Raw genomic sequence first — 72089 nt, 5'->3', positions numbered from 1 at the left:
ACGGATTTCTATCGTGTAGCTTGAAGATCGGATTCTTGAGCTACTTCTTAGGAGTTATGAGATATTGCTTAGGAATAGATAACAACAAGTTTTCATATGGATTGTAAGGATATGTTTTTCCGCATAGTTTTAAAATAAAAGAAAATTTTTGATTTTATTTATTTTAAAATATCCTTACAATGGCATTTGAGGACAAATTGTTGCTTATATGATTCCATTAATAGCAATAGTGGAAATATGAAATTGATTCTTTCATTTGTGATAATGTCAAATTTTACCAAATAAGGAAAGATTCTCATCACCCAAGTTTTATTTGGACCGGAACATGGAATCATGCAAGTTGTATAGCATGATGAATGAGAAGTTTCAAGTATTGGAAAATAAAGACTAATTACTTGTTCACATGGATGTGTGAGTCAAGTGAAGGACTAAGGGATCGAGTACACATTCTTGTGCACTGGTCAAGTCCACCACAAAAGATTGATAAAACTATTCATCATGATTTACTTAAGTTCAGTAAATATGGTTATACTTACAAGCTTAAGTGTAATTCTGAGACATTGGAAAAGGTTCCAATGTAAGGCAGAGCAAATAAGAAGAATCAAATTAGGCAGAAGGATAAAAGTTTCTCAAATCTTAAAAGATGGGAGAGTACTTTAGTATCAGTTTTTATGATCATCTTGATGATTTAGAGATCTTATCACAATTCATCCTCTAAGTGCCTTCTTATAGCTAAGAAGAGGAGCTATGAATTGTTGAAGTGGTTAAATCAAGAAGATGATTCATACTTCATTCCAAAAACAATTCTTAGACTCATACTCCAAGATTGTAACTTGAGTGACATGTCTTAGAGAAGGTTTAAAACACTTGTCAAATGTAAGAGTAAAAGTTTTCTACTCTTGTACATTTGAAATTGATAAGTTGTGATGTTTTGGATGAAACAAAGACCAACTAACGCCAATTGTGTGAAGTGTTTGTCTTGATTAGAATCCACACTATCTCTTGAATATTTGACAAGAGAGTCTTATATGTCAAGAGGACAGTGGGAGTCTTAAAGGTCTTGAAAGTCTCAAGAACTAATCAAGAAGAGAACCTGAAGTTCTTCACCAGCACACGACTTGAGGTTTATAACCTATCGTGTTGACATATTCGGTGCCCATTCCAGTTAAAGTTGGCTTTTCATATGAGTTCTTAGAGTTCTCAATGTGTTGCACAACAACTTGGAAGCAATGGCAGGCCCTTGAGCTGTCAGGTGGCAAGAAATTAAGATTGAGTTCAGTCCATATGAGTTTGGATATGTCACTATCCTTGTCTTGTGACTATGGTTTTGACAATTCACATGGATAAAAACACATACACCAGTAAATCTAAGTGTCATAAGGTTTCTCTCCAATTCATGAAAATGATGGTGAGGAAACACTTTCACTAAGTATATTTTAGCTAGATAGCAATTGTAATATTTGCATTATCAAAGTCGTTAGTGGAGCGTGTGTGGTTTACCGGCACACTAACCTGGACTTGTGAGAAGTGGCAAAAAGGTCTAACCATTATGATTACGGCATCCCTCTTCATAATTGTTTAGACACACAAGTGTGCTATCTAAGGGAAGGTGTATGATTTTGATAAAGTTTTATCAAAACAATCTAGTCTCAGAAATCTGAACTTTGGTAAGAAAGTCAGCTGATTTCTGAGTACATGTCAAAGCTAGTGGGAGCATAAGTGTTATGCTAATAATCATCATGTTAGTGGGAGTTAGCAATGTTAATTATAGAAAACAAAAGGTTTCAATTGGGAAAAGGTTGTTTTGCTATAATTAAGGGAGAGGAAATTATACTTCATCTCAAATCTATAAGCTTAGATTGAGGTTTTAATCGTATTTAGTCAGGGGTATATATATATGAATTTCATGTTGGAATGGCTCAACATAAGGAAATTCTATATATGGGTCTATTGTTTGCGTTCTAAAATTCGATTATGATTACGGCATCCCTTTTCATAATTTGAATTATGAGAACATGGCAAATTGAAATGGAAATATTATAACAAAAGACTGGTTTAGTCTTTATGTGAGACATCATGAATCGTGTCCCATATGCTTCGGATATAGGATCGATTACATGTGCTATATTCATCCATTCTAAAATTTTCCAAATGCATGGAGCATTAAGAAGGGAAAAGGTTTAGAACTGGATATGACTAAAAGGATTAAACATCTGTCGATGACAATCTAAGGTTTACCAAAGATTGGTTGCTCAAGGAGAGTTGGAAGTATAGTGATAATTCTAGAAGGACCATATTGACATAATCTGTAAGGAGGAAACTCTTGTTCAGAAGTGATAGTCAAAATGGAATATGGAAATGTTTCAAAGTTAGAATTTTCTATCTGGTTAAGATTAGGAAACTTAATGAAAGAAGGATGTTCCCAAGGAGCTGATCTCCTTTGGAATGCTCTGTAATGATTGTTGTCAAGTCCTTCTGACTTTGTGCATAATCATTACAAGAGGTTCAATGCATATAAGTTTAGAATCTAACAGATTTCAGTAAATGACATGAATTTGGAATTCTTGTACTTGCATTAAGGATTTGGGAGTGTGAAAAGAGAATCATTGAAGTTATGTTCAATGGATCTAGTTCACAAAGTAAAGATCATAGACAAACATAGTATGCATACTTGGTGTATGGCATGACTAGTGCTTAGAAAACATAGTGTACTTGCTTGGAGCATGGGACGACTATTGTTTTAAATTCAAGAATAAAGTTGATAGCTGAAACAGTATACAATGAATATTATGTAATCATATGGTGATAAATAAAAGGTGTTTTATTTATGTTCATAGGTTTTGATACCATATTGGATTCAATTATTATTGTGTTTCACTTTGCATGTTTTGACTTCCCGAATAAACTGGGTTATTCTTCCGGAATGACTAAGTTATTCAAACCATCCACAGTCGGTCATATGTTGGAAGTAGATATGAATTAAGATTGTCATGGGTTGGCTTGTAGAGGTCTAAGGTATTGGAAAAAGGGCTACAACACTCATGAGTGCTCATAAGTTCTGAGTATTGGATACAACCGGCGCTCATTGGAATCACTTCATGGATTTTATCACGAGTGATCATGAGTCGATAATATCTTATATTCTTCAAACCTAGAGATATGAGTTGTTACTATGAGTTGATAGTACATTGATTGCACGAAAACGCATTTGGTAACTCGGTGCTATAAAACGTGTCTTTGTGTTTGATTCAACAAGTAGTAGAACAAGCCATATGAGTCGAAGTTTATCCATTCCTTTTACCTTCGGGATAAAAGCGATATCTGTGGGCCCCTCGATGATTTGATGATGACAAATGGAAGTGCTCGGCCGGGCCAGGACTGATTTGATTTGTTCAATTAGTCAGTCATCATAAATCGGAAATCGGGAAACAAAAAATGGACAGAGAGAATGATTATAATCCATGTCTCAGTTCAAATGATATCTCGAATGGAGGAATATATGATCCCTTATCTAATGGACAAGTCATTGATAAAGGTCATAGTTCATCGACAAGGTCAGAGTTCGACAGAAGCTTTTGAGAGCTACGATTGCCGGTTGGTTCTTGAAGTCATACGCAATAATACTTTTAGACTTATCCAAGTGGGAGACTGTTGGATTAATGTCTAAGTCCATAACTATAATTGGTAAGACTTGACCCGACCCGGCATGGTCCATTTGGGTTGCATGGCATCATGCATTTGGATAGAATAAAATGAGAGAAATAAGACACTTATGGTTATTACTATATTATAAGTTCTAGTATATTAATAATAAGAATAATAAGATTATTTAATTAGTATTGATCAAGAATTAATCTAGGATTAATTAAGTGATCAAAAGAAGACTAATTAAATATATGGGTTGATTGTGTAAATCATCCATACTTGTATAGTGGGCTAATGCTCCATGGATAATCAAGTTCGGCTAAAACCCATAGGATGGTCCATGGATGCTCCGTGGTGTATTTGAACCCATGGATCCAAGGAAATGGAAAGTCATGACAATTAGGGTTTACCCTAATTGTAACACTATATAAAGATCTTATTCTTGACAAAATCTGCGACTAGAGTGTGTAAAAATAAGGGCTAGCTGATTTCATGAGTTGTGGATTTCTCTCAAGTTATTCCAAGTGTATTTGGTGTTGTGTGAACCATTTGAGGTGTCACACTTGGGGCACTAGGCACTCAAGCTTCATGAAGACTTTCTACATCAAAGAGGTATGTATTCTATCTTGTTATATTGATAGTTTTATATGCTAGATTAGGATAATACCTTGGATGTTCATATTTGCATGTATAATAGAGAAAACATAGATCCAAGGTATTTAGGGTTGCATGTACACTTAGGAGTGTTAGAATGCTCAAAACCCAACAAATAGAATCTTTTTTCAGCTTGTATTATGCTTTTCAATTTACAGAATACAATGACTAAACTGTAAATCTGTGTAAAAGCGATTCCTAGATCACTAGTACAGACTCCTATTTATAGGTGAACAAAAGCATAACAATCTTCTAAGGACTAAACGTTAAGCCTCGACTTTATAATGCCTTAGAAAAATAACTATACATACGAAGACCCCTACATACGAAGACGAAAGACTCTTCGTAACAAACAAACTGACTCTTCAACTATTACAACATTTAGCCCTAACAATCTCCCCCTTTGGAATCAAGGTCGAAGTGTTCAAGAAGTCGGTAATTGAACGGCATACATCAGCACTCTTCGGATCTCCGTGTACCAAGAGATAACCTTATTTATCTCTTTCTTATCTCCTTCTGAGTTTCTCTTGCAGTGGTTCATACGAACAATTAAGTTCGTATATTAAGAGTTGTTGTACCTCTCCACTTCGCAAGTTTGAAACAAAAATCTCTTTGCTCTTCCAGCTTTCTCTTTCCTAGCAAAAACTATCCCCAATGGTTTTAAGCAGATTTCACCATCTTCGTATTTATTCAGCTCGGTTTGCTTCTCTGTTGGAGCCATTGGTGCAGTTATATCGATTCCTTTGACTATTGCAAGTTCTACATTAGTTTGAGCCAAGCATTCGAAGTAATTTTCCAAGAATATTTTTATGTGCTTGCATCCAAGGCTAAAAACATCAGGCTCAGTGTCTTGGAGATACGATAAAGATTTGTCTTTAAGCATCAAGGCAGTATTGATGAGATCATATGTATTCCTCAAAGGAAAGTCTGCAATAGTAAATTCTTGAAGTTTCCCACTTGCTCTTGCAACAGTTTATTTGATATTTTCAAACTTCCCTTCGAAAATGACATCCCTTTTAATAGATATCACCTTTCGTATCTTCTCCAAAGACCAAATCTCTTCTGGAGCCTTTCCCAACACTACATGGAATCGAATCTTCATCTTCTTTCCCTCTTCTGTTTCAAGTGATTTTGCCTTAGCTTTAAACTGTGGCATTACGAACATCATCTCGTTGACTGGGAAATCAAGTTGACATAAATCAGAGTTTGTCACCATGTAACTCTTCTTTGGAATCTTCTCAGAAGAATACATATGGTCAAACATAACCCTGGATTCAATGGTTTCGTAATTATATACCTTTGACGGATCACCCTTGTCAACCTTCGAACTATCCAAAGCTCTCTGTCTCATGATACTTTGCGCCTGTCTCATTCTTTCTACTTCAGCTGCAACCTCAGCTTTCTTTTCTTTATTAGTCTTCTCAACAACAATACCCTTCCCCTTATCCTTTATATTTGAAGCATCAACTTTAGCTGACGAATATACATCAGTTTGGTTTCCAATAACAACCCCCTTCGTGATTGGCTTTGAAATTAGAACTGTTGTGATCACCGTTGAAGTAACTGGACCAGCAGAAACAACAATTGGCTTTGCCGCTACTTTCGAAGGAAACACCTTATCAACCACCTTCACATCTTCTGTGGTTATTTTCATCCCTTCGCAAGTTTTCACTTGTTCCCCAACCTTCGTTTGTTCTATCTTTTCTCCCCCTTGCACCCCTGTGAAAACAGGTGGGGCATCTGATACAGTATGTAAAAGGCTGGAAAGTCGAAGCAATGGAGCAAGTTGCTTGTGTAAAATGGCTTCAAACTGAATAAACTTCTGGGAAAGGAATTCTTGTCAAATAATCGGAGAAACAGACTTCGAAGATAGTTCCTTTAATTCCTTCAACAAATTGACCAACTCTCCAAAGTTCTGTTCCACTTTGGCAGAAAGAGTTGTCAATGTTGGATGCATGTTTTCAAAAAGTTTGACATATCTGGTGACTGCATCACAGATGATATCAATCTTCTGATTAACCGAAGCATAATCTTGTTGTACGATTAGAACTTCCTTTTGTATATCTTCTCTAAGTTCTCGAATTTGTAGGTTGACATCCTCCCGTACCTTCTTTACTTCTTGTATGAAGAGCACATGACGCTCCTTCATAACCACCTTCAAATCTTTCAGTTCTCTCACAAAATCTGCTCTCTGAGAATTGATTCGATTTTCAGTAGTAATATCATGATTTTCCATTTCTTCTTTCTTTTGCTGCTGATCTCACATCGAGAGCAGCTCCTTATAGTCGAATGGTAAAATTTCTCTTTGCCAAGGAGAAGACGCAGGTTCGATTCCAAGCCGCGGTGCTCATATTTGGCTACTAAGTACCTCTCCAATGGAAAAAATGGATTGACCAACCCACCTCTTAAATATCCTGCATCTAGAAAGGTCCCCCGTTGATAGATGGGGGCAATCATCTACGCCAGTGTATAGTAAAAAAAAATACTCTACTTTCTGAATCCCGAATTAAACCAGATACCTTCGAAACGACCCGGCCTTCCATCAATTTCATCAAAGAATCAACCTCCAAGCTTGTAACCCCAACACCACCAACATCTGCTTGTGATTGCAAGATTGAATTCAATTTGGAATTCAGAATCTTGAATTGTTTCATCGTCATAAGCATATGGTCTGGAAAATCTTCTTCAGAGTTATCAAAGTGAAGATCTTCGAATGTTCCTCCAAAGCCTTCATTATCAGTACCAGCATCAATGGCCATTCTTTCATCAACAGGTGAGGATGAGTTTGGTGGATCAGTAGATTGAGTAGAGAAAATCGTAGTAAACGGTTGATCCATAATTGACTGGAAAGTTGGAGAATCAGTGGTTGAAGTAACTTGGGGTAAAGAGACAACAATATCTTGATCAACAGTTGCTTGTTGAACAACATGCTTTGAATCATCAGGCTTCGAAATATTAACAGGAGGACTAGTCTTCACTTGTTCACCACCCTTCGAATCCACAGGGGTGATTAAGACCATGTTATCATTGGGTGAAGTTTCAGGAATTCTTTCATCTTCATCAGTCCGTTGGTTCTTCTGTATGAATTTTGCAAGATCCTCAGCCCTTTGTTTCTTCGAAGATGGAGAAACAGGGGCTGGAATTTCCCGGACCATAACACCCTGATGTGTATCAGCAACAGTCACAGAAATAGTCGAATCAAGCTGTGGAATAACTGCTTCGACTGTAGCAGGCTTGGCATAGGAGACTTCTTCTTTGTCTCTACCTTCTCTGGGTGTTCCGAAGACCCAACCTCTGTCTTCTTAGTTTTCTTGGACTTTTTCTTCTCAGCTTCATACAAAATACCAGTGACAACGGTTGTGTCTATCGTTTGAAGATAAGACAACAGCACGTTATTTGCAGGATCTACCCTTTTGAGCATCGCATCCGGAATGCGAGCAATAGACGTAAAGATTTCAGGATCATCAGTAACCTCCTCCGTACATCCATACATATGAAAAGAAGCTTTTTCTTCATACTCGGGAACTTCAATCCTCTCCTTAGTGTAAACGTACTGAAGAATAAGACAACAATATGTGGCACATGAAATCCCCTGCCTGACATTGGTCTTCGTAATGCTCGTTAAGAACTCCGCCATAACTGTTCAGAATAATCAACTTGCAAATCATAATAAATCCCAGCCACCATAGCATAGACTTCCATTCTCCCCTTGTCAAGACCCACTGTTCTTCCCGTAAGACAACGAAGAAAAATCCCAAATAAAAAATTCCATACCGTGGGTAAGCTGGATTTCCTGAAATCACTTATTCTCATCAATGGGGGTTGATGACCCATCTCATTGAACATAAAAACAATCTATGGATAGGTGAATTCCACATTCGGAGAAGTGTTTGGAATCCCCAAAATCTTGCAAAACAATCTCTTTGACACCCGAATTCTTGTTTCATTCACCATGGTAAACTCCACACTTTCAGTAACTTTGTTGTAAGATGCTGTTGATCCAGCCTTGGACAACCAAGACATCGGAACCGGAAAAGAATCAAACATTGCTTTTGAAAGAACTGAATTCTTCAAAGCAACCACCAACATCTTTAGTTCATCCGGATACTTGGATAAATCCGACTCCACTTGATAATTCGAACCCTGGAACTTCAAAATTGGAACAGAAACAACTTCTTCAGTTGTTGGTGATGACAGAATAGGTTCTTGCACTGGAGTCGCCATTGTTAAGAGTTTGAAGAAGATTGATTGCAGAGAGAATTTGTAAGTATGAGAGTATTCGATCGCATAAAGTGATAAGGATCCCTGAATTCCCTTTTTATATGTAATCCTAGAATTTTGAATTTCAAGCGGGATCCATTAAATGCTTGCTAACATGGCACCTTGAAATACGGACCTTAACTCCAAAAAAATAGGCACTCATCAAAAAGTAACAAACGTAACTGTCAGCACGCCTAAACAATCGTATCGTATACCATACATCACCAAACGAAAGGGTGTTTTGTTTGCCCAAAGAGAATTGTAACCGTCGGAACCCTTCGGAATAGAAGTAAGGCTCTTTCACTTTTGGGTTAAAAAGCGAAGTTATATTCCAGAATTTTGAAATCATCAACCTGAGTTGGTATTACTCAAAACCTCAAGGATTTCATGTGTGATGTGTTCCAAAAAAAATTTAGATAAGAAACAAATGAAAAAAAATTGGATTATAGTGATGTCAAAATTTTGATTTGACACAAAAACAGTTAAATCCCGGGCAAAGATTACTTCGAAAATTATCAAGAGAGATAATCAACAGCTTGCTTGGTTTCCCGTGAATTACAATAGACAACTTGTAGAGAAGTTTCGAAGGGTTTCTTTTATAAGGCTAATGGGTGGCTTCGAAAATTTCGTTACATATCAACCTAAACATAAGGTGAGTAAGTGTAACTAAAATTATTTGTTTGACCAGTGTAGTCAGTGACAAATTGGTTTAGAATAATATTCAAAGTAACAAGGATTTTCGAAGTATACTCACATGGAAATCATATTCATGAAAAAATATTATGCTGGATCTTGTTAGGTACAAACATCGTAGGCTTCGAATGTTTGATCAACACCACTCAAAAAGAATGAATACGATTTGGAGTATAAAAAGTTGGTACTGAAACAAATGTTTCATAAGTTCTGGAACAAAGTTCCTCGTCAATTCCTTAATTGGTTGGATTTTTGGGTTTCTCTTCCATCACGGTCTCATGATGTTAGATCATAAACACAGACTTGTAATTTGTCCAAGTTTTGATTGGTTTGATCAAAGACCTCAAGGACAAATCTCTTCGAAAATTTAGACTGAAAGAATTGTTTGGTATAAAAAGATTGGTTAAGAAATGAAGTGTACCTCTGTTATAATGGACAAAACAGAAAACTCTTAACTCCAATGAGAAGAGTAAGGTAGCTCAGTCGACTAATGTGAATTTAAGCCTGATTGGGAAAAACCCTCTATATGAATGATTCATTAAGGCTTTCAGTTTTCACACATTGAGTCTTGTTGAGGCTTTTGTTCTACATACAACAACATGCTTCTAAGGACAGCTTAACTAGTTATGAAAATTGAATAAAATTAATGTACCTCCCCTAGAAATGCCAGACAAAAAGTCATCTAATGTTATCGTCATAAAAACTTTTGCTTTGCATGCTTCCCATCAAACATACGAATACGAAGCATTTGAAGAGTTGACTTTGAACAGTAACCTCTGAATCAGAGATTCTTCAAAGAACAAAACATATGAATGCGAAGCATTCGAAGAGTTGACCATGAACAGTAACCTCTGAATGAGGAACACTTTTTAAGCTAACTGTCCTTCAGCGCACTGAAACATTCTGACCCATCACTCTTCGCTTTTTTCGCATGGAATTGAATTTCCATCAATTATTCCCAATCCTTCTAAAATACGAAGAAATGATTTTTCATCCAATGCCTTTGTGAAAATATCTGCTAGTTGTTCTGTTGTTTTCACAAAATGAACTTCGATATTTCCTTCTTCCACATGATCTTTTATGAAATGATATCTGAGAGCAATGTGCTTAGTCTTCGAATGCTACACAAGATTATGACAAAATCTTATTGCACTTTGTGAATCACAATATAAAGGAATCTTTTTCATATTTATAGCATAATCACGTAATTGACTTTGAATCCAAATAATTTGTGATGTACACGCAGCAGCAGCAACATATTCTTCCTCGGCAGTAAAAATCGAAACACATGTTTGCTTCTTCGATTGCCAACTGACCAATTTTCCATCTAGTAATTGACATCCAACAATTGTGCTTTTTCGATCAAGACTGCATCCTCCCAGATCAGCATCTGAATAAGCTTGAATAAAGAACCCTGTTTTCGAAGGGTACCACAAACCTAACGAAGTAGTGCCTTTCAAATATCGGAAAATATTCTTCACCGCCGTTAGATGTGGTTCACGTGGATTCGATTGATACCTAGCACAGTTACAACCAGAAAACATAATATCAGGTCGACTGGCAGTTAAGTATAATAATGACCATATCATGCTTCTATACAGAGTTAAATCAATAGCAGATTTGTCTAACGAATGAGTTAGCTTTATGCCTGTTGCCATTGGTACTCGTAACCTTTTGCTATTCGTCATTCCAAATTTTTTAAGCAGATTCTTCATATATTTCTCCTGATTAATGAAGATGCCTTCTCTGTTTTGATGAATATTTAAACCCAAAAAATTATTAACTTTTCCCATCATACTCATTTCGAATTTGCTTTTCATCAAGTCTTCGAATTCTTTAGACAAAGCAGGGTCAGTAGATCCAAATATTATATCATCAACATAAATTTGAACAAGCATCAAGTGACTCCCAACTTTCTTTCAAAATAATGTGGGATCAATTGATCCTTGTTTAAATTTAGATTGTTTCAAAAATGATGTTAAAGTTGCATACCATGCTCTTGATGCTTGTTTTAACCCATATACAGCTTTATCTAAAATGTAAACATGATCAGGATGTTCATTATTTATAAAACCTGGTGGTTGTTCAACATAAACCGTTTCTTCAAGTTCGCCGTTTAGGAATGCACATTTTACATCCATTTGATAAACGTCGAAATCTTTATGAGCTGCATAAGCCAGAAAAACACGAACAGCCTCGAGTCTTGCGACAGGGGCAAATGTTTCTTCATAATCAATTCCTTCTTGTTGAGAATATCCTTTAACAACAAGTCTGGCCTTATTTCGAATAATATTTCCATCTTTGTCAGTTTTGTTTTTGAAAATCCATTTAAGTCCAACAATTGAAACATCGACAGGTTTAGGAATTAATCTCCAAACCTTGTTTCTTTCGAATTCAGACAATTCAGCTTGCATAGCAACAACCCACTCAGAGTGTTCCAGTGCAACCTTAAATGTCTTTGGTTCGATTTTGGAAATAAAGACATTAAACATGCATAGCTCTTGGTGATTATTGAGTACCTCATTTCTCGCATGAAATTGAGCCCTTGTCAATACACCCGCTTGAGGATTTCCACTTATTTATTCTTTTGGATGATTTTTTGTCCATTTTTCCATAGGCGGATAAGCAAGATCAAAGTCCAAAGGTGCATCTTCGAACATATCCTCGTTTTCTGATCCATTTATTGAACATTTATCCTCAGCATCATCAAAATGCTCCCCTTCGAGTATTGGTTCCCCCTCGAGTATTGGCTCCCCCTCGAGGATTGGCTCCCCCTCAACATCAACATTGGTAGACATATTATCTTCTTCGTACGAATGCTCCCCCTCAACCAAAGTGTTCGAATCCAAGTGCTCCCCCTCCACTCGACCATCAGGTATTTCATTTGGGTTCGCATGCGAAAACGACATTGATTCATCATCAAACTTAGAATATTCTAATTGTTGATTATCTGGTGCATTTCTTTATGCGTCAATTGCATGATCTTAAACACCAAAAATCAATTCATAATCAATATCATCCATTTCTATGGGTTCTTTCTCATTTTGAGAGTTTTGCAAAATAGGATAATTTGCAAATTGATGATCAGTTTTCTTAAGATAATAATCATCAAATGTCAAATTGAATGTTTCTTCCACTTTGCGAGTTCGTTTATTTAACACTCTATAAGCTACAGAGTTGTGTGAATATCCCAAGAAAATTCTTTCATCATCTTTTGTTTGAAACTTCGAAAGATTATCCTTGAGATTCATTATGAAACACCTACATCCAAAAACATGGAAGAATTTGACATTAGGTTTTCTATTATTGATTATTTCATAAGGAGTAACATTAAACCGTCTATGAGTGAATGATCTATTTTGAGTGAAGCAGGCAGTTGACACAGCTTCAGCCCAAAGATATTAAGGTAAATTTGAATATGTCAACATTGTTCTTGCGGCTTCGCATAACGATCGATTTCTTCGTTCAACTACACCATTTTGTTGCGGTGTATATGGAGATGAGAAATTATGTGAAATGCCTTTCTCCACCAGAAATGAATCCAAAACACGATTTTTGAACTCAGTTCCATGATCACTTTTAATTTTTCGAACTGGCTTCTTCAACGAAATTTCCATTTTCTTTATAAAATCAATCATCACTTGTGAGACTTCAGATTTTAACCTGAGAAAGTAAACCCACGTAAATCTTGAAAAATCATCCACAATAACTAGAATGTACCTTTTCTTATTAAGAGTAGCAACTGTTGAAGGACCACATAAATCAATATGCAAAAGTTCCAGTGGTTCAACAATCTTCGAATCTACTGTTATTGAATGACCTTGTTTGTGTTGTTTTCCTACTTCGCAAGCTGCACACAAACTGTCATTATCATATTTAAGAATGGGTAATCCTCTTACCAGATCTTGTACCACAAGTTTGTTGATGTTTCGAAAATTGAGATGTGATAACCGCCTGTGCCATAACCAGCTTACATCGGCAGCAGCCTTCGAAAGTAGACACACAGCAGGTTTGCCTACAATTGGATTGATGTCCAATGTAAGCATATCACATTTCCGTTTTGACTTGAGTAAAACTTCGTTTGTCTCAACATTCGAAATGACACTTCCTTCTTCATTGAAAAGAACTTGATTGCCAGTGCCCACAACAAGTTTTGAAACACTTATCAAGTTATGTTGTAAGCCTTCTACAAATGCAACTCGATTGACTGTGAATTTTCCATTCGTTATCTTTCCATAACCCTTGACTTTGCATTTATGGTTATTTCCAAATTTAACCACTCCACCATTCTCTAGGCTTCGAAAATCACGCAAGTTTTCCTTCTTCCCAGTCATGTGACGTGAGCAACCGCTATCGATATACCATTTGTTGTCATATTACTCGTCACAAAGTACCTGCGATTATTGAAAAAATTTAGGTACCCAAGACTTTTTGGGTCCATTTATATTAGATTTCTTTTTCAATTGTAAATTATAACCATTAACCCAAAGTTAACTTCTTCATTCAAAGGGACAGATATATGAGATTTTACTGTTTTCAAATTTTCACTAACTGTACCCTTCGCATTTTGAGTCTGTGATATGACAGTCTTCGCTTTTGTGACCGGTTTCCAAGCTTTGACTAAAATATTGGATTCCTTGGATGATGAACTGCCATTCATTGAAGGATTTGCATACTTTTCATATGCTTCATGTATCTGTTCTTTGAAAAACTTACTTGATTGATACATTTTTCCCTTTCCTTCCAACCAATGATCAATATGTCTTTTAGTTGTTATACCCTTCACATTTGAAGCTTTTTCAGCTTGTTTCTTCGGAAGATTGGAACAATTTGCTGAAAATGGAACATAATCCACTTTTGGGTTTGAAAGATATGATTCATGATAAGACGAATTTATTTGTGAATTTGAAATCTGTTTTTCAACCTTTTTTCTGAAAACTTTTTCTTGGAAGTGTTGTTATTGGTTCTTTAGAAAATGTTGTTTGCTTATTTCTTTCAGAGAATTGTTTAGGTTTTTGAAAATCTTTTCTAAAACGAGTTTGATTATTTGATTTTCCTTCAGACCTAACTTGATTTTTGTTATTAAGAACTTTCTTTTCTTTTGAAAAATTTATTGATGTCATATTTAATGACTCAATGGTCTGCCAAAAAATTGTTGTTCTTGCTTGTCTTTTTGAGATTTTATTTTCTTTTGAAAAAATTTCAACTTGTTCTTTAAACTCCTTTGAATTCAATTTTATCGCTTTGTTAACTTCTTTAATTACTGGTTTAACAGATTCTTTCCTTGTTAGCACATTTGCAGTTGTATTAACCAACTTCTTTTCAACTTTTGATTTTTCAACCCATGTTCGTTTTGGTTTTTCACGTTGAAATGTATATGAGTTCTTTGTTAGATTGTTTTCAACCATGCTTTGATTTGCGAAGAAACCTTCATCAGAAGTTTTCTTATTGTCCTCCTCCACCAATTTTTTTAATTCAGGCCTTATATTTTCAACATTGCCTGTTGTTACGAAGACTTGGTTTGGGAACACAATATCATCAGTGCATTTGAAGATTGGATAAACCACAGTATTTGATTCAAGATAATGAGCACCTTTTTCTTTAAGAATTTTCTCAAATTCTTGTGAATCCATATAAACCTGATCGACAACAACTCGAGGAATTTCAACCTCTTTCAGACTTTTCTTTGTCTTTGAATGTTTTGTTTCTTCCTCATTGTCACTATCATCTGTTTGACTATCTCGTATGTCCACGAAATCCATATCACAAACTTTTGAAGTTGAGGGTTGATCAGTGTCAATTTTCACCAATAATTCCTCACATTTATCTTTCCCTTTAAAAGAATTTGTAACATTTATCACAGACAATTGGGAACAATCTACATCCTCTAAATCACTAATTTCACTAATATTATTAGAATTATCTTCAATATCAGCAAAATTAGATTGAGAATTAGATGTAGAATTCTCAGTCTTTTTCAAAATTCGAATTTGTTCAGATTTGGTCAAGGTCTCATTAACATTTTTTACTAAGTCATCAGCATCAAGACACTCTTCGACTTTAACAATTCCATATCTAAACCTATCATCTGGAACTTTGTTAAAATCAGCTATTTCTTTTTCGCAATCATATGAAACATTATCTACCTTAGCTCTTTCATAAGCTAAAAATGGTAGTAACTTTCTATGTTGTTCCTTACTAATCTCACTAGAATGATGCAATTCAGTTAATTTTCCATAGAGTCTTTTTGCAGAATTACAAAAAATATTACGCTGTGCCAGTAACAAATTTATTTCTCTAGCTAAATTCTCCCTATCTGCCATAATATTTGAAACTTGCAATTCTAGATAATCAATCCTAGTGACTTTCGAATCTAGCTTCTTTCTTGTCTCTAGTAATTGATCATTTAACTTTTTCGCCTCATTGCTAGCAGATACGACAAGTGAATCAAAGTAAGTAACAGTTTCATCAAAAGATACTAATTCAGAATTGTATGCAGAAACTGGAATATTAAAAGATTCAAGAATGTTACGTACCTTTGTTGTCATAGGCGACTTGTCAGTAGACTTAGATACGAAGCACTGCCCACGCACTTCATAAGTCTGCTCTTCATCCGAAACCTCCTCAAGTTTTGCAAACATGGCTCCATTTGATGGATTCCTCATCTCTTCATCATCAGAGCCCGAAGACCATATTTGATATGTTCCATCTGATTCATTTTCTCTATGAGCCACCAAAGACAAATTCTTTGCTCTTGACTTTACTTCCTCCAGCTTCTCAGTATAATAGGATTCATCCTTTGTTTTGTTTTTCTTTTCCTCCTTCTTTCTCAACATACAATCCAGTGCCAAGTGATTAGCACCATTGCAATAGTGGCAATCAATCCCAGTGTCACCCTTTAACTTCTTTTCCATTTTCTCCACTCCACTCTTCGAATCCTTCTTTTCTTCCTTCACCTTCTCAACCATTCCACTTCTGTTCTCAAAACTTCCCTTCGAATCTGATGACTTGTTCTTTGTATTAAAAGGTTTCTTAAAAAATTTCTTTACTCGATTGTTTGAGTAAAAAGCCACAGCTTCATCATCAGAATTCATCAGAAATCCTTCTTCTTCATCAGACTTTGATTTTCCACTCTCTTTTTCTGAAACCTTCGAAATTAGAGCCAATGGACCATCAAGACTCGCCATTGCTTCCTCAGCTATTTCATTAACCTCATTTTCATGAGATTTCAGTTGATTATACAAGTCATTTAAAGTCGAAGTGTCAAAGCTCTGCTAGTTTTTCACCATCATACTTATACTCCTCCATTCCTTTCGAAGTCCCATCACAAATATCAAGTTGAACTCCATTGAGGACCTTATGTAACAGCCCGGAATCTCAGGTATTGTTAAATTATGTTTTTGGGGTGATTTAAGGGGGGACTCGGCGAGTTGGAGCCTAGACTCGCCGAGTAGGATCGCAGACTTGGTCGCGGGTTCGCGACTGGACTCGACGAGTCCGGATATGGACTCGGCGAGTCTACGCTGTTTAGCGAAAACCCTAACCGTTCAGGTTTGGGACGTATATAACGCACTATATGCCGTCATTGTCCGTCTTTTAGTCGACTGAGAAGAACCCTAAGCGGCTGTGGGCATCTAGAGCAAGATTGAAGGCCATTGCTGACTTGAAGAAATTGTTGTGCAAGGAGGAGAAGAGTCTTGGCTAAAAGAACTGCAAGGGAATCGAGTTCTGAGGTTTGGGGACACAGAGAGTGCGTTATTCAGGTAATATTTCGGATCATTTCTGTTATATTGATGTGTGCATGGATTTAGGGTTTATGGAACCCATTTGGTGATTAGATGGATTATTACCTTGTTACCCAAACGAATATAACCCTATATTAGGACCTTTAGAGGTCCAGAAGGTCCCATGCTTGTGTATTTCGGAACCATACTTATCTCAGGAAGCAGTTTGATCGACTGCATGTCATGGACTCGCCGAGTCCAATGAACAGACTCGGCGAGTAGCTTGGAGATTAACTAGGACTCGTCGAGCTGTTCTTCAGACTCGGCGAGTGGAGTCGGGGTGGCCCCCCGATTCTTCCACGAGGATCTCGTCGAGCCAAGAGGGATACTCGATGAGAAGAAAGAGAACATCAGGGAAAGTTGGGGAGGACGTCTAGACTCGCCGAGTCGCCTTTGCACTCGTCGAGTCCGGTCAAGTTGACCGTTGACCGTTGACCAGAGTTGACCTGCATGTAATTTCTTAGGGTCAGTTGCCTTGAATGATAAGAGTATTAATAAGGGGCATATGGTATTATAGGGAGTCTGTAGCTCGGCGGATCGAGCATGAGTGATTTCGAGATTTGCTAGCTTTCGATATTCACGAGGTGAGTCTTCTCACTATACTGTACCCGGAAGGGTTTGACTGTGTGACCGGAAGGTCAGATATGATATGTGATATGTATGCTATATGTGGTATTCTGTTTGTTATGTATGTTATGGGCTGGAAGGCGATTATATTATGGGCCGGAAGGCAATATGTTATGGGCCGGAAGGCAATATGTTATGGGCCGGAAGGCAATACGTTGTGTGATGGACCGAAAGGTCGGCGTGGGTAGGACCGGAAGGTTTACCCAGCAGGGACGGAAGTCCCCTGAGACACATGGACCGATAGGTCAGGGCCTGGAAAGGCGTATGTGCGTAAGTTGTATATTGGGGAACTCACTAAGCATTTATGCTTACAGTTGTTATGTATGTGTTTCAGGTACTAGCGAGGACCGTGGGAAGGCGCCGGCGTGATCGATACACACTGAAGAATGTCTTTATGATCTTGGGATTTAGACTATTTGTATTTGACTTAATACTTAAACTATTTATGCCTTCTTTTGAATGGAAATACTTTATTTTTAAAATGAAAAATTTGTTTGAAAATTTGCGTTGTTACAATTGGTATCAGAGCCAGGTTTGAGGGATTCGGGTGCACCTTTGGGAGTAACTGAACTCAAACCGAGGATTTGAGGAAAACTTTTTAAATAAAGGCATAAACTTTTGTAAATGGTTTTGTGGTAAGCAAGAAAGAAGCAGTGTGTACGATCAGTCAGCGCCCGAACGGTAAAGATCCCCAAAATACATTACAATGTTATATGATATAAATTGTTATGCATGCTAGAAGACTAGGTATTCATGATAGGACTAGAGTGGCCTGATTTGTGATGCCTTAGTCTAGGGAAGTTTGCCGATATGAGATGCTTTGCTAGTGTGCGGGTAGATAGTGCATATCAGAAGTAGAGTACTCACTATCCGGGGTTTAGGGAGGAAGACTTGGGATGAATGCTGATGCGGTGTGGTCGGTAGTATTGGGCCCGTACTACCGAAGACACCGGGTCAGTGGGAGACCCAAGTAAGAATCCCTGGATATCGGGGACTGAGTAGGATTACGTTATCGAGTGTCATTATACTCGATGGAGTCTCTGATAGTTTTATGTTGTATTTCAGAGACATCATGGTTAGACCACGCCACGGAGCGAGTTCGAGCGGTGTGAGTGACGAGGAGATTCGTCAGATGATTCACGAGGAGGTAGCTGCGGCGATCCGGGCTGAGATCCCGGAGATGTTTGGGTCTATTAAGACCACCCTGATGGAGACGTTTGATAAGCGGTACGCCGCATTGACTGAGGCTGCAATCGCTGCAGCTACCGTAGCTGTGGCCGCTGCTAGGCCACAGGGGGGTGACTCGTTGCTGTTCCGAGAGTTCAGCAACACGAAGCCACCAGAGTTCGATGGGACGCAGGATCCGATTGCTGCGATGAGGTGGATCGCGGATATAGAGGGGTGCTTCTACACTTGTTCATGCCCGGAGCACCTGAGGGTACGGTTCGCTTTGAACCAGCTCCGTCTGGGAGCGAAGGACTGGTGGAAGTTCGTGACGGCGAACTTCACTTTGGCAGAGACTACAGCGGTGACATGGGAGGGGTTTACTGCCATGTTCAAGGATGAGTATGTTCCCCCGGTGGAGAGGGAACGATTGGTTCAGGAGTTCTTAACCCTCAAGCAGGGTACTGATTCTGTTGCGGTGATCACACGGAAGTTTCATGAGAGGGCGATGTTCTGCCCTGAGCTGGTGTCCACTGATCAGGCTCGGATGAGCCGGTACTTGGGAGTTTTGAGGAGGGATATCCGGGAGTTTGTATCGAACTCCACCTATCATACTTTTGCTGAGCTTCAGGCGAATGCCAGGAAGCGCGAGATCGAGTTGGAGACCCAGGCCAGGGAGGAGGCCGAGTCTCAGCGGGTGGACCGGCGACCGGCTCAGTTCCAGCCGGCAGCCAAGCAGATAAAGTCCGCCGATGCGAGCAAAGGAGGTTCGAAGGGCCGCACTTGCGGAAAGTGCGGCAAGGGTCATGAGGGGGCGTGTCGATCTGGTGCTTGCTACAAGTGTGGCAAGGAGGGGCACATTGCTAGGGAGTGTCCCAAGGGATTTACGGTTTGCTTTCATTGCAACCAGACAGGCCATAGGAAGGCCGAGTGCCCTCAGCTTCTTCAGGGATCTGCACCTGCTGCCAGAGCTACTGCGACTCGACCGGTGAAGGCCGAGGCCCCGAGGGCTCGGGGGAGAGCCTTTCAGCTGACTGCGGAGGAGGTCCGCGCTGCGCCCGATGTTGTGGCAGGTATACTGTAATTCATGTATTTATTTTAATGTCGAAATGTTATGCTTATGTTATTATATGCGTAGGTACTTTCCTTGTGAACTCTGTGCCTGCCTTAGTGTTATTTGACTCGGGTGCGAGTAGGTCCTTTGTATCTTTAGCCTTTAGTCAGCATATCAGCGTTAGTCGCGAGTCGTTGAGCCGACCTCTGAGGGTTTCTATAGCTGACGAGAGAGTGATTTGTGCCACGGAGGTTCTCCGGGGATGCGTGTTAGAGATTTTCGGGGTCGAATTCCCGATTGACCTGATTCCTATTGCGATGGGTGATGTCTGTGTCATCGTGGGCATGGACTGGTTGAGCCGATTCGGCGCTGTCATCGACTGTGAGCGTCAGCTGGTGACTATACGAGACCATAGTGGGGGAGTTCTTTCGGTGTACGGCGAGGGTACCCGTTCGGGATCAGCTTTTTGTTCGGCCGCTAGGGCGAGGCAGTGTCTACAGCAGGGCTGTAAGGGTTTTGTGGCGTATGTGATGGATACGCGGGAGGTTTCCGAGAGACCGAAGTCAGTTGAGGAGGTCCCTGTGGTGCGTGAGTTTCCAGATGTTTTCCCCGAGGAGCTGCCGGGAGTACCTCCTGTGAGGCAAGTAGAGTTTGGTATCGATCTGGTTCCGGGGGCCGCGCCTATTGCTAAGGTGCCTTATCGTCTTGCACCTCCAGAGATGCAAGAGTTGTCCTCGCAGCTCCAGGAGTTGCTGGGGAAGGGATTCATTCGGCCGAGCAGCTCGCCGTGGGGAGCACCTATTCTGTTCGTCAAGAAGAAGGATGGTTCACACCGGATGTGCATTGATTACCGGGAGTTGAACAAGTTGACGGTCAAGAACCGTTACCCGTTACCGAGGATCGATGATTTATTCGATCAGTTGCAGGGAGCGTCTTGGTTTTCCAAGATCGATCTGAGGTCAGGGTACCATCAGGTGAGAGTGCGGGATGAGGATGTCCAGAAGACAGCGTTTAGGACGCGATATGGGCATTATGAGTTTGTGGTGATGCCTTTCGGGCTCACCAATGCCCCGGCTGTGTTCATGGATCTCATGAACAGGGTATGCAGGCCGATGTTGGATCGGTCAGTGATTGTATTTATCGACGACATTCTGGTGTATTCTAGATCTAGAGAGCAGCATGAGGAGCATTTGAGGGAGGTCCTCGAGGTATTGAGGTCGGAGAAGCTTTATGCAAAGTTCTCCAAATGTGACTTCTGGTTGCGGGAGGTCCAATTTCTAGGACATGTTGTTAATCAGAAAGGGATATTGGTCGATCCGGCCAAGGTTGAGGCGGTGATGAGTTGGGAGGTGCCGAAGTCACCTTCTGAGATCAGGAGCTTCCTTGGGTTGGCAGGGTATTATCGGAGATTCATTAAGGATTTCTCCAAGATCGCAGTGCCGCTCACCAGATTGACCCGGAAGGGTGTTGCATTCTCTTGGGGGCCCGAGCAGCAGACCTCCTTTGAGACACTTCGCCAGAGGTTGTGCGAAGCCCCGGTATTAGCCCTCCCGGAAGGGATGGAAGATTTTGTAGTATATTGCGACGCATCGATTTCGGGACTGGGTGCAGTGTTGATGCAGAGGGGTCATGTGATAGCGTATGCGTCGAGGCAGCTAAAGCCTCATGAGGCGAGATATCCCACGCATGATTTAGAGTTGGGGGCAGTAGTATTCGCTCTCAAGATTTGGCGTCACTACCTGTACGGGGTTCGATGTACGATATATACGGACCATAAGAGCTTGAAGTATTTGATGGATCAGCCCAACCTAAATATGCGTCAGAGGAGGTGGTTGGATGTGGTCAAGGATTATGATTGTGAGATCCTGTACCACCCAGGTAAGGCTAATGTGGTAGCCGACGCGTTGAGCCGCAAGGCGGAGAGCACTCCATTGCGAGATGTATGCTTGAGACTGACTGTGATGACTCCAGTATTGGATGCTATTCGTGGGGCACAGGCCGAGGCTGTGCGACCAGAAATGCAGAAGAAAGAGCGGGTTGTGGGGTTAATTTCAGAGTTCGTTAAGGATGGGCGAGGACTTATGACGTTTCAGGGTTGGATTTGGGTACCGTTTGTGGGCGGTACGCGTATTACTTTGATGGAAGAGGCTCATAGATCGAAATTCTCGATCCATCCTGGTGCTACGAAGATGTATTTGGATTTGAGGAAGGAGTATTGGTGGCCCTGTATGAAGAGGGACGTCGCATGGTTCGTTGAGAGGTGCCTGACCTGCCGTAGGGTTAAGGCCGAGCACCAGAGACCGCATGGCAAGTTACAGCCATTGGAGATCCCCGAGTGGAAGTGGGAACAAATCACTATGGATTTCATCACCAAATTGCCGAGGACTGCCAGGGGAGTTGATGCAATTTGGGTGATTGTGGATAGGTTGACGAAGAGTGCACACTTCCTTGCTATCAGTGAGAGTTCTTCAGCGGAGAAGTTGGCGGAGATATATGTGAGAGAGGTGGTATCTCGGCATGGGGTACCGATCTCGATTGTTTCAGACCGTGATGTGCGTTTCACTTCCAGGTTCTGGAAGAAATTTCATGAGGAGCTGGGTACTAAATTGCATTTTAGTACCGCATACCATCCCCAGACAGACGGTCAGAGCGAGCGGACGATTCAGACGCTGGAGGACATGCTTCGAGCGTGTGTGTTAGATTTCGGGGGTAGCTGGGATGAATATTTACCCTTAGCAGAGTTTTCCTACAACAACAGCCATCATTCGAGCATTGGTATGCCACCTTTTGAGCTGTTGTATGGTAGGAGGTGTCGGACCCCCATTTGCTGGGGAGAGGTGGGACAGAGAGTGATGGGCAGCACAGAGATCGTGCTTCAGACGACAGAGCAGATTCAGCATGTTAGACAGAGGTTATTGACTGCCCAGAGCCGACAGAAGAGTTATGCAGACAGGCGCCGATCCGAGCTTGAATTTCAGGTCGGCGACTTCGTTCTCCTGAAGGTCTCTCCTTGGAAAGGAGTGATTCGATTCAGGAAGAGGGGCAAGTTGGGGCCCCGGTATATTGGGCCATTTCGTGTGATTGCAAGGGTATGCCGGGTAGCCTATCGGTTGGAGTTGCCAGCGGAGTTGGGACAAATCCACGACACTTTTCATGTGTCGCAATTGAGGAAGTGCATAGCCGATGAGTCGGCAGTGGTTCCATTGGAGGATATTCAGGTGGATGCGAGCCTGAATTATGCCGAGAGACCAGTGGCCATCAGGGATCGGAAGATCAAGGTTCTGAGGAACAAGGAAATACCTCTGGTGTTGGTTCAGTGGCAACACCGTAAGGGGTCGGAAATGACTTGGGAGCCGGAACGTGAGATGCGGGAGCAGCATCCGGAACTATTTTCAGAGTGAGACTTCGAGGGCGAAGTCTAATCCAAGTGGGGGAGAGTTGTAACAGCCCGGGATCTCAGGTATTGTTAAATTATGTTTTTGGGGTGATTTAAGGGGGGACTCGGCGAGTTGGAGCCTAGACTCGCCGAGTAGGATCGCAGACTTGGTCGCGGGTTCGCGACTGGACTCGACGAGTCCGGATATGGACTCGGCGAGTCTACGTTGTTTAGCGAAAACCCTAACCGTTCAGGTTTGGGACGTATATAACGCACTATATGCCGTCATTGTCCGTCTTTTAGTCGACTGAGAAGAACCCTAAGCGGCTGTGGGCATCTAGAGCAAGATTGAAGGCCATTGGTGACTTGAAGAAATTGTTGTGCAAGGAGGAGAAGAGTCTTGGCTAAAAGAACTGCAAGGGAATCGAGTTCTGAGGTTTGGGGACACAGAGAGTGCGTTATTCAGGTAATATTTCGGATCATTTATGTTATATTGATGTGTGCATGGATTTAGGGTTTATGGAACCCATTTGGTGATTAGATGGATTATTACCTTGTTACCCAAACGAATATAACCCTGTATTAGGACCTTTAGAGGTCCAGAAGGTCTCATGCTTGTGTATTTCGGAACCATACTTATCTCAGGAAGCAGTTTGATCGACTGCATGTCATGGACTCGCCGAGTCCAATGAACAGACTCGGCGAGTAGCTTGGAGATTAACTAGGACTCGTCGAGCTGTTCTTCAGACTCGGCGAGTGGAGTCGGGGTGGCCCCGCGATTCTTCCACGAGGATCTCGTCGAGCCAAGAGGGATACTCGACGAGTAGAAAGAGAACATCAGGGAAAGTTGGGGAGGACGTCTAGACTCGCCGAGTCGCCTTTGCACTCGTCGAGTCTGGTCAAGTTGACCGTTGATCGTTGACCGTTGATCGTTGACCAGAGTTGACCTGCATGTAATTTCTTAGGGTCAGTTGCCTTGAATGATAAGAGTATTAATAAGGGGCATATGGTATTATAGGGAGTCTGTAGCTCGGCGGATCGAGCACGAGTGATTTCGAGATTTACTAGCTTTCGATATTCACGAGGTGAGTCTTCTCATTATACTGTACCCGGAAGGGTTTGACTGTGTGACCGGAAGGTCAGATATGATATGTGATATGTATGCTATATGTGGTATTCTGTTTGTTATGTATGTTATGGGCCGGAAGGCGATTATATTATGGGCCGGAAGGCAATCTGTTATGGGCCGGAAGGCAATATGTTATGGGCCGGAAGGCAATACGTTGTGTGATGGACCGGAAGGTCGGCGTGGGTAGGACCGGAAGGTTTACCCAGCAGGGACGGAAGTCCCCTGAGACACATGGACCGATAGGTCAGGGCCTGGAAAGGCGTATGTGCGTAAGTTGTATATTGGGGAACTCACTAAGCATTTATGCTTACAGTTGTTATGTATGTGTTTCAGGTACTAGCGAGGATCGTGGGAAGGCGCCGGCGTAATCGATACACACTGAAGAATGTCTTTATGATCTTGGGATTTAGACTATTTGTATTTGACATAATACTTAAACTATTTATGCCTTGTTTTGAATGGAAATACTTTATTTTTAAAATGAAAAATTTGTTTGAAAATTTGCGTTGTTACACCTTATGATACCATAACGATTGCAACGGTAGATTAACTCGTTGAACCGATCATAGTATACTTCAATGGATTCAGACTCCTTCTATTTGAAATCCTTGAGTTCCACTAGACATTGTTTCACAGAAGTGATCTTCGTCTTCTCACTGCCTTGAAATTTATCTTTGAGGTTATTCCAGATTTCTTTAGCTGTTGTGCAAGTCCTGACATAGTTGTACACAACAGGAGGCAAAGCACCTCTTAATTCCCTCATACACCTCTTCTCCAGCTATTTCAGACGATTAGATTGATTATCAACCTCTGAATTGGTTGAAGATCAACTAATTGGCTGAACTGTTGCAGGTGGATTGATTTCGCCTGAAATACAATTCCATAGTTCCTCATCCAATCCATTCAAGTAGTCTTGCATACGATCTGCCCACTGATCGTACTATTCCGGAATTAGCATCGGAATCTTTGTGGATGATCCAAGCAGATGATAAAATGATGTCATGGAGTGAAGATTGAATAACGCCATTGTTGTACGGAACGAAAACTTAAGATTTTGATGAAAACTTGGAGAATTTGAAATAAAAGTTTTTGATTCAGATTTAAATCACAAAACAAACACTCGGTTCACAAAAACTTTTGCAGAATCAAATCCTACACCTAGATCTAGAAGAATTTTTCACACACAAAAAGAACGGAAACTTTTTGAATCAAACAATAGACTCAAAAACCTTTTTGAACGTATGAAAATCAGATCGTAGAAAGGATTCCTGCTCTGATACCAATTGATGAGATTTGAAATCGAGTTTGAATGTAATCCAAGTATGAATTGAGTAAATGATTGACACGATGAACACTGGAGTAAATAGAATCTTTTTTCAGCTCGTATTATGCTTTTCAGTTTACAGAATACAATGACTAAACTGTAAATCTGTGTAAAAGCAATTCCTAGATCACTAGTAGAGACCCTATTTATAGGTGAACAAAAGCATGACAATCCTCTAAGGACTAAACGTTAAGCCTCGACTTTATAATGCCTTAGAAAAATAACTATACATACGAAGACCCCTACATACGAAGACTAAAGACTCTTCGTAACAAACAAACTAACTCTTCGACTATTACAACATTTAGCCCTAATAGCAGTGACAGACGCTCCGTCTCTCATCTTGGTCGTGATCATCAAAGTGATGATCTTGTACCTCTCCTGCCTCGCGCTTTGATGGTATATATCCATCAAATCTTGATGCATCTCGTAGGGGTAGAAGTCCTCGTAGGACTTTTCGAGTTCTGTGGTCATGGTAGCGAGCATGATGCAATGGACTTTCGTAGCATCACGCTCATGAGTTTCATAAGCAGCAATCTCCTCGGGAGTAGCAGTTCTGAGGTTGATTTCCTTCAGCTCCTCGTCGAGGACATATTACTTGTCCTCGTAGCGAGTAACCATCCTTATGTTGCAGATCCAATCATGGAAATTGTTTCCGTCGAAGATTACCCTCCCACACAAATTCATGAGTGAGAACGAGCCTGAAGATTTCAAGCCTGAAGTGTTGTTGTTGTTTGAGTTCGACATCTGAAAAGGAAAAGAGACAAAGTTTGATTAGATAAGAATCCCCAATTCAACACCCAAATGAGAAATTAGGGCTAGGATCTAACAACATTATTCACAACTTAAAAGAGGGATGTCGTAATTTAAAATGCAAATAATTTGAAGGTAAGTGAATGACGATTCACTAATTTCCACCATGAAAAACTAAAACAAATAAGTTTTAAATGTATTGAAAACTCCAAGATCTTTTGAGATTCATTGAACTTTTCAATGGCATGTTTAAATCTTGATATGCTCCTCAAGTTTGTGACTGGGATACCGAGGATCACAAAGAGGGTGTGAATAATCATTCAAACATACATGGTTCCCCCAATGTTACAGTCACCTAATTGATGTGCCGGTTAACCACACACGCTCCATCGATTTATGACAAACATCGAGTCACCCTTTTCCACCTTTGCTTAGAGCCAAATTAGTGTGTAGCTTAACCACACACGCTTTACTAACGTCTTAGCAAGGGCACAAAGTTTAATTTCATGGAATAGCATCAAATTCACATTTTGCCTAAAGTAACTAAGATTGGGAATTTTTGTAAAATAAATTTAGTTACTTTATAAGTCATTAAACTTTTAATGAGGAAAGGGTTGCCCAATCCTACCCGTTCGGCTAACGACCCTCCACCAATCAAGAAAACGGTGGGTGAAATGGACACCCATTAAACGGCCATTTAATAGGCCATAACCTTATACCCCCCCCCCCCTTATAGATCGGCTTCGTGAATGAGGTCTACTATCGGTAAGACTAGCATTTTATGTTGTACATATATAATAATTATTCTTATAATATTATAATAGTATAGGGTGAATTTTAAACTTGTAAAATTCTAGGGTTTGGAATTTAATTATTTCAAAATTAAACTTTTAATCCAAAAAATTTAATTCCAAAACTTGAGGGCAAGTTTTGAAACATTTCAAAACAATCTAGATAAAAATCAAATAAATAATTAAACAATTAATATTGATGATTATCTAATTTTGACCTAATCCAATTTCATGCAAGATAATTGACCAAATAGTTTAAATAATTAGCATTTATCATATAAGAAAATAATTATTCAATTAATTTGACATTATCTTTTATTTTGGCAAGGATAATCACATAATATCAATAAAATTCGTATTTTATCAATCAAAAACGTTTTGGTAATTAACCCACAGCAAAATAGGCATAAAATCCTGAAAATCCCTCTGTCTGACTGTCCGACTCGTCGAGTCCCTTACTGGACTCGTCGAGTTCATCCTACTCGGCGAGTCTCAACTCGGTGAGTCCTCTTGGGACTTGCTGAGTCTATCAGACAGAAAGCCAAAAAAATCAAATTCAAGCAATGAACAATCATACAATACATCAAATACAATAGAAACCAATCAAGGCTCTGATTCCACTGATGGTTTTAGAGCATAAGAACAATCTTATGTGCTCATGCAAAACCCTAAAGCTTGGATCTAGGTTTCTCTGTTGTACATGCAATTCATCCAAGACTTATGAACCTTATATCTAGCATACATATTTCAAAAATTAACCTAATAGATCAGATCTAAATGATTATCTTTCTTGAATGGCTTGAATCTTTGAATCTTGGAGATTAGTGTCACAAATTTCACACCTCTAGTGGCTTAAAAACACCAAAAGCAAGAGGATGATATTGGAGAGAAGGGAAGAAGGCACTATTTCGGCTATGAACTCTCTAGGGTTTCCAGTGGCCGAAATCTAATTCCCTTAGGGTTCTATTTATACATGTGTTGTTAGGGTTTCAGTCAAAACCCTAATGGATAGCTTAGGCCTTAAGCGGTCCAAGGAACCTTCTAGAATAAGGCCTCCTTGGACGAATTCAAGATAGACTCCATCTTAATTTTGTCCATGCCCTAATCCATAAGGATTCTCAGCCCAATAACCAGCTATCACACAATTGACAGTTCCAGTCCCCTTTATTTAATCAATCTCTTTCAGCCATAGAATTAATTCTTGAGTAATATTAATTAAACTATATGATTTCTCCTTTAATATATTATTCAAATAATATATTAATAAACCATAATAACCTCTCTCTATATAAATCATCCTGTCAAGTTGCTTTGGTGAAGGCAACCCAAAAGGACCATGCACAACCGGGTCAAGTGCACATCAAATATAGTTACAGGCATAGACACTAATCCAACACTTTTCCCGTCTTCACATCTTCAGAGATATCGATCCATGCTTGTGCCAATACTAAACACTCGTCGTCTCTCCAATTTTTATTCGATGCCTTCTGTTTTCTTTTAGTTGGTGCTCGAGTGGATTGAGTTTCTTGAATGAATTCTAATTCAGAATCAGAAATTGGTGTTTGTGTTTGTGGTTGTGATTGTGTTTGTTGAACAAACTCAGGTTGGGACAAAAACTCAAACGGATTAAAATCCAGATCGGGTTGTGGTGCTCTTTGTGTTGTGGTTGTGTTGGTCGTTATGGTTGTGAAAATTGTTTTGGAAAATATGGTACCATACTACCATAATAATGAAACAGGGGCAAATAAACCAGTTGATCCATCGTAGGTCTAGCGGGAATGGTGTTTCTAACTGATGTTTTTTGGTTGTTTAGATTGTTGAAAGAAGACATTTTAAAAATTATTGAAATGAATTTGGTAAAAGATGGAGAGAACTGAGAGAGATTTGTTAAAAAAAAAATAGAAGGTATATATATATATATATATATATATATATATATATATATATATATATATATATTGATGGTTGTCGAGGCCAACAAAATTAATAACTCTAAATCTTACACACAAAATAGTGTATAATGGTAGAGGGATCGTATCCACGGAGATTGGTTCAATTTATACCTCTATGAAAATTACTTATCCAAGTACTTGAAAAGCAAAATAAAAGTAAAATGGGTGTTTAAATCTTTTTGATTATTGAGAATACTAGAACTATGCGAAAATGTAGAGATGACAAATAAACCAGCAAATGATTTGATTTAAAATAAATGAAGGAAAGTTGGTTGATTTTGGAATACACCACATGGATATCTTAGTTGACTTATCATTAGACAAAATGGAATAACACTTGTGATTTAATTTAACTTAGCTATAGCAATTCATATGCACAAATCACCTCAATTCTTCTTTGTTATTAAAAAAAATAGTTAGAGGAGCTCGAAACACATTTCCTTAATTAAAGTCACAAAACCAATGAAGCATGTAATCTTGTGAAAATCAATTAGCATTAAGTTTTAAGAGTCACCAAGTCCAAAAGATAATCAAATGCTTACATTATCATTATGGAGGAAACATTTCCATGGTTTAAAGGAAAGGAAACAAACATATAAACCATTTCTTACTTACTAATTTGAGGGTCCATTACTTAAACAAGAAATTAGTCAACAAAGTAAGCATTTATTCATCCAAGCTCATGATCAAAGACAAATAAACACAAGAAGATGTTTAACTAGAAAACATGTCCATAAATTTCAAACACAAGGTAATATGAAGTCTTCAAAGAAACTAATCATCCATGGGTTAAACCAAAATCAACCAAACATAAATTTAGCCTAACATGGCTAAGATTAAAGAAATAAAAAGTTGTTTAGAGATACCAAACACTGTTCAAGATTGAAAGATGATAGAAAATGCATTAAGCTTCAAAATCTTCTTAGAGAGGAAAATGTGTTCTTCCTTCAAGAGTTCTCCTCCTTTCTTTCCTTCAAAACTATAGTAAAAGTAGTCAAAACTCGGATGCAAAAGTTAGCCAAAAGGTTCTCACCAACTTTCACCAATTAGAAGCTCAATGCAAAAATCTGGTTTCTTCACAGCACAATCCATGCGGATCGTTTGTGGATCCACGCGGACCGCGTGGGTCTCGCTGAATGGGCTGTTTGGCCCATTTAATAGGCACTTCTAGATTACTCCTTTTATTCTTGGTCCGGCCCATATGTATAAGTTCTTGATAACTCAATTATGTGTTCTTAACTCTCTCAAGATGATCCATTACTCCTTTGATCTTTTATAGCTTAAATTCTCTTCACATCATCATCATTCTTCAACCAAGATTAAGTCCAACTTTCTCCATCATCATGTTGATAATAAGCCCAATTGTCTTCTTCCTTGCAATCCAAGTCCAAGAGTTCCATAGCTTAGCCCATAAGTAAACCACAAACTTCCAAAGGTCTCGCATTCCTCCCATTCCTCCATGTTGAATAGTTTTCGGTAAATCCTACAATTAAGCTCAAATGACTAGAAAGTACACAATAAAGGTGAAAAATAACAAAAAGAGAAAATATACATGAAGATTAACTAAAATAAAATAGAATTGACTAAAATAAATTAGGAAATAAAAAAGTAATAAAATGAAGCTATCATATATATATATATATATATATATATATATATATATATATATATATATATATATATATATATATATATATAATAGCTTCATTTTATTACTTTTTTATTTCCTAATTTATTTTAGTCAATTCTATTTTATTTTATATATATATATATATATATATATATATATATATATATATATATATATATATATATATATTTGAATGTCGACCATTTCCAACGGTCTTATACAATGATCAATCAAAATGCACGGTAATGAAGGAAGAGATGCGGCCAAACCTCATAGGGGGCGATGTTCCCCTAGCCGCATCCACTCTCCATATTCTAATACATTGTGTTTATTTGATATTCGGAACTAATAATTAGATATCATATCATCATGTACACACGATGATTCTAACCCAAATTAAAATAAATAAATGCTGGAATAAAATGTGAGCCTTGAACTACTTTAAAAACGGAATACTTCCTTTAATGAGCTTAAAAGGGGGAATACTTTATCAATATGATAAAAAAGAATTTCAAACAAAAGGAAGATCCTCGTGTTGATTTACATAAGAACTTCATACTTTATATTTTATAAAGAAATAGCTACGATAATTAAAAAAAAAACGCATATAATTAAAGGACACATGTATAGAGAGAACAAAGGATAGCCAGGGAAGAGGCAGTGCACGGAAAAAACTATTATACTGTATTAAGTATCCATCAGTCTTTTTCGGGCTCCGTCTCGTCCCTGTCTACCCTCACATCTCCATCTACACATTATATTTACCTTAACACCAATTAATGGCCTCCAATAATACGTATTGTTTGGTAATTGGCACGATATAAAATCATACATGAAAGTTGTTATTAATAGACCATGGCAGTCATTTGTAGTACGTAAGTTGTACTTCTAACTTCTAAGTACATTGTCTTACACTGATTCCATACATGTTCTTTTTGCACCCTCTAAATGTGGAAAATATGCACGAAATAACCCTATCTTTAACTCTCCATTCCTAGAAAGTCCATACGCATTCATCATTATACTAAACTAGTTACCTCATTAATTATGATATATCAGATAAAAAAAACTGTACCCAATTAGTCCATATATCATATAGTAAACGTATAATAAAACTTATTTATTTGTTACCGATGTTTATTTTTTATGGATTTTTCATTAAACATATTTTTTGCTAAAAACAAAAAAGAAATGTAACAAGTTTATCTTGTAAAAAGTGGATTATGCAAGGGTTTGTGAGACAAGCATGTATGAAACCACAGTTTTGGTGTAAATTGGAGTTACTATACAAATTATCTCAATATCATTTTACAAATGTAGTGAATATCTTTACTTTATAAATGATTATATGATTTGTATAAGCATGTGAATTTCGTGTGTAAGTATGTGAATTTCATGTATTAGTTTGAGAATTTAATGTATAAATTCGAAAATTGATACATAATCTTGTGAATCTTATACATAAACTTTTGAATTGATGCATAGAAACATGTAAATTTTGGTGTGCATTTAGCATGAAGTTCACTGAGCAAATGACTTTTTTAAAACCTATACACATTTTATATCGAAGTGTGAAAGAATTCTATATACAAATTAGTGCACTAGGCCATTATATAACTATACATTCATTCATAGGTTATCCTAACACAAGAAATTAATATATTTGTGAATATATAATTCACTTATTTTTTGGGTGGCTGGATTTTAAAAAACAAGTAGCAGATAGCTATTAAAAAAAGAACAATTACATAGTGATATAGTATTGTTACCATGAAACTCGATTGAAATTGAGTTTCTATACCTATTAACAAACCGAAAACAATTAAAATAAGTTTATAAATTTAATAGAAAAACAAATAGTTAGGACTTACCTGATATCACTTTAAGCTGCAAGGCCAACTGGCCAACTCTCACAATAAAGTTGCTGAACTGCCTAGGCATCAAGTTTTAAACACAAGCGAAACGAAGTCAGTGTTAGCCTGTTAGGGGACTGATATAGTCAATAAGAAGAAGGTGAGGGGGTGGGGTGCAACTAAGTGAAACCCCAATGCTAGTACACACGGTCTCTTGTAGTACAAGTCGCGGCTTCACAAAAACGTACTTCGCCTTTTATGACGTTACAAAACTCGATATGTTACATATCTTTGTTAGCCTTTAATCTCTTGTAGTACAAGTGGCATACATCATTTAAAAAGCTTGATTTTTTCATGATAAATTTTAGAGAAATTAAATATCATTTTATTTATAATCTTATTCTTTTTTTATGTTTATAAAATAATAACTTATGAAATATATAAACTTTTTTTCTTAATCATATTGATATTTGTTTTGATATATTGAATAAAAATATGGATAAAAACAAAACATAAGATGATATTTGATTTCTCTTAATTTAATAAATTGTGAGTTTTATATTGAACGTGTTTTTATGTCATATTTTATTAATAACTACGATATATTGAATTTCATAGAGTTCAACGAATTGTCATATCATTTTTTTTTATATTTCAAGCAATTTTATTAATTTTTTTCCCTACAATGCATTGAATTTTACAAAGTTCAAATTAAAAAATCTAATCTATAGTATATATTTAAGAATTAAAAACTTTCATGTTTTCATTGAACTTCAAATCATATTGAATGTCAATAGCCCAATATGACATCTCATTATGATAGAGTTTAATCCATTAAATAACAAATAGATTTGTCACTTAATTCAACACTTTCATTGAACACATCATTGTGTCGTCTCACTTGAGAGTGTTTTTTCAATCAACTTATTGGTTTTTTAGAAAAAAACCAGGAAGTTTTGGCTTTTTGAAAAGTCATTTTTTGCCTGAAAAGTTAACATTACCAAACAGATTTTTTAACTTATTGAATTTTTGAAAAACCAATAAGTTAGTAAATAATTTTAAGAAGCACTACTTAAAATTTAAGGCAAAGTTATGGGTTGGTCTATAGTTTGTCAAAAGAGACTTGTTCAATAACTACTGAATAAGTTATGTGTTGGGTACTTGTTCATTGCTATTTTATGCATCTATTTTTTAACGACATAAATATATAAAAAAACACTCTAGCAATAAGCTAGAAAAAGAAAAATTAGATAGTTTTGTTTGTAGATTTAGGAAAAGACAACCAATAATCACAAGAATTACTAAGGTTCCTACGTCTGTTGTTAATCCAGAAGCAATGAAGATAACATATATCATGAAATATATCATCCGTCTTGGGGTTTACCGTTCTAAATACGAAGTTATTTTGAAAGTTCCAAATATTTCAAAAATCTATATCAATGAATGCATCAAACTTTTTCTTAACCTCCACATCTAACACCATAAGCTCGAAACAACCAATGAGCGAAGTAATTGAAACCATGTAGGCAAAGGGAAATCCCACAACATAGAAGTTCAACTCCATATTGGGATAAAAACATCACAAGACGTGAAAAGATGATCAGTCTTGCCAAATCGGTTACAAACCAAGCATAACAAATTGTAAAACCCCATTTTTCACGTTATAGTATAATTTAGTATAAACGTTTGTAGTAGTCGTGATTACAATTTGTGAGTATAAAGAAAACCAAAATCTGAAGTCTTATGAAGAAGTTATGATTTTTCAAAGTTTCATGTTGGACATAGTGCATCGGTATTCATTGTAAAATATGAAATGAAAATCGGTTACTTGTTAGCCAAAACAATGTAAATGAAAGTTGATGTCTACGTAATTACGAATCCATCAATATAAATAAAGTCAAGAACTGAGTTCTTATGAATAAGTTAAAATTTTCGCAAAGTATTTTACAATGTAACATTTATTCACTGCAAATTAAAAAAAAAAATGTGAATTAGCTATTGAAATCTAAAGGAAAGTTGCAGTACTCGTCGATATGAAACCAGGGATATAAAGAACGTTGAAAACAGATCTCGTATGCGAAAGATGTGATTTTTCGAAGAAAGAAAAAATTTAGATGTTTATGCAGCGCAGCTCCACCCATATTGCACCATGTGTCACGCCCGGAGACGACCCTTGCCGCCTACACAAACTCGTGATGCGACCCCTTCAAATGCATATATATATATATATATATATATATATATATATATATATATATGTCCATATTCATACATATTTTTCATACTTTTCTCCCCAACTCTCTCTCTCTCCCTCTCTCTCTCTAACTTTCTCTGACCTCGAGCCCGAGATTTCCGAGTTTCCAACCACTTTAGCGAAGTGTTGCAGTATCAGTGAGATCGATAAAAAGATGTATTCAGAGTCGAAGTGTTGCCCGCGACTTCTTGAACTTTCACTAGAGAACATGTAAGTTGGGTTATGCTTACTACACTTTAAGTGTAACTTATATTTCTATTTATAGTCATTATTACGAACCAATAAATTAGATTTATCAGTAATTTCAACTGAAATTCCGATAGATCTAGTTACTGGAGTGATGTCTAGGCTAGATCTGTGATGTGTTTAAAGTGGATTTTCCAAACAATATGTAACGACCCAAAAATACGACCCGAAAATTTCTTTTAAAATTAGTAATAAAACCATATTCATCAAACGTCATATAAGAGTCATAAACAATTTATCTCAAAATATGTTAACAACTGTCAGATATATATCAGAGTATAAACATCCCAGGCTGAACAAATGGTGTATGCACTGCAATGTTCCCGAGCTCCTCTTTTGAAAACAGAGTACCTGAAACCAAAACTGAAAACCGTAAGCACGAAGCTTAGTGAGCTCCCCCAAACTACCACATACCAAACAATAACATATCAAGCACATACTGGGGCCTTGCCCCCTCCATCGAACCGAAGTCCGAAGCTGACTGACTGGGATCTTGTCCCCTACATCGGACCGAAGTCCGAAGCTGACTGTCTGGGACCTTGTCCCCTCCATCGGACCGAAGTCCGAAGCTAACTGACTGGGGCCTTGCCCCCTCCATTGGACCGAAGTCCGAAGCTAACTGTCTGGGACCTTTTCCCCTCCATCGGACCTAAGTCCGAAGCTAACTGACTGGGGCCTTGCCCCCTCCATCGGACCGAAGTCCGAAGCTAACTGTCTGGGACCTTGTCCCCTCCATCGGACCTAAGTCCGAAGCTAACTGACTGGGGCCTTGCCCCCTCCATCGGACCGAAGCCCGAAGCTGACTGTCTGGGACCTTGTCCCCTCCATCGGACCGAAGTCCGAAGCTAACTGACTAGGGCATTGCCCCTCCATCGGACTAAAGTCCGAAGCTGACTGAACACAGCATATCATAACATATCAACTAGCATAAACTCACATATACTGCATACTACCTTCGGTCGTAGCCCGGAACACATAACACATAAATCATGTCTGAGCCACGAAGGCATCAAACATACTAACTACTGCATCAGATCAAAATCTGAAAACTACTGCTAGCTAAACGGGCCGGCATTGTGGCCTTAGACCCGTTCCTACTGGAAGGAAACTCACCTCACACTGCTGAAGTCCCGTAGACACAATCCCACACTGCTGAAGTCCCGCAGACTCCACCCCAGCTGCTGGTTGACAGATTCCCGAACTGTCAACACCAAATAACACCCAATTAATAATTGGGTACTAACACATGACTAAAAATACCTGCTTTGGATAATTGCAACATTACCCCTATCTTGGCTTACCCAAGCCCAAGGCCCAATCCATTGGCCCAAAGTCAACTAGGGATCAAAGCCCAACATATGGCCCAATTTTCCAAATTGGGCCCAAACCTCTACATGGACTTTCCTTAAGGCCCAATCGATCAGTCCAGTCCAACATGTATCATTCTAGGGCCCAATATCTTACAACCATCTAGGCCCCAACTATGGCCCAATTTTCCAAATTGGGCCCAATCCTTCATATGGGCCTTACCCTAAAGCCCAACTAATTACTCTAGTCTATTTAATTATTCTTGGATGGCCCAACACAAAGCCCAAGTGAAATTAGGGTTTCACAACAAATGATAACTAGGGTTAAGTGTTTCTTACTTAACCCACTAAGGACTTAACACACTAGGGACTTAATCCAGTAAGGACTTAATCCATTAAGCCCATTATTACTTAGATTAATTTCTGCTAATGTTTATTATTAATATTCACTTATTAAATAATTCTCGCGTGTGCTGATAATCTCTCAAATATTAGTATTTTCTCAATTAGCTCATTAAGGACTTAGTCCATTAAGTTCTTTACTCTACTAGATAAATGAGATGGAGTGGTTGGGCTTAATACATAATCCCATCTCAATGGCCCAAAAGTGGGTCCAATAAGTCTAAGGCCCAATATTCATAATTAGGGTTTTCCACCCAAACATGGCCCAACAGGCCCAAAACCAATCTCTAAGCCCATTAGGGTTTGCTAGCGGGGCACCACCCACTACCACCTCGGGTAGTGGTGGTCCATGGCGGCTCACGGCGGCGGCCACCACCCTAAGGTGGTGGTTTTCCCTTTCTTTTTATTATTCAATTTGATAATTACAATTACAGGGCTTTAATCCAAATACACACACTCACTAACACACACACTAACTAATAAACACACACCCAACCACACCATGGTGGCCGACGGTGGCGCTTGGCGGCAGCCACCACCTCACGGTGGTGGCGGTGGCTTTTTTGATCTATCCAGCCAACAACCCAAATCATACATCACTGAAATAACTCACACACGCCCTAACTGATTACAAAACAACTCCAGCCACCCACCTAGTGGCACATGGCGAAGGCAGAACCCCCGGAGAGGCGGCATCAGCTTTGTTATCGACGGCAACCACCATGGCCGGCTACCATGGTGGTTCTTCACGACCTCCATTCGGCAGAACCCATTCACACCCCGACATGGGATGAGATACGAATGCATACAACACAACGCAAATACCCAATCATGGAGACAAGCGACTGACGAAAGGTATTGACGATGAGGCAGCCGCCCGGAGCGGCGACATCGGCCAGAGAAAAGGTATCGTCGGCTGAAACAGAGAAGGAAGAAGAATTGCAGGCTTGCATCGTTACCGGAGGAGATGGAGGCACAACGGCCCCAACGTCGACCTTGACTCACGCATTCGTTGGCAGCAGGTTTATGGTGGTAGTCTCGGCGCCGGAAGTCTGAGAAGGAGGGTGACAGCCGGTGATGGGAGGCTTGAGGTTGGGAGAGATGACGGCTGGGGAGTCACAAGGTGGCGGCTGCTAAGGATTAGGTTTAGGGTTTCGCTTGGGTTATATCTTCATACACAGAAGGAAATGACGGGGCTTCACCCGTGTTCTTTCTTCAAACTTGTAATATATTAACAAGTTTAGTCCCCCTCAACAGATTCATTTTCAAACAAAGTCCTTAATTTACCAATTCAACCCTACCCTCTGAAATTCCTTTCAAATCAAGCCCAAAACTTACACTCTAGCCCCTGACCCCATAAAATCTTCTCAACTTAAATCCAAAACATACCAAACAGACCCAAACCTCCGTAATCCTTTTCAATTTAATCCCGAACATACTCTTTTAAACCCTGACTTCCAAAATTCTTCACAAATTAGTCCGGGACTCACATTTACTAATTTTATTTAAATAAACGGGGCGTTACAACTCTCCCCCACTTAAATTAGATTTCGTCCTCGAAATCACTCCTTACACGCCAACTACTCATGTAACTTGGCCATAACCCTGGGCACACCCTAGCCTCCTCAAGGCAGCTGTGACCAATCATCCCAAAGCCCTAACATCTTCAGGTGAACTAATCCCTCACAACAAGCTCACATCTACTTCCTCTGGATTCTGATGTCTCGAGATGGTATGAATCCCTAATTTGCCTGAAAACACTGATTTGCCTGAAAACACTGATCTGCCTGAAACCCTGACTGCCTGAAACTGTATGCTGACACATGGCCGCTTCCGAAATCCATCTAGGCCTTCATGGTCTCAACTGATTCGAAAATCATTTGAAGTACCGGGTTCCAGCCCAACTGCGGAGCCAAAAGACTCCCCACTTAGCCGCCTCGCACGACTTCTAGACGAAATTCTTCTATGGATCTAGCTGCTACTACTTATCTTGACATTGTGGCCCTAACGGCCTTCTGCTCTAACTGAATCGTTCCATGCGTCGAATCCTGACGTCACCAAACCCAAAGCTAAACGCGATTGCTACATCACCAATTGTAGCCTTATGACATAAATGACCTTAAGCAGTCCACTGCTTCATTGCTCTCATCTCTGTAGTGGCGCTTCTATAGTCTTATCACTGGCTTAACCAGGTCTAATCCGTTTGGGAAATTCCAAAATCCAATCCATGGATTTCCATATCCTTACTGCTATACCCGAATTGGTGGGTACTACTGATCTTTCCGCATCCTAACAACGCACTCACGCTATCTACCAACCTAGTGAAGGTTGCGGCTACACCCACAGACTCACATCACTCTAGTACTATCTGCTAATCTTGTGAATGCTACGGCTACACCCGCAGACTTACAACACTCTAATACTATCTGACTGCTAGTGAATGCTACAGCTACACCCGCAGACTTACAACACACTAATACTGGATCGAACATGCGCTTGCCCCGCACTCAACAGAACTCGTGTCCTAACTGGAATCCCAAACCCGATTCCTTACGGCTTGCTAGTAACATCACGGGAACGCGATCTCCTTACTGGCAAGCTTTTCCGAACTTCCATCTCACACTATCCTCAAACCATACAACCGCTTGGGTTATCTTCCTTCGCAATAAGGATGCAAAACTTATCCTAGTCTCAAAACTGCTCCTGCTTCTGAATCCTTGGGTGATTCTCCCCCACTTTGATTCAGCTAATGCCCTACAACACACAAAACTAGAAGAATTCCCAATCCTTCTCGCCACCCATGACCAATCTGCTAGAAACCACACTTACCATTGCTAGTGTTTGAACACTAGCTAATCCAAAAGATCACACAACTTCTAAAAATCCGAATAAATCTCCGACAATAACATGCTAAACCCAGGAAGCTCCGAATCTCAGTTAGAGACCTCGAAATTCTCCTCTGCATCACGACCTCTATCTTGGCCGGATCGACTAGAATATCCTTCTGATTGACAAGGTGCCCAAGAAATTGCGCCCTGTGCAACCAGAACTCACAATTAGAGAACCTTGCGAAAATTCTCTCCCTCCTCAAAGTCTCTAGCACCTCCTGCAGGTGCTTCTCGTGCCGCTCCTCAGTCTTGGAATAAACCAAGATGACACTGTACTTTCCCAATCCCATAATTTGGGGAATAGATCTATCACTATTCACTAATGCTTCTCGGCATGCAATTGGCATATGACATCTCTTGAAAATGTAATTCAGACACGAACCGAGGATAACACAGGGTTACACTTACTCAACCCTTGGAACAAAAGGATCCCTTGTGCAGTTTCCCACAAGTGCTGCACCGATTCTGATCCTGATGGTCTCTCGAAAGCTAATCTGAAATCTACGGTCTCTTCCCAAGACCCTTCACTATAAGCAACTGATATGGTTCCCTCTTATCAGTGTGCTCTAAGTCAATATCCCGCTCTCGAGCTCTAGAAGTCATATCATTCAGGGTCTTACACCTCGAGATACTCACAATTTCCCTACTATCATTCTACAATATGTTATGATAACTTATCTTCTTCGTTTCCTCATCTGCTGCATACTGTGGTACTATATAAGCTCTTTCCCGAGACTTGGTAGTGACCTCTGCCACAGTCTTAGTCGTCTAGTGGAGATTTAACAATTCTTGCGCCAACTACTGCGCCTCAATCGCCTGGGCACACTCTGCCCAGAATCTGGTCTGGAAGTCATCCCATGACATAGCATCAACCACGTCATCCCTCAACTCACTACCAACCTCTTCCTATCAATCTCGTGCTCTATCCCTCAGGAGACAGGAAGTAAGTCAGGTCTTGTCTCCTTTCGAGACAACGTCTGGTACGAAAAGTGTTGGCAACATCTGCCAACCATCTACTGCTAACAATGGGGTCCCTAACCCCCATGACAATCTGGAGCCTCACAAACTGTGAATTCCCGAAACATCAACGTATGGGTCTCTATCATGACTGCTATCTCTGTGCAGAATGCACTCGACCTCTCATCATAAATCTCCATAATGCCCTCCTTGATCACACTGAGGATCACAGGAGTCTGGTCAGTGATACTACACAAAATTCTCAAATGAAATGAACTCTCTCATCTGATCATCAATCTGCCTGGCTCCAGAGTCCGAGCCTGATCCCCTGTCGACACCAGAACTACCATCTGGTCTACCACGTAGCGTCACTATACTCGGCAACATGCCATCACTAACATCACAATACTCACCCAATCTCGAGGGATCTCACACACTACAAGTTCCCTGGATTCATCTCAGCCTTCCTTGATTCGAGTACGGATCCTCTGCTTTCAGTAGTACGGGCCCATACTACCTTCCACATCTATCCGTACTTTCCTCAAGAACTGCCTCGACTCCACCAAGTCACTCTACTGCTACTGATCTCTGCTACTACCTTCCTAGGCTTTCCCTAGGGAACTTCTGACTCCACCCAAACCAGTCCTCAGCTGCTGAAGGCTCCTTGTAATGCCAATTAGCCACCACCTGAATACCATCACATGCAATAAGGCTCGGATAATCCTTCGAGTAAAAGTCTCGTCCCTACAACGGTTAGACTCAAACAAGAGCTGCGCAGTAAGGCCAAATCCAGCACTCTGAGATTATTCAACCCTGATCACATGTGATGTGACGTATTCACCTAATGGCTAACTCCCATCACTCAGAGTCCCACAAAGCACAAAGCAAGCAGCATTCGGATAAAGGAAACATACTCAGGCAAAACTATTCTCATGACAAGAAACTGTACTAGCATACAATGCTAAACTCATACTATCGGGCATAACCTACACAGGCTATCCTACTACTGTCTACTCAATACTAGCATGAAATTCTTATCAAGCTGAAACACATAAAGCAGGCACATAAGGCATCCTCCTAGATCCTTAGTCCTATTCTAGCATGCTGTTCTACTGAAACTGAAGCTGAAACTGAAACTGAAACTGGAACTGATAATCATAACATAACTTGTATGGGTAATTTGGGAGTACTTACTCGAGCTCGGTTGATTGCATGCACCACACCCTTTTCTCTTTTCAAAACTCTTTTTGCTTTTTCTAAAACTCTTTTCTTTATACTTTTCTAAAATTGTCTTCTTTTCTCAAAATCCTTTTGTAACCATGGTTTTTCTTTGAAAACTCTATACCACTTCCTTAGTTTGAGTCCAAACACACTCTCAAGTATGTCTGAATCCCTCAAACCAAGGCTCTGATACCAACTTGGAACGACCCAAAAATACGACCCGAAAATTTCTTTTAAAATTAGTAATAAAACCATATTCATCAAACGTCATATAAGAGTCATAAAGAATTTATCTCAAAATATGTTAACAACTGTCAGATATATATCAGAGTATAAACATCCCAGGCTGAACAAATGGTGTATGCACTGCAATGTTCCCGAGCTCCTCTTTTGAAAACAGAGTACCTGAAACCAAAACTGAAAACCGTAAGCACGAAGCTTAGTGAGCTCCCCCAAACTACCACATACCAAACAATAACATATCAAGCACATACTAGGGCCTTGCCCCCTCCATCGAACCGAAGTCCGAAGCTGACTGACTGGGACCTTGTCCCCTACATCGGACCGAAGTCCGAAGCTGACTGTCTGGGACCTTGTCCCCTCCATCGGACCGAAGTCCGAAGCTAACTGACTAGGGCCTTGCCCCCTCCATTGGACCGAAGTCCGAAGCTAACTGTCTGGGACCTTTTCCCTTCCATCGGACCTAAGTCTGAAGCTAACTGACTGGGGCCTTGCCCCCTCCATCGGACCGAAGTCCGAAGCTAACTGTCTGGGACCTTGTCCCCTCCATCGGACCTAAGTCCGAAGCTAACTGACTGGGGCCTTGCCCCCTCCATCGGACCGAAGCCCGAAGCTGACTGTCTGGGACCTTGTCCCCTCCATCGGACCGAAGTCCGAAGATAATTGACTAGGGCCTTGCCCCTCCATCGGACTGAAGTCCGAGGCTGACTGAACACAGCATATCATAACATATCAACTGGCATAAACTCACATATACTGCGTACTACCTTCGGTCGTAGCCCGGAACACATAACACATAAATCATGTCTGAGCCACGAAGGCATCAAACATACTAACTACTGCATCAGATCAAAATCTGAAAACTACTGCTAGCTAAACGGGCCGGCATTGTGGCCTTAGACCCGTTCCTACTGGAAGGAAACTCACCTCACACTGCTGAAGTCCCGTAGACACAATCCCACACTGCTGAAGTCCCGCAGACTCCACCCCAGCTGCTGGTTGACAGATTCCCGAACTGTCAACACCAAATAACACCCAATTAATAATTGGGTACTAACACATGACTAAAAATACCTGCTTTGGATAATTGCAACATTACCCCTATCTTGGCTTACCCAAGCCCAAGGCCCAATCCATAGGCCCAAAGTCAAATAGGGATCAAAGCCCAACATATGGCCCAATTTTCCAAATTGGGCCCAAACCTCTACATGGACTTCCCTTAAGGCCCAATCGATCAGTCCAGTCCAACATGTATCATTCTAGGGCCCAATATCTTACAACCATCTAGGCCCCAACTATGGCCCATCTATGGCCCAATTTTCCAAATTGGGCCTAATCCTTCATATGGGCCTTACCCTAAAGTCCAACTAATTACTCTAGTCTATTTAATTATTCTTGGATGGCCCAACACAAAGCCCAAGTGAAATTAGGGTTTCACATCAAATGATAACTAGGGTTAAGTGTTTCTTACTTAACCCACTAAGGACTTAACACACTAGGGACTTAATCCATTAAGCCCATTATTACTTAGATTAATTAATGCTAATGTTTATTATTAATATTCACTTATTAAATAATTCTCGCGTGTGCTGATAATCTCTCAAATATTAGTATTTTCTCAATTAGCTCATTAAGGACTTAGTCCATTAAGTTCTTTACTCTACTAGATAAATGATATGGAGTGGTTGGGCTTAATACATAATCCCATCTCAATGGCCCAAAAGTGGGTCCAATAAGTCTAAGGCCCAATATTCATAATTAGGGTTTTCCACCCAAACATGGCCCAACAGGCCCAAAACCAATCTCTAAGCCCATTAGGGTTTGCTAGCGGGGCACCACCCACTACCACCTCGGGTAGTGGTGGTCCATGGCGGCTCACGGCGGCGGCCACCACCCTAAGGTGGTGGTTTTCCCTTTCTTTTTATTATTCAATTTGATAATTACAATTACAGGGCTTTAATCCAAATACACACACTCACTAACACACACACTAACTAATAAACACACACCCAACAACACCATGGTGGCCGACGGTGGCGCTTGGCGGCAGCCACCACCTCACGGTGGTGGCGGTGGCTTTCTTGATCTATCCAGCCAACAACCCAAATCATACATCACTGAAATAACTCACACACGCCCTAACTGATTACAAAACAACTCCAGCCACCCACCTAGTGGCACATGGCGAAGGCAGAACCCCCGGAAAGGTGGCATCAGCTTTGTTATCGACGGCAACCGCCATGGCCGGCTGCCATGGTGGTTCTTCACGACCTCCATTCGGCAGAACCCATTCACACCCCGACATGGGATGAGATACGAACGCATACAACACAACGCAAATACCCAATCATGGAGACAAGCGACTGACGAAAGGTATTGACAATGAGGCAGCCGCCCGGAGCGGCGACATCGGCCAGAGAAAAGGTATCGTCGGCTGAAACAGAGAAGGAAGAAGAATTGCAGGCTTGCATCGTTACCGGAGGAGATGGAGGCACAGCGGCCCCAACGTCGACCTTGACTCACGCATTCGTTGGCAGCAGGTTTATGGTGGTAGTCTCGGCGCCGGAAGTCTGAGAAGGAGGGTGACAGCCGGTGATGGGAGGCTTGAGGTTGGGAGAGATGACGGTTGGGGAGTCACAAGGTGGCGGCTGCTAAGGATTAGGTTTAGGGTTTCGCTTGGGTTATATCTTCACACACGGAAGGAAATGACGGGGCTTCACCCGTGTTCTTTCTTCAAATTTGTAATATATTAACAAGTTTAGTCCCCCTCAACAGATTCATTTTCAAACAAAGTCCTTAATTTACCAATTCAACCCTACCCTCTGAAATTCCTTTCAAATCAAGCCCAAAACTTACACTCTAGCCCCCGACCCCATAAAATCTTCTCAACTTAAATCCAAAACCTCCGTAATCCTTTTCAATTTAATCCCGAACATACTCTTTTAAACCCTAACTTCCAAAATTCTTCACAAATTAGTCTGGGACTCACATTTACTAATTTTATTGGGTAAATTACACCGTTCGTCCCTCGTGTACGTGCCCAAAAGCACGTTTAGTCCCTATTTTTAAAAATTAACTCGGACCGTCCCTCATATCGTTAAAAGTTGCACGCTTTGTCCCTAACAAATTATTATGCTGCGGTTTTAGTCCTTGCTGGATCTGAAAGGACTATAATGCCCTTTGTGTATTTGTTTTCCATTAAATTTGATGTTATTATTATTATTACTATTAATTTAAAAAAGAAAAAGGCCCCTGTCCTACCTTCCCACCCACCTCATCGTCCCCTTTTTTGATATCTCTCTTCCTCTCATATCTAACCTCTTCCAAGAAACCCATAACCACCATCCTTAAACCATCGTTGGCAGCTACTCCCTTCGGCAGCAACTCCTTCAGATGACTTTTCCTATCACCGCTCTTAACCTCCAAGGAAACTTCTCTCTACATCCATCGACGTCCGAAGCCACTTACAACATCGTCATCTCCACTTGAAAATGTCGATATCTGCCTGTAAGCCATCGTCACCACCTCTTCGCCGGAAACCATAGCACCTGAAAACCATCGTTATCTTCGTAACATTGTCTTAGAGAGAGCTAGAGGACCAAAATCTTCACATAACTATCTCAGATCTACACCATCATCTAACAAATCGTCAGCTCCTAGGGTTTTGAGAAGAAGAGGAAGGAGAAGGAGGGGAACAACGATGTCTAGTGGAAGAAGAACGATGGTTGAATAGATCATATCAATTCTCCTCACTAAAACAAATTCTGGGATTTTTTTTTCAAACAAGTTTGGGGGAGAAACCAACCGGATTTGCCGGTTTCATGGCAGTGGTAGGATAAGGGATTGAACAGTTGGTATTCGGCCACAATCTTCCTCATATCCTTTCATCTCCCTTCTTCATTTAACCGATTTGTAGATCTAGGGTATGGATTTGGGTTTTATTTTAGGGTTTAGTTCCAGGTTTATTTTTTATTTTTGGAGATGAATGGTGGTGTTTGTCGGAGTTGGCTGGTGGCCGGAGGTGGCTGATGTCGGAAGTGACTTGTTGTAGGAGGTGGTTGATGGTGGGAAGGTTCAGAACCAATTTAAGTGGAATTTTCTTTTTCTAAAAATTCTACTTAACAAAAAAATACTATACAAATTATAAACAAATGAAAAATAAATGATAAAGAAAAAGAAAAGGGCAAGATAGTCATTTTATGTCTGCAAGGGACGAAGCGTGTAATTTTTAACCAAACGAGGGACAGTCCGAGTTAGTTTTTGAAAATAGGGACCAAACGTGCTTTTGGACACATGCACGAGGGACCATTGGTGTAATTTACCCAATTTTATTTAAATAAACGGGGCGTTACACAATACATATTTATACCAAACGGATCCTACCTCGAATACGATCTTACCTAATCATTCCGTATTTTATAGAACTCGGTATTCTTTGGGATTATTGAAGAATATTAGTCATTAAACTCAAATAGTTAATAACTAGTATAGTATATTATAGGTTGATACGTTGGTCATGTTGCCTGCGAAGCAATCTACTAATCTATTTCGAGACTGATTGGGTGAGTTATCTTTATATACTATAGTAGTATATATCCATGTATGATAGGATATAAGATTTGCTAGAATAGCTTTATATGTATGGACGGATATAGTCTATGTATGATTGGTTGTTTGGTTAAGTGATTCGTTCACAAGTATGTATGGAATTAACAGTGGAACGACGACATGTCGTGAGCCTATAAACTCATGTTGACGATATAATGATGACAGACCGTGAGTCTAGATATACACTTTATTAGTAGAATGGCAAAAGGTCGTAACCATTATTTGTAGGCATGAATATGTATTGTGGTATATGGTATTTTGAGGAACTCACTAAGCTTTGTGCTTACCCAGTTGATTACAAATGATTACAGAAACTTCTTCAGATCAAGAGAAGAGCAAGACTGAAAGAACCTCTTTCTAAACTTTCGTATTTCTGAAAGACCCAAACTTTCATACTTCACAATATTGTTACTACAAAACATGCTACATGCATATTTATAAATATGTTTTTACACTGATAGTGTTATTACAAAAGACTGGATACAAGCCGACTAAGTTTTAGTATATTACAAAGTGTTATATTTATTACATAACTACCCAGGATATTTGTAACACTCATAAATTTCCAACCAATTTAAACTTTTCGAAAACAATCCAAATCCATTAATTATTACAAAAAGGTTTTCAATTAGTTTATTATCAGAGTATCCCAGAAACATCAGCATAAAAATGAGGAGCAGTACGATCACGCATTCGCCTTGCCACGATCCCTTGAGGTACCTGAAACAATACACTGAAACTGTAAGCCCGAAAGCTTAGTGAGTTACCCCAAAAATACCAACCACATATAACCATAATCATATCATATCACAATACAGAGCAGCTATGCATATCGAGTCTACAATGTGACTGGTCCGCCCATAACGGGCCTTCAGTCCACCCTGTCCAACCTCTGAGTCTAAAGTATGACTGGTCCGCCCGTACCGGGCCTTCAGTCTGTCTGGTCCACTCTCGAAGCCTCGGCACATCTGGACCGCCCTCTTGGGGCCTTCAGCCTATCCGGACCGCTCGCTCGGCCTTCGGTCTATCCGGTCCACCCTGGGTATGTTGGCCTACAGCACAAAGCAAGGCCCACATCAACCCAACCCTAATCAAACAACCATGTGCACATAAACAGGTAATCACATAACTATCCACAACCACACAAATCGATCCAGCAGATCATATAGCATAGCAACATTCTAACCCGGATACCGACCTAACCGGTCACTAGCATAGCATCAACCTATATACCAGGATATCGACCTAAACTAGGTCACTAACATAATACCATCCTAATTTCCCGGATGCAGATCTAACAAATCAAAAACATATCAAACAGTTACCCGAATTCTAATCCGATAAAGGGCCGTCCTTGGTACCTTAGACCCTGCTGATATAGTGAGGATAACTCACCTTGCACTTGTTGAGCTGTAGAGATAGAATCAAAACCCTCGATCACCTCCACGAACACCACCACCTATCACTCCAAAGAAACCACAACTATAAGAACCCAAATTACCAGCATACCCCTGGAAATCAACACATCAACCCTTGTTCAAAGTCTCATTCCTGGTCAAACTCAACCTTCCTGGTTGATCCTACTCGCCGAGTCAACCTATCGACTTGTCGAGTTTATGAACTCAGAAACCCACCATGCACGACCCGACTCGCCGAGTTCCTAATAGACTCGCCGAGTCACTACGCGGCTTAGTGTCTGAAACCTCAAACCCACTCGCCGAGTCATATCTCAGACTCACCGAGTCCACTTGGGACTACATCGAACTAAAACCCTACTCGACTCGCCGAGTCATCTCCCAGACTCGCCGAATTCATACAGGTATTCCCATAATCGAATGAGCTACTCCTTTGATCCAAACAGTAGATCTAGGTCCTTAGAGCGCATTAGCAACATAAAGTTGCTACCTTTACGTGCTTTCGTGACCCAAAATCCGAAAACCAAGCTAGAAAGGAACTTAACTCATGAGGGATAGCTTTTTCATAACAATACTAAAGGCTTTCTACATTTAGGATCCAAGTAGAACTCAGATCTGGAGTTTCAACTCCAGATCTAACTTATGCACCAAAATCTCATCATATCATCCCCAAACAAGCCCTAAAACTCCATGAAAGATGGATCTAGAAAGGATAAGGGCCAAGGAGGCGAGTCATTACCTCAAGACGACCTCCAACTGATGAATAATCCGGATCTCCATAATTCCCTTTGATACAAGCTTCTTGACCCATAAGATCTCTTCACAAAATCACTTATCCAAGCTCCAAAATGCTCCCAAGGCTCTCGCTCACGATTTTAGGGTTTCTGGATCTCAAAAGGTTGTAAGGAGGCCGAGGGGTGGACAATAGATCCTTTAAATAGGGTGCAAACCCTAAGATTTAGGGTTTTCTCTTCACAGCACTGACTCGTCAAGTCCCGCCGCCGACTCGGCGAGTCAGGTCACTTAACACGTTGTTAGGGTGCAAAGTAATGCTTGGATGTAGTGTTTTAGGCTTTCCTCTTTGTATGTGTAAATGGGTTGAGTCTTTCCTATAAATAGGAAGTGAGTGACTCCGATTATGTAAGAGTCCATTTTGGAGTGTTAGACTAGAGAGAGAATTTGTATACAAGACCCATTTGTATAATCATTCTAGATCTAATAAGAGCTTACAAAGATTTATTTATTCCTTGTGTTCTTGAATTTGTATGATGAATCACTAGATCTTTCCTAATTCCGCACATGCTATCATAATCAACACCACTTCAATTGGTATCAAAGCGGGTGTTCTTGATTTGATCAAGAATTGATCCTTCATGGCAATCTAGATTTGGTGATTCATTTTTTGATCATGGATCTTCGTGATTAGAGAGGATTGTGTGTTCTAGAAGTCGAATTTTTCCTTGATTTGATCCATAATTCGACTTTCTCTCTCTAGAATACTTGTTTGTATCACTTTATCTCTCTAGAAAACCCATTCAAAATCACTTTCTCTTTTTAGAAATTTTCAAGTTCTTGTGATCATGGTGGATTTGCCATATGATTCTTGGATTGTGATCGTTGAAGAAGTCAAATACAAAGTCAATGAATATCAATTTTATGGGTTGGTGTTAAGCAAATTGATTTCATGGGGTAATTTGGTTTTTTATGGAGGTTTGAAGGATGATCATGGAAGCTTGGTATTTCAACCAATTTGTAAGATTTCATGGTTGAGTAAAATTGTCTTGTCCATATTAGTCCGTAGTAGAAATCAAAAGGAAGGAGAAGAAAGAGATTTGTTTAATAAGAAATATATTTCTCTAATTGAAAACCCAAATGATCTTCGTGCTCTTAAGTTTCTTGAAGTTCTTGATAATGGAGTTCAATGTGATATTCTTGATGTTCAAGAAAAAGGAGTTCAAGTTGATTCTCAAGATGAAAAAGGTTTTTGTTCAATTGGAGTTCAAACCGATGGTATTTTGTGTTCTTGTGATTTGTTTGAAGGAATGATTCCTTATCTGAAGTCGGTGATTCAAGAAATTCACAAATATCAAACTCCAAAAGATTTGATTCAAACTCAAAATGTTCATGTTGTTGAAAGTGGGTTTGTTCATGAAGTCAAGTCTTCAAGATGCAAAAAGATGAGAACGAAAAAGAAGAAGAAGATGAATCGGAAGAACAAGCGGGTTTACTCACAAAAATCGTCAAATGTTGTGAAGCCAAAATCCGTGAAGCAAATTTGGGTTCCAAAGCAACAATCTCCAAATGTTGCATTTAATTTGAAGTCAAAACCCAAATGTGTTGGTGGTTTTTTTGAAGATGTTCTTGGATCATTGAAAAACACGAAGAACACGAAGAATGAGTTGTACATCTCGCATGGTGGGTGGTACAATGTTTGATTTGGAGATTTTCTCATTCCGACAAAAGAACCAAGATCTTCTAAATTTGATTCGTTCGTTGAAAATGGATCTCGATTCGTCAAAAAGGTATCTCAAATTCTCAAATGGATTCCAAAACATCCATGATTTCAATTCGTAGTTTACGTTTTTCATTTTTGATCGATTTGCCTCATTGGATCAAATCCGTTTCAATCCCATTGATTGATCCAATATTTTTTTTAAAAGATCAAGCTCAAAACGAACATTTAATTTTGTTTTGATTAATTCATAAGTTCAAAATAACGAATTTTACTGTTCATCGATCTGCGTTGAATTTTACTGTTCGTCTTTTATTTTGAGCCCAAATTCTTTCTGCAACTGTTCATATTCGAATGATTGAGCCCAAATCGAACCATCACACTAACTTCAGCTAATCAGTCCGTTTTTTTATCCAATTTCACTGTTGAAGCCCAGAGAATCCATTAATCAGATATGAAGCACATTCACTTTGTTCGTTCCTACTCATACGCTTAAAGTGTTTATACGTTCTATTGTTCTTGGCTTCTGTTCATACGAATTCGGGTTCTTATCATCATTCTTAACAATCGATGCTTTCTGATTGTTGAATTCATCTCTGGAGTCGATTGTGTTGAATATCGAACACAAAACAGTTCGTGAATCTTGTTTCATTCATATTCGATTTGTGAATCAATTTCCTTCAAATCTAATCTAATGATGATGTCTAAATGCTTGATTTGAGGAGATTGGAGATAATTTCCGGATTATTGTTGTTTATTGATTAAAAAAAAAAGAAGAAGGTTTCCATTGATAAACATGTTGAAGAACTGATGAAACGTAGTCAAGAACAGAAGAATGAATTGGTTTCAATGGGCTAATGAAAAGTCAAACCGAAAGTCAAAATTGGTTTTTTCATTTTTGATCAGTGAATCTGGACTTGAAATTGGTTGATAAAATGTCTAGTCGAAATCAAATTTGTGATTGGAATTGAGGTTGGAGTCGAATTGATTGGGAATACATGGAAACGAAATTGAATATCCAATTTGATAAATCGAAAGTTCTACTGATGTTCGGTGTCGAGTTCCAGTCAAAATTGAAATCAATCTCACCTAAGGTAGTTGTTGACTTGGGATAGAATAATCAAAATTAAGATTTGAATCAGATGGAGTTTGATGTCGAACATTCTGTTCACTTTGAATTCACCAATTGATGGGAAGAGCGTGATAACAAATTTTTAGTGTTAATCGGGAAGAAGATGTTTAGATTTTCAAAATTAGTCCCTGAACTTTTGAAAACATGGAAAAATTGGTCCAGTTTCGAATTTGGAGCGAAACTTGATGAGAATACCTAATTTTCGAAGTGAGTCCCTACAGTTTCGAAAAGTTGGCAGAAAATACCCAACTTCGAATTTGGACTTATTTTTTGAGAAAATGAAGATTTTACAGTTCTGATCCCTGTAGTTTGTGCGAATTTACGCTTTATGCCCAGTTTCGCAGATGGGATAGAGTTTCGCATATTTGGCTGTTTTTGGGTGCAACGGGTCCCTGCAAGTTTCAGAAAGTGACAATTTCTTCCCGGATTTTGAAAAATCTTGCAACTTTCACCCAAAAAGTAAAAAAAAAAATCATAAATTGGAAATTTTTTGTGGCTTTTTCGTGATTGTTTTTCCGTGCAAGATTTTTGGTGATTCATTTTTGGTACACATCAAGGGGGAGTATCGTGAAGACTATTCCACTGGCGCTTCTCATCCTTAGTGGGTTTTATAATCCTTTTTTGATTATAAAAAGGGGGAGAATGATTGGTATTCGAAGCTTCTCGGGTTTATCGAATATTCATTTGCGGATTTGAAGACCGGAGTTACTTCGAGGGGGAGTTTGGTCTTGATCGCGCTAGCTCATTAGAGATTAAAGTCGAACATTCAATCCTAACTTTGAGGGGGAGAATGTTAGGGTGCAAAGTCATGCTTGGATGTAGTGTTTTAGGCTTTCCTCTTTGTATGTGTAAATGGGTTGAGTCTTTCCTATAAATAGGAAGTGAGTGACTCCCATTATGTAAGAGTCCATTTTGGAGTGTTAGACTAGAGTGAGAATATGTATACAAGACCCATTTGTATAATCTTTCTAGATCTAATAAGAGCTTACAAAGATTTATTTACTCCATGTGTTCTTGAATTTGTATGATGAATCACTAGATCTTTCCTAATTCCGCACATGCCATCATAATCAACACCACTTCACACGTGCTCCTCGCATGCTCTGACTCGACGAGTTATAGCTCCAACTCGTCGAGTCCATCCTCCCATTTACACTTTACACCCTCGAACTCTTGCTTCTAAACTTGGGATGTTACAATATTATAGTTTTATACATATGTAAACCTAATACAAAAGTAATAGTATAAACTATTCTAAATCTTCCAACAGTATATGACTATATTGGATTCTCATTACCTGCAATTGTTAAACATTGAGAGGGGTAAGCAGTAACGCTTAGTGAGTTCAATAATAGATACAATATAACGTTATGCCATATATACTTCAATATGGTAGAAACAAAGGGAACAAGGAACAATAAAGGCATATGTGAATCATACGACAAGCTTTCCATAACAATCAATGAGACATAACAATTTCAATACTTGATATACATCAATAACGCTTTGGCCCAAATGGCAAAAAAGACATACAATTTCTGATTTAAACATTTTGGTAGATTTCAGGCTTTTAGCCCTATCTAACCTTCTGCCAATGCCATAGTGGTAGAATTCATTCTCTTACGAGAAATGATCTACACGGACAGAGGCTACATACCAATACCATTGTGAATCTAAGTCCTTTCACTAATCACATGGCCAAAGGTACAGCTTTGCTATCAAAATAGCGGAAATAATAACACAAAAAAGCACATAGCACATATAACACATAACATACAATTGTTCCTATATATTGAACTCACCTTGATATAACCGGGGGTTAAAGTATTAATTTGGGCAGCACTTCGACTTTAAATATGACTTTATGTGACGAAACCGGGGATTTTAGTTGAAAATCGGGCCTTGCGCGGGCAGAGTTTCAACTTGAAAATATTATTTTCTCGGGTCTTTGGGGCGTCGGGACTTGCTTCGGGTGTCGGGAATGATATCGGGACTTCATAGGGTGTTAGGAGATTTTGAGAGAGAGTAAAAGGGTGAGAGAGAGTGAAATTGTAAACCAAATTCGGAAGTCTTCGGTTTCTATTTATAGTGGCTAAAAACACTCTGTACGTTGGGCATAATTCCAGTACGCAGGGCGTACGCAATGCGGCTCTACACGTTGGGCGTACCCTGATGTGTGGCATCAGACGTGTTGAACCTGCATGATACATGTTGTATGCGAGATTTTGGGCGACGTGGCCAATCTTGGACCGTGAACACGAGTACGCTGGACGTACTCCTGTACGTTGGGCGTACTCCGAAATTCTAAACTTCAAAAATTCGTATCTTTTGCATATGAGCTCCGTTTTTGACGTTCTTTATATCCACGCGTAGGCGAGATGATAATCTACAACTTTCATTTAGACACCGTCTGCTAATTTTGATTTTATTTTTAAAGTTATATTTTTAACGGCCAGGGACAGGAAAAGTCCGTTAAAAACTCATAACTTATATTTTGTCACACCCCCAAACCTGAACGGCGGAAACGTTCGGGGGCGGATGACTTCATGTGGTAGCGTAACAAATGAATACATAGTAAAGAAAGCAATACAACCATCATATATATAATTGAAAGTTTACATTAGTCAAAAGTTACATGTTCAAAAACTCAATTACAATATAATGTCAAAATACGAGATTAAACTGGCGCCGCAGCATCCCTTCATCAAAAGCGAAATGAATACCTGAAATTACTGATTTCCTGGGACATACAAGTAATTTTGAAAGAGTAGATCAGCATTTAAGCTGGTGAATTTCATAAGTATTTAAGTGACAATGTTTGAATGAAGTGAAATGTTTTATCTCTGTTTGTTTGTGTTTAGAAAATCCTATATTTTCTACTAGTATAAAAGTAGCCTTCACTCAAGACTAATGTTTGTTTCCAAAATGTATGTAAATGTAAAATAACCAATGAGTTTGAAAATCTTGTAAATCAATGCATTTTTAATACCCCTTGTGAGTTTTATAACCATACTATTGACTCTGAATGCCTATACACAACGTTCTTTAGGCGTTGGAATGTTATGACGTTTGTCACCCCAAACGGTGGACTGCAGCTAAAAGTCAGGGCGCGGGTTGTCAAGACCGTATAGATCTATACACAAACACCACGCTCCCCCTCCAAGGGATTCTGGTATATAATACAGGACTTGAAATGTGTACTCGAACGTACATGAAGTTAGTGTCTCACAAAACCGTGGTATAAAAACAGATCTGCTTGTTAAAATGTTACGTTTGTTCTTGTATACGAAAGTAAACTTCTTGAAATATGTGTTTCTAGTACATAAGAGTTAGAAATCTGTTCGTAAAACTATACCTATTATAGTTTCCAAAAAGCGTGTCTTGTTTGTTTAGAAATATTGAGAAAAGGAATCACTTGTTTATGAAAGTATAGATTTTTGGTGTAGAGTCTAGGATAGACAAGAAAAATCTAAGAACAGTTTAGTTTATACATGCATTACAACAACATTATATTTTAAAAGGTAAAATTCTATTGTGACATATGTTATATATATATAAAAGTTCCTTTAAATGTTTATAAATCGCATGTGATTTGAATATATAACAGTATATAAAAGAGTTTCTTTATGTAACACACGATAATACTCGTGTGTTTTACTTGTAATCCCCCCCTTGAAAGCATATAAAAGTATTTAGAATAATTAAAACAGTTGATTAAGGGGTATGAAACTCACTTGAAAGTTTTTGAGATAGCGAGATGGAAAACCGGGCAGAGTTTCGTCTCGGGAAACGGATTTTCCTCGGGATTCTCGGGAATCTCGGGAGCAAAATCGACCTTTGGGACTTGAGCCAAAAAGACCAGAGCTTCGGGTTTGAACGAACACGGAAAACGAGGCAAAGTTGAGAGAGAGAGAAGAGAATTGAACCCTTTCTTTGGAAACCCTCGCATCCTATTTATAGAAAGGCTGGTCTGCCTCGGTACGCGGGGCGTACGCTTGTACGCAGCGCGTACGCGTACGTCATGCGTGACCGAAGCCTCGACTACCTCGGTTCGGATGGGACGGGTTGCTGGGTACGCGGGTCGGATGGGACGTCGGGTCGGACGGGTCGGGGCTTCGGACGGGTCGGATGGGTCGGTTTCTTCGGATAGTGCGACGTGGACGATCAGAGGCCAATCCCCTCGGTTACGCGGGGCGTACAGGGGTACGCAGCGCGTACCTCGGAGGAGGATGCTGACTCCCCTTCGGATAATATCCGAATTTTGAATTAAATAAATAATTAATTTATTTAATAAACTTAAAAAATTCATATCTTCTTCATACGAACTCCGTTTTCGATGGTCTTTATATCCTCGCGTAGGTGAGACTACGCTCTACAACTTTCGTTTAGACTCCGTCGGCAAATTCCAAAATTATTTTTTTATTATTTATTAAAAATCCATCGCGTTTAAGGAATTTCTTTGAAAATTCATAACTTCTTTATCTGATGTCGGTTTTTGCCAGACTCTTTACCGCTGGAATACCATTGTCGAGACCTTCGATTCTTGTTTAGGTCATTCCGGCCAAAAGTCGCTCGATTTCCGATTCGAGTTTTTAGCTGTCTGTTGCTAAGCCGAACTTGGAAAAATCATAACTTCGCTATATGAAGTCGGATTTGGGCGTTCTTTTCACGTACGATCATGGTTCAAAGACATTTAATCATAGAAGGAAATTTAATAGAACTTATTTGTACATTTTATTATGAAAGTAAATTATTATTATTCAGAAGTGGTTACAATACTTGACCCATTTTGGTCGTTACAAAGAGTTGAAATATCGGGTTGTCACATCATCCCCCCGTTAGAGAGAATTTCGTCCCGAAATTTAAAGTAGTAAAGATACTAGTGAACATGAAAGAGATGAGGGTACTTTTGTTTCATCTGATCCTCGCGTTCCCATGTGAATTCGGGTCCCCGCTTGGCGTTCCAGCGAACCTTCACGATGGTTATGCGACTTTGTTTTGTTTGTTTGACCTCTCGGTCCATGATTTCTATTGGTTCTTCCACAAAGTCGAGGCTCTCGTTGATCTCGATCTCGTCGAGTGGAATAACAAGAGTCTCGTCGGACAGGCACTTTTTCAAGTTTGAGATGTGGAAGGTTGGGTGGATGTTACTAAGTTCGCGCGGTAGGTTAAGCTTGTAAGCCACAGGGCCGATTCTGGCAAGAATCTCGAAAGGCCCTATGTATCTTGGATTTAGTTTCCCACGCTTTCCAAATCGTATTAAACCCTTCCACGGTGAGACCTTTAATAAGACGTGGTCTCCTACCTAGAATTCCAAAGGTTTCCTCCTTTGGTCAGCGTAGCTTTTCTGTCGATCTCTTGAGGCTTTCAATCGTTCACGAATCTGAACGATATTCTCTGTTGTTTCACGTATGATCTCCGGACCTGTGAGAGTGCTTTCAGGAACTCTTCCTCTAGCTAACTGGGTATCGCCAACTTCAGTCCAGCACAGAGGGGATCTGCACTTTCGACCATAGAGGGCTTCAAACGGAGCAGCCTTTATGCTTGTATGATAACTATTGTTGTATGAAAATTCGACAAGGGGTAAATGAATATCCCATGCCTTTCCAAAGTCAATCACGCAGGCTCTCAGCATGTCTTCTAAAGTTTGTATTGTTCTCTCACTTTGTCCGTCTGTCTGTGGGTGGTAGGCTGTACTCATGTCTAGCCTAGTTCCCAGGGAACTTTGTAGTGACTGCCAGAATCTTGAAGTGAATCTACTATCTCGATCTGAGATAATGGATATCGGAACACCATGCAGTCGCACTACTTCCCTTAAGTAAGTTCTTGTAAGCTTCTCCATTTTGTCAGTCTCCTTGATGGGTAGGAAATGTGCGGATTTGGTCAATCTGTCGACAATGACCCATATGGTATCGAGTCCACTTGTCGTCTTGGGTAACTTGGTTATGAAGTCCATAGTAATCCGCTCCCATTTCCATTCCGGTATCTCTGGTTGTTGTAGTAGTCCTGACGGTTTCTGATACTCGACCTTAACCTTAGCGCAAGTAAGACATTTACTCACGAAGGTAGCAATTTCTGCTTTCATGTTAGGCCACCAGTACTGTTTCTTAAGATCCAGATACATTTTATCTGAACCCGGGTGAACGGAATATCTTGAGTTGTGAGCCTCGGTCATGACTATGTTTCTGAAACCACCATGATTTGGGGTCCAGATTCGGTCCATGAGATAGTAGGCTCCGCCACCCTTGACTTCTAAATTCTTCTCCATTCCTCGCAGGGATTCACCTGCCACATTTTCAGGTTGCAAAGCTTCCATTTGTGCTTCCTTAATTTGTGTGGATAAGTGGGAATGGATAGTCATGGTCAGAGATTTGACCCTCCGACCAGTGTATTCCTTTCGACTGAGGGCGTCGGCTACTACGTTGGCCTTGCCAGGATGATAACGAATTTCGCATTCGTAGTCATTTAGTAATTCGACCCATCGTCGTTGGCGCATGTTGAGTTCCTTCTGATCGAAAATGTGTTGAAGGCTCTTGTGATCGGTGAATATAGTACTCTTTGTTCCATATAAGTAGTGCCTCCAGATCTTCAGAGCAAATACCACTGCTCCTAACTCGAGGTCGTGTGTCGTATAGTTCACTTCGTGTGTCTTAAGCTGTCGGGAGGCATAAGCGATAACCTTCCCTCTCTGCATAAGAACACATCCAAGTCCTTGCTTTGAAGCATCGCAATACACTACAAAGTCTTCTATCCCTTCGGGGAGGGATAGTATCGGTGCGGTGCACAAGGCCTACTTTAGTGTCTGGAATGCCTTCTCTTGTTTCGCTTCCCAGTCAAAGGCCACACCTTTCTGGGTTAATGAAGTAAGAGGTTTCGCAATGCTCGAAAAGTTCTTTATGAATCTGCGATAGTAGCCAGCTAGACCTAGAAATTGACGAATTTCTGTAGGTGTCTTTGGTGCCGACCAGTTCTTAATAGCCTTAATTTTGGAGGGGTCCACGTGTATACCTTCCTCGCTAACAACGTGACCTAAAAATTCGACTCTTCGAATCCAAAATTCGCACTTAGAGAACTTTGCATAGAGTTTCTCCGTTCGCAGTGTTTCTAGGACTTTTCGTAGGTGTTGACTATGCTCTTCCTCACTTCGAGAGTAGATAAGTATATCATCGATAAAGACGATGACAAACTGATCCAAGTAAGGGCGGCATACCCTCTTCATTAGGTCCATAAATACTGCTGGTGCATTGGTTAATCCGAATGGCATCACCACGAATTCATAGTGTCCATAACGAGTTCGGAAGGCTGTCTTTGGAATGTCCCCCTCTAGAACTCGTAATTGGTGATATCCGGATCGCAGGTCTATTTTGGAGAAGTAGTTCGCCCCTTGAAGTTGATCGAATAGGTCGTCAATACGGGGTAGAGGATAGCGGTTCTTGACAGTAAGTTTGTTCAGCTCTCTGTAGTCGATGCACATACGGAACGATCCGTCTTTCTTCTTTACAAACAAGACCGGTGCTCCCCAAGGTGAGAAACTTGGTCTTATGAATCCTTTGTGAAGGAGTTCATTAAGCTGACTGGAAAGTTCCTGCATCTCTGCTGGTGCAAGATGATAAGGCGACTTCGCTACTGGGGTAGCTCCTGGAATTAAGTCGATTCTGAACTCGACTTGGCGTTGCGGTGGTAATCCTGGTAGTTCTTCTGGAAAGATATCTGGAAAGTCGCGTACTACCGAGATGCTCTTGACGTCCTTCAGTTCTTGACTTGTATCGACGATGTGCGCTAGGAATGCTCGACAATCCTTCCGCAAGCACTTTCGAGCTTGGATGCACGAAATGATGCGAAGGTTTGCACTAGACTTGTCGCCATAGATAACTAATGTTTCGTTGTTAGGGAGGTTAAGACGGACTGCTTTCTCAAAGCACATGATGTCGGCGCGAAGAAGACTCAAGCAATCCATGCCGACTATGACGTCGAAACTTTTAATTTGAACCGGCATGAGATTGATTGGGAAAGAATGGCCGTCTAATGTTAACGTACAGCCCATGTATATGCAATTTGTGTTTTCGGTTTTTCCATTGGCCATCTCTACAGTGAATGATTTTTCTAACTTGCTAGGTTTAGGTTTAAGTAAATGAATAAAGTTTTGACTCACGAAGCTTCTCTCCGCTCCACTATCGAATAATATGCATGCGTATGAATTATCGAGAAGGAACGTACCAGCAACTATAGTTGGGTCAGCTACAGCTTCGTCGTGGCCTATTGCCAAAACTCGTCCCACACCTCTGGTGCCTGCTGCCTTAGGACAGTTTCTCTTGTAGTGGCCCACCTCGCCACAACCGTAGCAAGCCTGCCCTACACCCGCACCGGGAACTTGAGTGATCGGCTTTGCGGGTTCCTTGCAGAAATGGGCTGTGTGTCCTTTCCTGCTGCAGTTGGCACAATGCATATCTCGACAAGGTCCATGGTGGTGGTAATTGCATTTGGTGCATTTTGGGAGGTTGCCTATATAAGGCTTTGTTGGGTAGGTATTTGTAGGGGCTGTAGCAGGTACAATGGCAGCATTTACTGACACCAGTTGTTTCTTTACGGATTCTTGGGAAGACCCACCCTTCCCTTTAATCCACGCTCTCTTCCTGCCATTGTTGTTGTTGTTGTTTCCTTTCTGTGGTGCTGGTGCAGCAGTGGTTGAGTTCTGATGACCTCCGTAGTCGATCAGAGATTGTGCCAGTTCCTTAGCACTTTCAAAGGTGTCCGGTTTAGAAGCTAACACGCTTGATCGCATTTGGGGCGTCAGTCCCCAGATGTACCTTTCTATCTTCTTGCTCTCGGGAGCAATCATATCAGGACAAAGGATTGCCAGTTCGCAGAATCTGTTGGTATAAGTAGCGATGTCGGTACCCACCATTCCGAGAGTCCATAGCTCGTGTTCAAGCTTTTGAATTTCTCCCCGTGGGCAGTATTCTCTCATCATCATGGCCTTCAAGCTCTCCCAGCTTATGGAGTTTGCCACGATTAGGGTAAGTACTTTAACGTGGCCATTCCACCAAGTTAAAGCTTTATCGAGAAGGGTGAAAGTTGCAAATTTGACCTTGCTGTGCTCGGGGCAGGAGCAGATTTCAAAGACTGCCTCCGTCCTTTCAATCCACTGCCTCAGGGCCATCACACCACCAGTACCATAAAACATCCGGGGCTTGGCATTAGTGAAGTCCTTATAGGTGCATTCTCGAGGTGGTCCATGACTCTCGCCATGGTTGGATGGGTGTGTGCCAGATCCCGAGCCATTAGCACTTGAGTTATTGATCTGTGACATGGCAGCTGCCACCGCTGCGGTGACTACTGCTTGAAACATTACAGCATCAAATTGGGGTAGTGGAGGTGGTATAGGTGCTTCCTCACCGTTGTTTCGCCTCGGATTCCTACGCGGAGGCATCCTTCAACTATAGATTGAAAAGACAAGGATAAGAATTTCATAGAATGGAAAATGTATGTGTCTCATGAACTAAATCACTATAGTTCAACAACAGATGATAGTATGAGTCTTAAAATAGAAGAATGAAAGTTATTTGTAAGACTGAAGGTATGAAACAAGTATTTGGGTTCACAAAGACCATTCAAGGTTCGAACGAAATACTCAACATAGTAGTAATAGTGCCACTTATATTAATATAAAAGTTGTTACAACGATCATGAAAAATTTGACCCCTATAAGGGTCTCTGATTACAAAGTTCGAGAAATTTAAAGACTTTTAGCCGAGGTCCTAAGCTATAACAAAATTTGAGTCCTTGACAAGCACTACTTGCGTCGAAGGTTGCGCTTGGAGCTTGACTCCGTATCTGATTGCTTTGACTCCATTAGACGCCTATCAAAAGCGGGTTGTTGTTCCCTTAGTTCGGCGAGGGCTGCAATCATTTGCGCTTGAAACGCTTCAGCTTGGAATTGGGCGTTGTCTTGCATCTTGTCCAGCCTACGGATGTCAGAAGTGTGAACCTGCACTTCCACGTTGATATCCCGGAGTCGACTAGCTTGTACTCCAGACTGATAGGACTGATTGGCTAACTTACCCACCATTACTGGGAGTGCTCGATCAGCCGAACCTCCGCTGCGGACATCATAGAAGTCCCGGCACATGCCGTAGAAGGGGCGTAGGTTTTGCTGTTGGCTCCAATGGTGGAGGTGACTTCCCCAGACGGGAGTCGGTCCTTGAAAGTTCCTTACGAAGACGGGAGGCTGAATGGGTGGTGGATCGATAACTTCCGGCTCTGAGTCGGTACCGGAGTCATCACCCACTTCTATGGGTTCCTCGTCCTCTTCGGGATCATCTTCGATCCATCCTCCGTTGCCTTGGTTGGGAAAGTAGGGGTCGCCAGGGTGGTGAAATCCAGCCATTTGACTGTACGAGAAATGGGGTTATAAGAATTGAATAAAGTCGGAACATGTAAAACATGTAAGTTTAACTAGTTTAGATAGCAAATACTCCTATAGTATTTAAGTTCTTGTGTTTGATCCTTGTAATGGTTTGGTAAGTTTTGACTTGTTGCTTACTATGATCATTCCTCGATATACGTTGGTCCAATCTTGGGCAAATATAGTTGATCATGCTATATTTGTCCAAAATCTGATTACATATATCGAGTCTCAATCGTAGTGTCAACTTGTCTAAATACTTGTATAGTTGTATAACATGAAAATAGTTTGTGGTATGCATGTAATTGTACTTAAATGAACTATCAATTTAAGTTGAACGAAATGTTGTTTAAGTGTAAAAAGAAAATTTGTTTTGTCAGAGAGTATTAGTCCCTTAAGCATTTATAGTTTCTATATCTTATGTGGTTCGATATACTTAGTTCACTATAAACATTGCTCTGATACCAATCTGTCACACCCCCAAACCTGAACGGCGGAAACGTTCGGGGGCGGATGACTTCATGTGGTAGCGTAACAAATGAATACATAGTAAAGAAAGCAATACAACCATCATATATATATATATATATATATATATATATATATATATATATATATATATATATATATATATATATATTGAAAGTTTACATTAGTCAAAAGTTACATGTTCAAAAACTCAATTACAATATAATGTCAAAATACGAGATTAAACTGGCGCCGCAGCATCCCTTCATCAAAAGCGAAATGAATACCTGAAATTACTGATTTCCTGGGACATACAAGTAATTTTGAAAGAGTAGATCAGCATTTAAGCTGGTGAATTTCATAAGTATTTAAGTGACAATGTTTGAATGAAATGAAATGTTTTATCTCTGTTTGTTTGTGTTTAGAAAATCCTATATTTTCTACTAGTATAAAAGTAGCCTTCACTCAAGACTAATGTTTGTTTCCAAAATGTATGTAAATGTAAAATAACCAATGAGTTTGAAAATCTTGTAAATCAATGCATTTTTAATACCCCTTGTGAGTTTTATAACCATACTATTGACTCTGAATGCCTATACACAACGTTCTTCAGGCTTTGGAATGTTATGACGTTTGTCACCCCAAACGGTGGACTGCAGCTAACAGTCAGGGCGCGGGTTGTCAAGCCCGTATAGATCTATACACAAACACCACGCTCCCCCTCCAAGGGATTCTGGTATATAATACAGGACTTGAAATGTGTACTCGAACGTACATGAAGTTAGTGTCTCACAAAACCGTGGTATAAAAACAGATCTGCTTGTTAAAATGTTACGTTTGTTCTTGTATACGAAAGTAAACTTCTTGAAATATGTGTTTCTAGTACATAAGAGTTAGAAATCTGTTCGTAAAACTATACCTATTATAGTTTCCAAAAAGCGTGTCTTGTTTGTTTAGAAATATTGAGAAAAGGAATCACTTGTTTATGAAAGTATAGATTTTTGGTGTAGAGTCTAGGATAGACAAGAAAAATCTAAGAACAGTTTAGTTTATACATGCATTACAACAACATTATATTTTAAAAGGTAAAATGCTATTGTGACATATGTTATATATATATAAAAGTTCCTTTAAATGTTTATAAATCGCATGTGATTTGAATATATAACAGTATATAAAAGAGTTTCTTTATGTAACACACGATAATACCCGTGTGTTTTACTTGTAATCCCCCCTTGAAAGCATATAAAAGTATTTAGAATAATTAAAACGGTTGATTAAGGGGTATGAAACTCACTTGAAAGTTTTGGAGATAGCGAGATGGAAAACCGGGCAGAGTTTCGTCTCGGGAAACGGATTTTCCTCGGGATTCTCAGGAATCTCGGGAGCAAAATCGACCTTCGGGACTTGAGCCAAAAAGACTAGAGCTTCGGGTTTGAACGAACACGGAAAATGAGGCAATGTTGAGAGAGAGAGAAGAGAATTGAACCCTTTCTTTGGAAACCCTCGCATCCTATTTATAGAAAGGCTGGTCTGCCTCGGTACGCGGGGCGTACGCTTGTACGCAGCGCGTACGCGTACTTCATGCATGACCGAAGCCTCGACTGCCTCGGTTCGGATGGGACGGGTTGCTGGGTACGCGGGTCGGATGGGACGCCGGGTCGGATGGGACGTCGGGTCGGACAGGTCGGGGCTTCGGACGGGTCGGATGGGTCGGTTTCTTCGGATAGTGCGACGTGGACGATCAGAGACCAATCCCCTCGGTTACGTGGGGCGTACAGGGGTACGCAGCGCGTACCTCGGAGGAGGATGCTGACTCCCCTTCGGATAATATCCGAATTTTGAATTAAATAAATAATTAATTTATTTAATAAACTTCAAAATTTCATATCTTCTTCATACGAACTCCGTTTTCGATGGTCTTTATATCCTCGTGTAGGTGAGACTACGCTCTACAACTTTCGTTTAGACTCCGTCGGCAAATTCCAAAATTATTTTTTTATTATTTATTAAAAATCCATCGCGTTTAAGGAATTTCTTTGAAAATTCATAACTTCTTTATCTGATGTCGGTTTTTGCCAGACTCTTTACCGCTGGAATACCATTGTCGAGACCTTCGATTCTCGTTTAGGTCATTCCGGCCAAAAGTCGCTCGATTTCCGATTCGAGTTTTTAGCTGTCTGTTGCTAAGCCGAACTTGGAAAAATCATAACTTCGCTATATGAAGTCGGATTTGGGCGTTCTTTTCACGTTCGATCATGGTTCAAAGACATTTAATCATAGAAGGAAATTTAATAGAACTTATTTGTACATTTTATTATGAAAGTAAATTATTATTATTCAGAAGTGGTTACAATACTTGACCCATTTTGGTCGTTACAAAGAGTTGAAATATCGGGTTGTCACACTTTTTAACATTGTACTACTATTAATGAGGCCTTCGATTCTCGTTTAGGTTGCGTTGGCTAAAAAACACTCGATCTTTATTTCGAGTTTTTAATTGTCTATTGCTATTCCGAAACTTAGAAAAATCATAACTTCCTCATACAAAGTCAGTTTTGGACATTCTTTTTATGAAAATTCTCAGTTTAATGAATACTACAACTTTCGTTTAGATCACTAAATCCAAAAAGTAGTTTATTGAAAACTCACTTTTTACATCATACGTCGTCGTGCCGTTTCTGTCGCGAATCTTCGATTGGTCATAACTTCTTCGTTATAACTCGGATTTCGATGATGTTTTTGCCTAAATGTTTCTAATGAGATTCTTTACAACTTTCAATAATATAATTTTACTTATTTTCAAATTTATATTTTTGTTAAATTTCAATATTTGACTTTTGATTGGAATCTCATAAGACTTCCAATATTTTCCGAGCAATTCTAAACATAGTTTTACTTCATTTCTAGTAAAAAATATATGTTAGAACTTAACGCTCAAATTCATATAATATTTCATTATATTATTCACTTTTAAAAAATTACAAAACACGATAACTGAACGTGTATGTTACAAAGGCCCGATTGTACATGCGCATCAACATAATGTTTGAGAATTTCACATGTTTATTTTATACTCTGATTTGAAAATCTAGAACCATGTTTTGACAATGATTGAATAAAATGAGTTTTTATATTACCATTAGGAACATACTCAGATCGAAACATCTCCATAAAATGTTCCCATGTCACATCGACTTTCTCTGTAGGAGACTAAGCCTGAGTTTCTAACTTCCACCAATCCTTGGCTCCCAAGCAAAGAAGGTTCAATGAATGCTTGACCTTCAAATTCTCAGGGCATGAACAAGAAAAGAAACAACCCTCAACATCAGGGATCCACCCCATAGCCACAATCGGGTCCTGTACCCCATCAAAATTTAGGGGCTTCGTGTTACTTAACTCCCGGTACTACATCGACCCTCTTTCCTAATGTCCAACTGCAACAACAATTGCAGCAGCAACACTCTCAGCGACGGTGGCATAGTGTGCGTCAAACAGCTCAATCATGGTGGTCTTGATAGACCCGAACAACTTTGGAATCGCCTCCCTGACTACCGTTGTCACTTAAGTGGAGATCAACCCCTGAATCTCATCATCGCTCAATTTAAATATCTCAGGATCCCCAGCGACTAAACCAGAACCTCTTGTCATCACCATACTAAAAATAAACAAGGGACAAGTCATAATCATAAACAAAGCAACTCAAAAAAGTCAACCATACTCAATACATAACTCATGGCTTCCTTGACACACGTACGGGTCCTGTGTTTTCAGTAGTACGGACCTATACTACCTTGCAAACCTACCCGAATTTTCCTCAAGAGCGACACAAGATCCTCAGACCACTAGGGGCACTATAACCAGGTATGCACACACCCCTATCCACTCCTAAGAGTGACCGCTAACTCCTAGATCCTACTAGGACTCCATTAACATACTCATCCCCACAAATCCTTCATTATAACTATGATCGCCATGTGTATACGAATCATACTTAATGATGGATCTGAAAGAAAGTCGAATAGATGATCTTACCCTAAGCTCACAACCAAAAAAGGAAGAGGAAGTAAGGTAAAATAAAACATTATAAGGCAATAAAACCCTAATCATGTACAACTATAATGCATACACTCAGTTATCATAGCTATAATGTTTGTCCCGCAAAGCAACCCCTAGGCTATCAAGCAATCATATAATTTCTGAAGACTCCTTAGCCTACATACTAGCATGCGATCCTATCATATAACCGATCACACACACACACACACACACACACACATATATATATAGCTCAGGTGTGGGTATTATGGGGGAACTTTCTCTAGAGCTCCAGCTGATCGTACACATCACATTCTCCCTTTTTGGTTATTTGAAAAGAATTTTGAAAATATTTTGTAGATCCTTAGTCTGAGTCTGAAATCACACGAATGTTCATCAATTTATCTTAAACCAAGGCTCTGGTACCAACTTGTAACGTCCCAAAAATCATACTAAAAATTTTGCTTTTTCAAAAACAACTTCATAAAACCATGAGTCAATCAGAGCTTGTTTTCCAAAACATCAAGTCAAATCAGAGTATTAATACATCTCGCAAACCATAAAATTCCATGGAAAGATGTGCATGACCATGCCTTTGCTTTTCCCCCGATCCCCTGAAGTACGTGAAACATTGAAATACACAACTTTAAGCTAACTTTTAGTGAGTTCCCTAAAATATCAGACACAACAAATACAATTATAATGCATGCACGCATGAGCCTTTAGTTAACCTGGACCCCCTCGCAAGGCCTACAGTATGCCTGGACCGCTCTATTGAGTCTACAGTCTATTGGCCCACCTCGCAAGGTCTATAGTAGCTGGACTGCTCACCTTCGGCTACAGTATCAACTGGACCACCCCGGCCCCTTGGCCTTCATCATACAGCTGGACCGCCTCAACCCAACCCCAACACGTCGACATATATATATATATATATATATATATATATATATAAACAATATCAAGCAAACGCAGGTAATCATAACAAATCTACCTACCTATCACATTTCTATAACATAACAACATCCTATACCCAAGGATACATAACATAATCAAGTGGACAGATCTTGGTGCCTTAGATCCATAGGCATAATAATAAAATCACCTCAAAATCAAGCAGATAACACAGTTGCCTTTTCCTGAGATCAAATTCGACACCACGAATCACCCATAAGATAGTAGGAACTCATCCTTAGTCAAAAGTCCAAACTCACAAGTTCAATAAAAGTCAACTAAGTTAGAGAGTCAACAAGTCAAACCCCATGGCCAACAGTCAAGTCAACAGCCCCAAAAACCCTAATCAACGAGTCGCCATGTCGTAGCCATCCATCTGCTACATCGTGGAAGCGTAAGGACAAAATGGTCGGGCCCTTAGCTAGTCATCACGTTGTGGCAGCTTAAAGGTTATGATGTGGGATTTTTCTAAACAGCTTAACATATTAAGTTGTTTTCCAACAATTCCAAGAGCTCCAAAGCTCAGATTTGGTCCTTCTCACGCTCTTGATGGATAAAGTTTCCAAATGTATCCATTAATACATCTCAATAAGTCAAGATCTCAAACCGTAAATCCTTACAGGCAACTCAAGCCATGCAAACACCCATTAAGCACTTAATTGTTAGAGTTACTCCTCTAAAGTTTCCAGAAGGGTTTCCTACACGTAATGGACCATAAAAAGTCGAAGCATTTTGGGCATGCATGTCCAATGCATGTCCCTCCTATTTTTGGTCAAAAATATGGCAAATATGTACTTAAGCTTGTGCATGGGACCAAAACTCCAAGGATCCTCAAATCTAGAATATATAACACTAAAATGACCACATGGATCCATAAAGTTGTCATCTTTATGGAATCTGACCTTCCAAACTTCAAAATCATGAAGATTAAGGGATAAAAGGCCTAGCTCTACAAGCAAGTAACAAGTAGATTGGATCTTGGACACTTAAAAAGTCCCAAAGAATGCAAAAAAGGAAAGATGACGAGGCTTTCTTTTTGAATCCACACATTAAATCACTTTCTTCTTCTTCTCCAAGATACCAAGAGCACAAAAATGGACCAAGAATCACCAAAAAAGGCTAGGGTTAGGGTTTATGAGTTCAGAGAGTGATGGATGTTGGGGTTGAGAAAACCATAGCACTCACTTTCCTTTAAATAAGGCTCAAACCCGAAAAAATTAGGGTTTTAGTCGCCATACGATCGCCACATCGTGGCTAGAATACCGCCACATCCTGGGAACCAAAACATGACACACGTTTAATATCACCTGGAAACATCGTGGTGATGCCTCCACCACGTCATGGAAACCCAAAAATCCTGATTTACTTAATTAAAATATACCTCAAAGTCCGAATGTTACAAATTTAGTTGAAAAATTCAAATCTTTTCCAAATTTTGATTTGATCCTATACCATCAGAAGCATCAAACAAGTTTTGAAACATTGATTTATGGCATTTGAAACCTTATACAAGGAGGCGTTTGGTTCACAAAATGTTTTTGAAGGAATTGGAATTTGTTAAGGAATTGAAATATGTCTTGAATTGGAATCATATTCAATATTCTGTTTCGTTAGCAGTAAATAGAATTTGAATCCAATTTTATATTTTGTTTGGTTGGCGAAAAATGGAATAGGAATAGTGTAAAATGCAGAACTACCTTCGTGGTTTTTTTACTTTTACTTTGTTTTATATTTACATGTAAAGATATATTATAAAATTATAAAAATCGTAAACGGTGGTGGTGGCAGCGTCGATGGTGGCAGAAGCGATGGTAGTGGTGATGGCGGCACTATGTAGTGTTGACGAAGGTAAAGGTAGTTGTAGTAGTGGCATCACTAGTAGTTGCTGGTAGAGGCAGTGTTGGTTGTGGGGGTGGGTGTTAGTGGCGGTGAAGGTGGTGGTGATGGAGGATTTTGGTGGTGGTAGTAGGTGCGGGTAGCGGCGACGGTGGTGGTGGTGGCAATAGAGGTGGTGGTGATGATGATAGAGTTAGTTGTAACAACGGTAGTGGTAAGGTGGTGGTCTATGTGGTAATGGAGGTTATGGGTGGTGGTGGTGGTGATGTTGGTGGTGGTAGTGGTGTCGGTGATGGTGATGGAGGTGGTGGTGGAGGTGGCAACAGAAGCGGTGGTAGAGCTGGATGGTAGTGGCAAAGGTGGTGGTAGTAGCGATGACATCAGTAGTGATGGTTAGGGGTGGTGGTGGTGGGTGGGTGGGTGGGTGGCGGAGGAGGTGATGGTGGGTGGTAGTGGAGGTGGTGGGTAGTGGTGGCGAAGGTTGTGGTGGAGGTGGTCGCGAGTAGTGACAAAGGCTTTTCATATTTAATGTTAAAAATGAAAAGGGTAATATGGTAATCTTCAGCATTCCCATTTGAAGGAATTTGAATTTCCTCATCTTTTAGATGAAATTTATTTTCCCACAATGGAAGGAAAGTTGGAAACATTTAGGAATCCAATTTCTTCTCAAAACTTGAACCAAACATAGGAAAGTGATGAAATTAAATTTCAATTCCTTCTGATTCCAACAGATTTCAACGAACCAAACCCCTAAGTTTATTCGATATTGATAGAAATATTACATATTTGGTCCTTGTAGATTAATAAATGACAACTAATATATAACATTTAGTGATGAAAAGAAGTGTTTATTTAATTAGATAAAATGAAGTATAGTGAAATATAGAATATAGATTTTTATAAATAAAATATAAAAATAAAATTTAATTAAATAATTCATTTTGTTTTTTCGGTTAAATTAACCAAAAAAAAATAATTCATTCGGTTTTGGTTTATTTCGATACCCCGAGTTACAAGGTCCTAATCTCAGAGTATGTCAATGTTAATAATAATTATATATCTATTAATCTTTATGTCATTATGCAGTAACACATTAGTATTAGGTCATGATCATACTTACGGTACATGATCATATCGATCTTGAAGAAATTTGGGATGCCCGACAATGAAACTATAGATTGGAACTAGCTCTCAACTTGAGGTTGATAACCTAGTTGAGCCAAATGACATTTCCTTACCTCTTCATAAGATATAGTAAAGTTGGAGCACCTCCCAAGTTTTAAGAGTTTTATCTAACTGTGGAAGGAGATACAATGATTAGTGATAAAAAAAATTGATTAAATTTGGATAAGCCTAATAGCTACCGAGAAGCAGTATTAGGCCCCATGGCTACCATTAGAAGCGTCTCAAGATAGAGAAATTCAATCCATGAACGATAAACAAGTTTGAATTGGTTTATCCAATGCTTAGTCTTGTGAAAATGGGTTGTAATTAGATCTTCATTGTGAAGACTATTATGGATAGGAATGTACACATATTCAAAGAAAGTATGATCAAAATGGGTTTTGCTCAAAATCAAGAAATTGATTATGAGGAAACATTCTCACCAGTAACTAAGAAAGATCTATTTAGTTATTTGTTACCATTATTACCTTCTTAATATAAGATATGGTAAAGTGGATGTTTAAATGACTTTCCCTATCAGGAAACTTTCAAGGGGTATGTGACACATCCTGAAAGGATTTAAACATACAAAGTACCCAACTATAACACGTACACCCCATATACACTAATTATGGTCCCAAACCTTACCACTACCTCAACTACATTCACAACTCACCCATATACTTTTCAATATCAGTGTTTACAACTAATTCATACATCCACGCCCCTACCTTAGCTACATTCACAAGTAATTAACCCATACCACTAACATACCCAATTATAACACATGCACCCCATATATACTCATTACGGTCCTAAACCCCCACTACTACCTCAACTACATTCACAACTCATACATATAATTTCCAATATTAGTGCTTACAAATATTTCATACATTCACATGCCTACGTCAGCTGCATTCACAAGATATTAACCCGTACCACTAACCAACCCAGCTATAACCTGTTACACCCCATATATAGTCATTATGGTCTGAAACCCATACCAATACCTCAAATACATTCACAACTCACCCATATACTTTCAAATATCATTGGTTACAAATAACTCATACATTCACACCCCTACCTTGTGTATATGTTGGATAAGGTGTCTAAGTCCATAACTATTTCTGGTATGTACTTGACCTGGTTGGCATGGTCCATTTGGGTTGCATGGCATTACAACACTTAGATAGACTAAATGAGAGAAAGGACACTTATGGATTATTAATATATTATAAGTTCTAATATATTAATAATATTATTTAATTAGTATTGATCAAAGAATTAATTTGGAATTAATTAAGTGGTCAAAAACAGACTAATTAAATATATGGGGTTGATTGTGTAAATCATCTATTCTTGTATAGTGGCCTAATGATCCATGGTCTGTATGGATTGGGCTAAACC

The 72089-nt window shown here is 39.6% G+C and overlaps 1 long non-coding RNA gene across 2 annotated transcripts; it reads right to left on the bottom strand.

Annotated features, from left to right (window-relative positions):
- Window positions 1-29919: 29919 nt before the first annotated feature.
- LOC145100831 (uncharacterized) lies at window positions 29920-32701 on the bottom strand. Of its 2 annotated transcripts, none has more exons than XR_013705270.1 (2): window positions 31106-32701; window positions 29920-30689 (listed from the first exon to the last, which is right to left on the bottom strand). It is a non-coding gene; the product is annotated as an uncharacterized LOC145100831 (long non-coding RNA). The 2 variants fall into 2 exon arrangements; XR_013705267.1 differs by having other exon boundaries at window positions 31602-32701.
- Window positions 32702-72089: the final 39388 nt, after the last annotated feature.

This window comes from Lactuca serriola, chromosome 1, assembly GCF_051521515.1.
Source record: "Lactuca serriola cultivar US96UC23 chromosome 1, Lser_US96UC23_V15, whole genome shotgun sequence".
Classification (NCBI taxonomy): Eukaryota; Viridiplantae; Streptophyta; class Magnoliopsida; order Asterales; family Asteraceae; genus Lactuca; species Lactuca serriola.
Note: the sequence above shows the minus strand (reverse complement) of the source record. Positions and strands in the feature narration are given on the sequence as shown.